The sequence below is a fragment of the Sphaeramia orbicularis genome, chromosome 12, assembly GCF_902148855.1.
Source record: "Sphaeramia orbicularis chromosome 12, fSphaOr1.1, whole genome shotgun sequence".
In the NCBI taxonomy this organism is placed as follows: Eukaryota; Metazoa; Chordata; class Actinopteri; order Kurtiformes; family Apogonidae; genus Sphaeramia; species Sphaeramia orbicularis.
The window spans coordinates 61,666,646-61,738,473 of NC_043968.1; the positions used below are offsets into that span (position 1 = coordinate 61,666,646).

The window sequence follows — 71,828 nt, forward strand, 5'->3', positions numbered from 1 at the left end:
GGTGGGTTGATTATTAACATCATTGTTTGTTAAAAGGTTACAGATTTTAACACATTTATATTCAAAACCACTATTCACAAATCACTAAGGTTTATTTGTGCTTCCACTTAAGATGCAGACTAAACACAATTTGGGAATTTGTAAAATAAAAACACTCTTTGTTTCTGGCCCTCTCTTCCTCCTCACCCACCCCATCCTTCCCATACTCACGCACTTATTTAAAGACACACCTCCACCTGTTTCAAGGACCAGAGGTGCAGGTACATGTGATCCAGGAGAGAGATCTGCAGCATTCCTGTTTACTGGACACTAAGAAATATGTCTTATGATTACTTTGGATTCTCCTATGTAAGGAGCAATGCAAAAGACAGCAGATCTACTGCGGCCCTCAACAATCCAGCAGATATATCTGTCATTGTGATCTATTTTGTGGTGGTCTTGGCTGTTGGAATATGGGTGAGTCCCTCACTTGACCATTGTTTTAATCCTTGTACGCTGTGAATAGTTAACTTCTCACTGGTTACGTCGAAGTGAAAGCTGTATATACTTACATTAAAATTTGCTTTAATTGAGTCAATCTATTATTGAGGAACATAATTGTTATATTCAGATGTATGAGGCAAAAGTTTTGTTTTTACAAAATCTGTTAAACTCTACCTTTGCTGCATTTCACTAAGAATTATGAAAGAATCGAATGGAACCAGGATTATTGTCATTACAAAACACAAGTAGTTCAGTGCAATGAGATTATGTTTACAATTCTGTAAAGTGCCCAATGTTAACAAAACAAAACCAAAAAAGAAAGAAAAAACCGTTAACAATATACAAATCTAAACAAAAGAGAACTGAGGGTTGTAAATGGGGAGCATGATGGTCTTGAAATTATGCAATCACAACCTCTTACACAACTGTTTCACAACTGTTTTATAGTGATAGTAGTGTTTTAGTATTTTATAGTCCTTCACCTTTAGAGGAGTTTAATCTATTTATTTTACTTTGTGCATTTGTAAGCACTACAATGTTTAACTTCTGATTATCTCCAGTGTGTGGGAGAAGCAGTTTGGCACCAATTAATGTGGAGATCTTCTAATATGTCCCATTTTCCTGTTACAGGCTATGGTTCGCACCAACAGAGCCACAGTTGGTGGCTTCTTTCTTGCAGGGAGGAGTATGGTCTGGTGGCCGGTGAGTGTCCAACTGCCCAGAATTAAGAAGAAAGCATTTACTACAATCTTAGCCAAGTCTGACTGATAAGTTTTTACTGACCTATGCAAATGTAAATGATATCATAAAAACAATGGCAGCTTTAATCTCCAAGAGCAAGGAACAACATATCACTTTCAGAATCTTTTAATCAAAATGTGTTGTCTAACATGACTGTTCACTCCACAGATCGGAGCGTCACTCTTTGCCAGCAACATTGGTAGTGGCCACTTTGTAGGAATCGCTGGTACAGCTGCAGCAGCTGGAATAGCTATTGGTGGATTCGAGTGGAATGTAGGTTGTCCCCTCTAGTGGTCCAGTTATACTATTATCACAAACAAAAATGTGATTTTAACTTGTGACACATATTATCTCTGTAGGGCAAACTGATAAATCTGCAGATTATCATGTGGGTTTGACCTTACAACAAGTGTAAAGAATAAAACACAACATAAGATCACTTTATCTTTACAAGGATCATTTAAGGAAATTATGTGACTGATAATTCTTTGTCCAATGTTTGTATGTTTGTGTGTTTCAGGCTCTTATTGTGGTTGTCATTCTAGGATGGCTCTTTGTACCCATCTACATAAAAGCTGGGGTAAATTCAACACAGACACAAATCACTGTGACACTGCTGTATGTTTCAATCATGAGGGTTTATTTATAGTATCTTTTAAAGTCTGTTTAAAGTTTAAATAAATCCTTAACCCATTAAAAATGGATCACCAAGTATACAAAATCAGGTATTAAAATCATGAAAAAAAAAATCAGCAGTAGTGATGACTTTACATGCAATTACTAGTTAGAGCATTGGAGATTTGGAGATCACATAAAGACAACATGTTAAGGCATTTATATCTAATGCTGATTCATTATTTTGCATGTGTTTAGGTGGTCACTATGCCCGAGTACCTGAAGAAAAGATTTGGAGGGCAGCGTATTCGCATCTACCTCTCTGTGCTCTCACTCTTCCTGTATGTTTTCACCAAGATCTCAGTAAGTTAAAGTGACAACAATGGCAATTATTTCAGTAAGAATTATGAAAGAATAGAATAGAACCAGGATTATTGTATGCCTGTCATGCCTTGAAACATGTAACATATTTGTCACATGACATATTTTGTCTTTTCTCCTGTCCTCTCCACTCAGGCAGATATGTTTTCTGGTGCCATATTTATCAACCAGGCACTTGGGCTGAATATCTACGTCGCTGTTATTGCACTGCTGTTGATAACTGCACTGTACACCGTCACAGGTCTGTCCTTAGGGATGTATTTGCTTCCTTTTCCACTGAACTTGCAGACATTTTACTTGTAAACCAGGTTGGGAAGTCTTATCTACTTTATGAATGGCATCAAGGCTGAGGTTAAAGTCTTTCCACATCTATTTGTAGTGATGTGTCTTGTTTATCAGCTGTGTGTTATTGTGGTTAATCACCCATGACTGATAAGCAAGAGCTGGCCTTCTGTTGCTCTTCTGTAATAATGCTTCCACACCTGAACTTTATGTCAATGGCAATAAAGACCAATTACATAACACTGAAGGCTTATATTGGGTAATAATATCAGTGGCATATGACAAATAAAACGTGACAAACATGAAACACATATACAGTTAACTGCAGTTGTTAATTATCCATAATCAAGCCTTATTTGCAGTTAAGCTTTATGTGCATTAGTGTACATAAATCATCACATCATCATCATAACCTTTAATGTTGGATTATATAGAGACAGAAGCCTAATTTATAATTAAGCGGAGGATATTTATATAGATAGTGATAGAATATAACATCAAAAATAAGAGAAACATGAGCTTTTAAATCCATAATGTATGATTTTCTAACACATTGTGTCTCAGGTGGATTAGCTGCAGTGATCTACACAGACACCTTACAGACCATCATCATGATTGTTGGATCATTCATCCTTATGGGCTTTGGTAATATGGTATTTTTATTTTTATCCTTTTATTATGTCACAGTAAAATCCTGCTTATGTCAAATTGTAAAGGTCAGTGTAAATTTAACAAACTTGCCCACATGTCCCCAGCTTTCCATGAGGTGGGAGGCTACGAAAACTTCCAGGAACTCTACATGAAAGCCATCCCCTCCATCACGGGTAACGCCAGCGCGAGCTGCTACGAGCCTCGAGCTGATTCCTTCCATATTTTCCGGGATGCGATTACAGGAGACCTGCCATGGCCTGGTTTGGTGTTTGGACTCACCATTCAGGCCACGTGGTACTGGTGCACTGATCAGGTCAGTCAAGCACAAGGGAATTTGCATGATAGCTGTGATTGATTTCTGCAACTACTTCCAATCAGACCAACAATTTGCAGTCATAAATCCATGCAACAGGCTCATTCAATTGATTTCCAAACATCTGTAGATGCATTTAGGGGCTTTTATCTTGTCTGTTGTTGCCTGATTACACATCAGTGCAAATTACCTCCTGCAAGAGGATATTCATGCTTTTACTTAAACCTTAATGCACCTCTAGAAACCAAGATAAGATTAGTACATGTTAGTTTTCTTACTGTCAACAAACCCTTGGGAAAAAACAAAACAGTAAACTGACTCTAATGTGTGTAAGGCTTGATATGCTATAGTAACTCATTTTAGCTCAGGGGTTACATACAGTCCAGTTTGATCTCAAGTGGGTTAGAACAGGATAAAAATAGCATAAAAACCTATAAATAAAGAGAACTCCAAATTTATCTCTTTGTTTTAGTGCAAAAAAAATTACAAACTATCCTTTCACAAAAATGTGGATTCTGAATAACCTGACGTTTCTTAAAAGATATAAGTACAATATTAACAATATTATGTGTCAACTGTGTACAGTGGTTCTCAACCAGGGGGTGCGGAGACACTCACCCAGGGGGGCAGAAGCACAAGACAGGGGGGCAACGAAAAATCACGGACTCAGTGGCTATTAGTACAAAGGAAATGCAGCAGATTCCCCCATGATTCCCCCAAATGCAAGTGGTTGGACTATTACATTGTTTCTAAATGGGGGTGGTACCCCCGCATAAAGACCCCATGCAATATCCAATATAACAGAGGCACATACACCACATTCCAAGATAACCAAAGCCCATGCAACAGAGGCGGTTACAGCTGCTGATGGCATGGGGAATTCTTTCGGAAAATCAAAGTTTTTGCATCTATTTATTGTGGCATTGATGACTGCTGATGACGTAACAGGATTCAAAGAGTTGTCTCCAGTGGTGTAGTGGTCCCTGGAGAAGTGGATATACTCTCAATTTTTGCCTTTTTTTTTAAGTCATCCAGAAAAACTCCCTGTTTTAGAAACAGTGAAATGTAGGCTTAAGACTACTCTATTTAGTTTACTCAAAAACCCATCAGTAGTATTTTCTCACTATTATAAAAGGATCATGACTTGATCAGGAGCAGTTTGTTGGTATTACTGGTCACACAAGCAGCTGCATGAATGTCAGATGTATGTGTGTCTAATGTTGGCCTACTCACACAGTTTAACAATTGGCGACAATATCTCTTTTCTCTAAATGTGCAGTCATATGGTCAGTAGTTTAAAACAATGAGTCATTTGGAAACCACCTTTAAAATGACCTCAGAATTATGTATTCCATGAAAGTAGATTCTCTCAATATGTGTCAGTCACTTGAAAGACATTTATTCTGCCTTTCTCGTTCGCATTTCCAATAATCGCCTATCTTTCAAGAGACATGCAGTGACCTGTCAATCAACTGGGGTGGCACTGGAACCTGAGGCGTCCAATCAGGTTCCAGAGGTGACCAATAATAGTTAGCAATATTTTCCTCAGCATGACCCAGCCTACTCTGCCTCTGATTGGCTCGTCAGTCCTCATGCCTATAGTTAACCAATCTAATCAGTGAAGGCAGTGAGTACTAGCCAGTTAGAGGTAGAGTAGGGTGGGTCATGGCTTCACCACCCTAGGGGTAAAAATGGGCAATTTGACTCACAGATACTACTGAATGGTGTGCATCAGGGGGATTTATGAGTGGGTATATGCAAAAAAAAAAAAAAAAGGAAGTGGGTATATGCAATGCTGACTGAAAAATAAGTAGGTATACTCTGGACTACACCACTGGCTGTCTCATTTCATGGGGAAATGTTTCAACCCCTACCCCTTGCAACTCCGTTTCAAGGGGTTGTGCCAAGTGCAAGGGCCAAGGGGTAGGGGTAAGGGGGAGGGCCAAGGGGTGAATTGGGATTGGACAATAATATTGTTAACATTTTGGAGATTGGAGTTTCAAAATAAAATGACTAAAACGCCCTTGACTATTAATATCATCAGTATAATTTTTTCACTTTTTTGGCCAGATTATGGGACCTTTAGTGAGGTGGCTTTGGCCTGCAGGCCTTATGTTTGACACCCCTGTGCTATCAATCAATCAACCTTTATTTTTATAGCACTTTTCATCAATGAAATGTAGCACAGAGTTCTTTACATATAAAATCAGTGCACCCCACCACCACCACACACACATACATGTACACACACTAACACACACACACACACACCCTCACACGCACACACACACACACACACACACACCCCTCCACCCATGTACCTAATGTTAATACCCATAATTAATAAAACAAAAAGAAGCAGATAAAGACATAAAGGAAAGAAACAGGCTGAGCATGGGGGACCATTAAACAACAGAGAGGAGGCGCTATCACAGGGAGCCACCTGCACCAGGGGGCAGCCACCGCCCCCAGCAACCTGGCGCCACCATCATAAAGCCGCATCCTGACCGGTGAGGGGGGGCCAAAATGCCACTGCATCGCAGCGGCAGGGCCCCATACCCCACCGGGGTATCATCACCCCTGAGCTAGCGTCAAAGCCACTGGAGCCCATAGCTGCCCCCTGGCACGGAGGGGCCCCACTGATGAAACACTGGAGAATATAAATAAAAACATTAAAAAGATAAAAAGAAGCATTGGTTAAAAGAGTATAAATGTAATATAAAACATATATGTAAATATAATATAAATATAAAGCAATAAAAAGCTAAAACAGAAGCAGTGGTTAAAGGTCAAATTAAAAGTCAAATTAAAAACTAAGGGAGACAGGAATTAAAAACATAAGATAAAATAAAAGGGCATTATTTAAAAGCCAGATTAAAAAGGTGGGTCTATAACTGTAATTATTAACTCACCACTTTCTAGTAGTGTTGCAGTGAACAATGAATAAAGTATTGTCATTCATGCCAAGCACTAAAGTGATTCTGTGAACATCATCATGCTCCTGCAAAACACATGTAAATAATATTCATAGCTCAATGGTTCCCACAGTGTTCACAAAATCCAGGTTTGTCTATTTGCATCAAATTTGTTTTCTAAATTATTCACAAAACTGTATATTTTTAAGCTATCTGTATTTAGATTAGATGTTATTATCTTATGAACTAATATTCTACTCAGATACACTTCTGTAAAGATCTGCACTCTACATGTTTTGAGGTAGATAACAAGTATGTTGAAAATTCAACAGTAAAAGTGCTTGAAATGCACTTATGAAAGTCTACCTGTGATATTATTATAATGCTTAATCATAACTGAATATATTCATATTTAAGCGCTCTCTGTAATGTTGTAAGATTTCAAAGTGGAGCCAATTTGACAACTTTTGAGTAGTTCTTTTCTATAATATACTCATTTTATGTGGAAAAATCAGACTTATCTGAATCTCAAAATGCACTTGTATATTTAAATGCATTTCTTTCCCTTTAGGTCATTGTGCAGCGCTGCCTCTCTGCTAAGAATTTATCTCACGTTAAAGGTGGTTGTATCTTGTGTGGCTACCTGAAACTGCTGCCAATGTTTCTCATGGTTTTCCCTGGCATGATCAGCAGGATCCTCTATGCTGGTAAGGGTCTTGTGGAGCTTAAAGTTTGCTGAAATAAGTTCCCTCGATGATAAGTCTAACAAACATTACATTTTACTTGTTCTTATTCTAGATGTAGTGGCATGTGTGGATCCAGCTGAATGTGATTATTACTGTGGGGCCAGTGTGGGCTGCACCAACATTGCTTATCCCAAACTGGTGGTGGACCTTATGCCTAATGGTGGGTTGGAAAAGATGGTTGACCCAGTATTTTCAAGCAGCTCCTTCCTCTCTTCTTCGTAACTTTTCCATTTTTTTTATATTTAAGGTCTACGTGGTCTTATGCTGTCTGTGATGCTGGCCTCCCTCATGAGTTCCCTTACCTCCATTTTCAACAGTGCTAGTACACTCTTCACCATGGATATCTACACTAAGATCCGTCGCTCTGCAAGTGAGAGGGAACTCATGATTGCCGGCCGGTAAAGCTGCTATAATTTCTCTATAGTGTTAAAATCCATGCTCGCTACCTGTACTGAAATGGCTGATATTGTCCGTGGGTCTTTGTGTCCAGAGTGTTTATCTTGGTCCTGATTGGTGTGAGCATAGCGTGGATCCCTGTGGTGCAGTCAGCCCAGAGCGGTCAGCTCTTTGACTATATCCAGTCCATCACCAGCTACCTGACACCACCTGTGGCTGCCGTCTTCATGCTCGCCATCTTCTGCAAACGTGTGAATGAGTCTGTGAGTCTCATCTAGGCAAACTTCATATACTTCAAATGATTACCAAACACAAGTAACTGTATCTACTGTCTTTTGCAATGCTTGTGTGTTAGGTAGCTAATCATAAGGATCTTAGGTCATTGAAAGGTTAGAGGTCTTTGGCAACATGTTCTTATTTACTGCTTTCTCTAACTTCTTGTGTAACTCAGTGGATTGTGACAATAAAGCAGTTTGATAACACTTACAGCTACTTCAGAGGATGGTTGGATAAGTTTTAAAAAACCTTGAGTGGCATGAAATATCTAAAAGTCTTAATTTAAGGTACAGATTAATTTTCTTTAGACTGTAAACTAATGAGATCATGTCAACACAGAGCAGTAGTTTTACTATGAAATAAATCTTGTTTATTTGGCCATTTATTTAGTTAGATAGTAAGGAATTGAATTTACATCACTTTGTGACTCTGTCTGTGAAAAGTGCTCTATAAATAAAATTTACTTTACTTTACTTTACTTTACATCACGCACAGTATTTAAAATGATTTTAAAAGACTGACTGAAAGTGTTTCTTAAAAACCCCTTCAGTTGTGTTTCTCTGTCTATACTATTTCCTAATGTCAAATTATGTGGAAGTTTCTAGCAATGAGGTGCTGCTCCATCCAGTTTTATGTTGTTTTTTTTTTCTTTGTTATATCATCAAACGTGAAATATTTGGCTAACTCACCAATCATGATCCTAATCTGTGCTATCATGGCTAAGAAATCCTATCTGCTGAATACTTACAACAACTGTTGTAAGTATTAGGAGAAAGTCTGAGAGCTGATAGCATTGGCTCAAAGTGATACAAGCCAAAATATATATTGACATCAAGGTGAAACAGCCAACATAAGAAACATTCATCTTTAGTCAGAAAATGTTTCCCTCTAGTGTTTTTCTCTCAGTCCAACACAGCAGAAAAGTAGCTGTATTGCTGCACAAGTCTGTTTATGTTAATCCTCGACAGTTATCAGATTGAGTTCTTTGGTTAAGACCATTGTTATCATAGTAACATTCAATTAGCCTCTTAAACCCAGTTGCCTGACCAAGGAAAATAAGATTCTCACTTTGTGCAGTAATCTACACCTGGCTTTTCTGCCTCCGTCCATAATAATCTACATTATATAGCTTAAATGTCATCTAAAATTAATGTTTATTTGCAACATAGTATAGCAAACTATTACATGATCAAAAAAAAATTGATTTTAGAAAAAAAAAAAAGTCTCTGTTCTGAATGTCTGGGGTTGGCAGAAATTTGTGATGTTAAAATGGGGTCACGAGCCAAAAAAGGTTGGGAACCACTGCACTAGAAACACATGACCCAGGGTTTATCAGGTTAAAGTAACTGACTTAGTGTTGTTTCTTTGTGGTTTGATAATGTTGTGGAATGAAAAGAGTGAACTGTCAGCCTGAGGTCTGCACTCTCTAATTGACCTTCGAGTTATTTGTGTTTGTCTTTTTCTTATGATTTATTATGTCTACTTCATACAGCTGCAGTGGTTTTGTTGTTGGATCTGATGTAATCTCTTCTTCCTTGAGGGAGTGTTTATCTCAAATGATATGACGTGGTGTGTATTTTTCTAAATTTTTTCAGGGTGCGTTTTATGGCCTCATGATCGGGTTAGCCATCGGTTTGTCCAGGATGATCGCTGAGTTCGCCTTCGGCACAGGCAGCTGTGTGGCCCCCAGTAACTGTCCTACTATCATATGTGGAGTTCACTATCTCTACTTCTCTATCATCCTGTTCGTCATCTCCTGCATCGTCATCATAGGAATCTCTCTCATGACCAAACCCATCGATGACAAGCATGTACGTGACTGCTCAGATAAAGCACAGCTCCATCAGTCATTGATTTCCTAAACATGACAGTTCACTGGAACACAGTGCCATGAGAAACATTCATACTTTGCGTCATTACATGTTGTATTTTGTGTCTAGTTGTATCGGCTGTGCTGGAGCCTGAGAAACTCCGAAGAGAAGAGGTTTGACCTCGAAGATGATGACTGGAATGAAAATCGAGAGTCCAGTGAAATGGAAATAGATGGTAATTGGAGTAATGTTTCCTGATTGGTTTGGCTCTATCTTTGATCAATTTTATGCTGGCTTTCACAATATTAATTTAGAAAATAGCAAAAAAAAAAAAAAAAAAGCATTAAACCAACAAAGTGAATTAAAATGAGATACACGATCAATAAGATATTCAACTAATGAACAAAAGTGAATCAGCAAAATTAACAGAAATCAATCAAATTATCAACCAAATGAAAAAAAAAACAATTAGCAAAATAAAGAAATTGAAGCAAATAGTTGGCAAAATAATTAAAAATAAATAAATAGATAAATGAACATTGGCAAATTTCTTTATTATTTTTTTGTTTTAAAAATAGAGAAAATATTCATCAAAGTAACAAAATAATAGACAAATGACAGAAGTGAAGTGAATGTATTTTTTCCCATTTTGTTTAACACCAGGCCTGGTATAGGTAACTGGTTAATATTTTAATATTAGTGAAGTGAAGTGAAATGAGTAAAGGCAAAAAAAAACAAAAAACAACAACCAAGAAAATGAACAAACAAGCAAAATGATCAACACAACATGATTATGTGTGACTGTAAGACCTCAGTGAAATCACATGCGATGGAAGTGAGTGTAAAACCCTGAGTTGTGTTTACAGTTTAACAAAGTATGTGTTGAAACTGCCAAACTATGTGTAAAGCAGAGAATGTGGATGAATATACAGAGACCAATCTTGAAGAATCACTCTCAGTTTAAGCTTTCAGAAACCTGTAACGCACACACATATGCTTAGTCTGATCTGTACTGTGTTTTTTCTCTCAGAATCTGGTGAGGAGCCGGGCCTGTGTAAGAAGGCTCTGATGTGTTTCTGTGGTTTGGAGCAGAAAAACAACGCCCCTCAGCTGAGTGCAGAGGAGCAGGCAGAGCTGCAGAGGAAGCTCACAGACACCACTGAGACACCTCTGTGGAGAAACGTCGTCAACGCCAATGCCATCATCCTTCTGTGTGTGGCTGTTTTCTTCCATGGTTTTTATGGCTGAATGTGTCGGCCAACTCCAGCTGGTCCTGGATATTGTGTATTTAAGTGACAGCGTTTTATATGAATGTAATTAATAACCACATGAACATACCCATAAGTCACAGCATTAGATGCGACCCATGCACACCTTTCTACTCGATAACTTTACATCTCAGTGTAGTTTATGGTGACTGAACTCCTTCATACATTCTTCACATCTCTGTCTCAGGGCTACTGTTATACTCAAAACAATATGTATTTTTTTCATTTAGGATAAAGGGGATATGCTTGTTATTTTCTGTCGTATACAGGATAATGTTTGATGCTTAATGTCCATTTTGCACGTTTCAGACTGTGAGATGAACTTATGTAAAAGTAATCCCTGCAGGTCTAAACTTCAGACGCAGGATGCTTCATTAGACATGTTTACTTGTCTACTTAAGAGGAAACATCACTACAAATACTTAAACCACTGTAAGCAACACCTTATATTAAGGTACAAATATCCACCAATAACTAGTTGCATGTATTAGTTGCCTATTTTCATTTTATGAGTCATTACAAAACACTCATTAATGCCTTATTTTGCATGACCACATTCTAGAACTAGAAGGTCATTAATTAGCAGTTTTCCCCCAATAATCTCCAAACTTCTGCTTCTAGATATCAAGTGTAGTGGTTATTTTATCGATTAAAAATCCACCGAGAGGAGGCCATTGTGGCATAAGAGTATGCATGTGTTAAATAAGTGCTCTGTTTAGTCCATTTATGTCTTGATCTTCATCAATATTACAAATATACTCACTAATATAATGAAATGTCCCATTTACATCCAAATGTCCACATCGTAGCTGCTTTAAATGTGTTTATTTAGTGAAACAAAGGCTGCTACACTCAGTATGGGCTTTAAAACTGACACAAGATTATAATTTATGTTGTACAACTTTCCTACTTAGTATCAATAAGTAGTAACAGAGAGGTTACTGAGAGAAAAGGGTTTTTTGAAGAATAAAACATTAATAGGTGTTCTATGATGACTAATACATGACTATTTAATGGTGAATATGTCCACCTTAATGGAAATTATTATCCTATTTTCTATTCCAGTCATTGCATGTGTATTAAATACCTAAATGTTATTGACTTTGGTTGGCATTTTAGTATGTTTTGACATACACATGGATACACATGGTTTATTACTAATCGGCAAAAGTCCAATGTAGTGCCCCACAATAGCAGGAAAAGGTTGACATATTTACTGAACAGACACATCCTGCTGTAATTCTTCTGAGCTTGCTCATGATGGTCATTCTCATGTTGTGGAAAATGTCCTGTTTTCCTGGTATTTTGACACCAGGAGTGAATGTGTTAACCATACTGTAATTTATTAACACGATTTACTGTTCACTACTGTTTAGAAATATTCACATTCCTGTACTGTGTAATTGCTCTGACCACCATCAGTGCGGTTCATCCAGTGTTAACTGTGAGTTTACTGCCTTGTCTCTGTCTTTTGTTTGACTCCAGCTCTTCAAATAAAATGTGCACACACACATCTCAACAAACACTTCTGTAAATCACAATATTTATATTATTAGAAGTAAATTATAGAAAAGTGGAAGATAATGATGTGTTCGATTAACCAAGTCATCACTGCCCCTGAAAACTTCAAGTTTACATGTAAGTAAAAGTGAACTGAAATTGATTTATTTTTAACATCAGTGTGTTAATTTAAGATGCTTTCTCAAGTCAGAAAAATCTACATCTCCTGATAAACAAGCTAATAAATAATGTAAAACGTGTTATCCTGAAGCCTTGTTTTCTCATCTGATCTCAAAGTCCATGTGTGTCTTCGCTTCTTAAAATATTCACTCCTTTTGTTGCTTTAGAGGTTAATGAATAAAATAAAATCACAAAGTCAGGCGGCTGCCCTTATATGGGTTCCTGCTTATGACATAAACATTAGCTTACCAGTAAATGTACTTTTATTGGAATCTTTTTTTCCTGTCTGAAGTAAAGTACGACTGACCAGCCTGGATGATAACATTTATTAATTTATAAGTCATTCTCATCACAGTGTATTACCATATTCTTATCACTTCTCTATGTCTTCTGATTCATTTATGATTATTGCCTTGGGAATTTTTAATTGCACTTCTTTTTAACTAATTTTCTATAGGCTGCTTATCTTTCTTTTTATTGCAGTGGATCAGATGTCTGGCAGTGGATTTGCTGATCTGCAGTGACTAAGTGTAACAAACCCAAGTCAAAGGTCAACACTAAAGCGTGTCTCACCCTTTATTGTCAAAAGAGACATTTACATTTCACACTGGAACCCAAACAGTGGCACTAAACTCCTAGACCTTCTGTAATGAGCAATGAAGACACTAGAAATGTTTTAAATTCTTTAAAATCGCTACAAAGACTGAGTTCAGTGACTGAGTTTTTCTCTTGTGTGATCTTTTCATGCTTTGGTAATCCAGCAGTGGGCAGGATGAAGGACTCATAGCTGCAGATTCAGTTTCTCTGACTTACATGAGGTCAAATAAGGATGATTATGAATTATCATGAAATTTTTATTATTATGAAACAAACTGTAAAAAGGAATCTGCTGCATGTCCCTGTAAAAGTAAGGTTAGAGATGGAGATGAAAATGGAAATTCTGAATATCTGAGTTTACTGTACAACACCCTGAGGCTGTTATCGTGTCTCTTCTAATCTGCAAGCAAAACCTTAAGAATATGGCACATTTCATTTCAAGTTTCAGGCACAGAAAGTCAGCAAATGAAAGTAAATGAAAGCCCGTAAACCTTAGAATGACCAATAAAAGACAAACAAAAATAAATGTACCAATAAAAGATAGAAAAACATGTGAAGTAGAACTACCTAAAGCTAATATTACATTAAAATAACAAGCTAAAATAACAGATAATTTACATGAACATCAAAAATACGATGAACAAATAAATAACCAGCTACGGTAATAGTGATGTTGAAATCTTACCTAAACCACAACATTTTATAGCGTAGGTGAGACATCAGTTTAAGCATCTATCACCGTGGCAGAAATTATATGAAATATGATTCAAATAACTTATGAGTCAAATAACTTTACTCCAGACCCACTGTCCTCCAGAAACTAACATCTCGAAACCAACACAGTGACATGTGAGGCTATAACTTTACTGAATAACATTGTAAAACCCTGTAAATCTCAGTTCATGTACCACCTTTGACATAGTGAGATCTGTTATAGAACAAACTTTACATTTTGGTTGGGAAAAAAATGTTCCAAAGTTCATAACATAAATGTACAGACAGTTGATAACACTGCCCCCAAGTGGCACACAAGCTTCACTACATAGAACAAAATACTACATAATGTAGCAACACTGCACGTTTTTTATATTTTGTATAAAATGATGAGGAAGTTGTGCACTTTTCCTTTTCATTTTAATTCAGATCAAGACCCAAAAGAGAATTTAGCATTTCCCTAGAAGGACAACTCACAAGAATTATAAAATATAATGAAGTGCCATATCTACTAGTTCATTTCCAGACTCTTCCACCACCAAACACTGTTGAGTAAATGCCGTTTGTATCACTTTGGTGAAGCTAATGTCTATAAACCCCTTGTATTTTTGATGCCATGTAATGTAATGTTACCTCACCCAGAGACTGATCACGTTGACAGATTCAGGTTTGGAAGATGAGAGACAGAGTCTGATGCACAACATATAAGCTGAACACACAAGTGCTGTTGTCAATAATAAATAGAGATCTGTTTTGGCTCATCCAAATCAAGTCAAAACTGTCACAGTTTAATTGGAGCAGTGAATCAACAAACAATGAACACAATAACATAACATAGTAATTGTACGTCTAAATAATTGTTATAGTTAAACTCACCTGTTAAACTTCATACTTTCACCGTTAAACTTCATTCTTTTACTTTGTAATGTCACTAATGACAGTATTTCTATTTTCATCACTTTGTCACTTTCTTTGACTCTGAAGGTTGTTCCTGTGAGTGACTCATTACCAAGGTTATCATAGGTTGGATTTTTCATTATGGCTTAGTTTTATTTAGTTTTGTCTTTTTTTTTCTCTAATTCAGTCAGTTTCAATATGTTTTTAGAGCAGGTTTGCTAGTTTTTATTAGTTTTCTTTTTTTCCTAAATGCTTAGTTTTAGTTTAGTTTTAGTTTTTCATATCTTTTGTCTTCTTCACCGTCGTATTCACATAAATCCCATACAGGACTCTGCTGCTTTCTCCCAACTTTAGTCTCCATGTTACCAGGTGAAGTGGGGAAGAAGCCGACTCTAAACGACAAGTGAGGAGAAGTGACGGACCGTGAAGTGCCGTATGATGCCACTACCTGAAACTGTTTGAGCAAAATAAATCGGTTTCATATCAATCCGACATTGACAAAGATAAAAACAAAGGGAATTTTATCCATATTTTTTGTACATTGTCGTTAGTTTTGTAAGCACACAATACAGTTTCAGTTAGTTGTTGTTTTTCCTTTTAATTGTAGTTTTTATTTATTTCACTTAACGAAAAAATATTTTTAATTCCAGTTTTAATCATTTTGTTAGGTTTTGTTAACGATAATAACCTTGCTCACTACGCCCTTTAGTGGTCACATAAATCCCCAGCCCTTTGGGCTGAGTATATTTAGCGCATATCTCTCCAATTTAATCCAGACCTCTCTAACATAACATCAGAACTCTTTATTCTAATGGATTAGATTAGATTTATATAGCGCTTTTCTATGAACGGATACCCAAAGCACGTACATAGGATCCATTATTCATTCACTCTCACATTCTCCCTCTGGTGGTGGTAAACTACATATATATCCACAGCTGCCCTGGGGCAGGCTGAAGGAGCTGTGGCTGCCAATCTGTGCCTACGGCCCCTCTGACCACCACCAAACATTCATATGCATTCATACACCAGTGTGAGTAGCAGCCCTGGAGGCAAGGAGGGTAAGGTGTCTTGCCCAAGGACACAACAGCACATGGACAGAGTGGGATTCGAACCGCCAACCCTTCGGTTATTGGATGACCCACTCTACCATCTGAGCCATCTATAATGATAATTTCAGGTAAGTGTTACAAATATTTTAAAGTAGATTTATGTGCCCATTAAACACTGAACACACAGACTGTTCTCTTCACTCTGCCTCATTGCTAAAAAAAAAAAAAAAAAAGTAATACCTGTTTTTGTTGAAAGACATGTGCAGCAGGAAATGCCGAATGGTCTGCATAGGACAAGACTATTTTCTCATCATCTACAAATATTTAAGCCTTGAACAATAGTTTACCTTTTGACACAGCAGCAGGAAATAAAGAGGAAACAATACATAGTTCTCGGATCATAACTTCATTATAAAACTGAGTTAATGGTCCAGTGACTTTACTCCACATGTCTGTACATGTGTTTCTTTCAAATACATGAGGAGGTGTTGTTTTGGTCCAAAGAAGAGCTAATATTGATATTGTATCTGTATTATTTTTCCAAAGGCTTTTCAAAACACGGTGTAAATCAAGCTTTGATTGGCATCAGAATCTTTTATATTTTAATTCATTTGTTTATATTATTTTTGACATGAAATACTGTTGCTTTATTACCCCCATAGAGAAATTCAGTCTCCGCATTTTACACATTCTAATACACAAACACACTGCCTAGCATTAGCATTAGCATATAGCACAGACATTGGGAGCAGTGCTGGCACTGAAGGAGCTCATGGACCAACTCCAGATCTTCATCAGTATTGTGGTCAGGGGCAACGACAGGACAATTAACCAAAATGTATCTGTTATTAACTGCTTATTTACTAAGCAATTTTTATTTGTAAAAAAAAAACAAAAAAACAATGGGTTTGACTTATTTGTACATATTTGTTTCTGGGTGGTTAACCACTTGTTTTCTACATTCTTCATTTGTTCCTCAAGAATAAGTAAGCACATCCTGTTACTTAATACAGGCTGCTATTGTGCTAATAATGAGGTGAGTACATGATATTCTTCCTCAAACTTCAGACTTTCATGACATCTCAGTTTAACAGAACAAAAATCAAATGACACTTCCAGTGGGATAAAGGCAACTGTAATGTTTGACACGGGACAGTAAAGACAAACAAAGGAAACAAAGGAGCACACAGACACAGGTGAAGCACATTAGGTAATAAACAAAGGGAGCAGGAAGCAAGTCTGAAAAATAAAAATATAGGCTAAGTAATCTCAAAATAAAACATGAAACACAGAATGAACACCAGTGTATCACAAGTGTGTCCAAAGTGACAGAGCCGGACGAGACAAAATGAACCAGTGGTTACTATAAAATCCCCATAGAGTGACCTGTCTGATCATCATAGTCTCTGTTTAACGCTGTGACTTATTGCTCCGTTTCCTCTCATTACATGATGCATTCAATGCCCACATTATGTAAACGTAACCCTCTTACACTGATTGAAATTCAGAATCACTTCATGTTTCTCCACTTTGATCTGAGGATTATTTATTGGTCAGCATCAACGTTTTGAGCCGACACCAAACTTACCAATCCTGATTATGCAACGTCATCACTGTATGCACAGCTCTGCACAGAGGAAGATCAGGATGCTGCCTTCAAGTTTCTTGGCAGATTTATAGAAACTCAGCAGTACAAAGCCTAACGCTGACGGATAAAGAAGTGGAATGAATACAAATGAAACCTCTGTAATGTTATGTTGTGCTATTTTTGCTTTGAGGCTGTGCATGTGACGTGAATAACAAAATATGTTGAGAGCTGAATAGGATGGATCTGTTTTCCCAACGGCAGCCTGATAGAAAAATTAATTTGTGTGGGTAATTTATGCTTTGCTTTCCCCTCTCTGATGTACTGCACTCTGTAGATTAGATCTATTTGCACCAATTTCCTGTATTTCCTGTGTGCCTGGCTGGGGTTCTGACCCTATGTATGTTCCTGCTTTTTTTATGTGTGTATTAATATGATTTACAGCCCTCTTGCTCAAAAGGCTGTTTTGTGTAAATATGCATGTGCGTATTAGTTTGAATGCATATGTGGGGGGTGGGGGGTGGTGAGTATTGTTAAGGTTCCTCATTGGCTGAAATATTTTCTCTCGCAACTAGAAAATGTGATCCTGCCTGCAGAGGCACTGCAGTGTGCTCTGCAGCGAGAGAGAGTGAACGAGAGAGAAAGAAATAGAGAAGGAGAGAGAGAGGGAGAGAGAGAGAGAAAGGAGGAGGGGGTGGGCAGGCAAAACAAGCCACATACATAAGGAGACAGCCAGAAGCACAGGGAGATAGAGAGGTGGAGGGAGTGTGTGTGTATGTGTGTGTGCATGTATGTGTGATAACACTGCGCATGTGTGACGGTGAGGTGCACTGACTGGAGCAGACGGAGGAGGAGAAAGAGCAGCATGAACGGCAGCTGAGACAAGAAGAGAGATAACAGCAGAAGGGGAAAGGGAAGGAGAAGAAAATAAAACTGAAACTCACTGGACAGACGCTCAGGTACGGCACAGAATAAGCTGATTCATTAGACTGGTTTATAAGAAGAAGGGGAGGTTAAAGAGTGATGGAGAGGAGGGAGATACCAGAGGGAAACAATCCAAAAGGAGAAGGAGATAAAGTGGTGGAGTGAAGGACAAAGGTACCAGAGAAGAAAGGAGAAGAAGAGGAACAAGCGATGAGACATGACGCATCCACCTTCTAACAGCAGCTTCCTCCATCTTACATCTCCTCCATCTTTACCTCCCTTCACCGCTGCTTGTTGTTCATCCTGTTAGAATCAGATGGACAGGAGAGTGAGACATCCCACTGAACAAAGAGACTGAGCTTTTGATTTACCCTCACAGAAACAACATCGGCAAAGGCAACAAATACTGGAACAGCAACGAGGAGGCGAAAAAGCACTGGAACAAGCTGAGCGCACTGGCAGACAGGTGAGGATGAGAAAAGGCTTAAATCTGTGTGATCTGCATGATTCAGATCTGTGAGGTGTGGCTCATTCTTTCCTCTTCTACGTCTTTTGTGTGGGGATGAAAAGGATAAAGGTGGTCTTTTTCCTTTTGCTTTGTTACATGAAGCTGGCGTTTACATGGTTGTTGCATCATGGTCGTCCATTTTGCAGACACACACACAGATGCATGAATGGAGACACACACAGTTTCACACACCTGCGCACATAGACTTATCTGCATCAGCCACAAACAATGGTTAGAATACATGAATCAGCCGTGACGATGTTTGGGTGTAGATGGTATCTTATGGGTGGTTATGACATTTGACAGACCTCTGCACACTCAGCGAGGGGGGGCGGATAGGGACAGAGCAAGAACAGTCTGTTCTGTAGGTGTCAGCAGCACTAAGGCATCTACATATTGGCCATACATTGGCGCTGCAGTGAGAGTGCTGTACACCATGCTGTGATTGCATAACTGCTTCGCCTTAATGCACCCCTCCCACATTCAACCAGGGCACTAAAGCCACTCATCTAACTGCCTAAATATTTTGTACACCTCACCTTTAATTCACCGCTGAGCCCCTCTAAAGCTGCAACATCCAAATTTCAACAATCTACCTTTAATGCGAGACAGGCCCCCTAAAAAAATCATTCATCTTAATCATTGCTGCCTCTGTTGTTATTGAAGAGCTGGACATTTGCTGAACATTTCCCTCATAAATCTTCGATGAGGTCTGTGTCAGGCGGAGTGATGATGGGTAGTGCTTTTATTTTTCAGCCTGTGTGCTGCTCTGCCATGTTGCTGTGGGAGCTACACGGATGAGAACAAAGACCACTTGGCTGTAATGAATTGAGAAGCAAAATGGCCGATGTCTGCCATGAATGACAGTGGGCTGAATTATTAAAAACAACTCCCCTTCAGTAAGCACATTCGGCCCATGTGAATAACACAAACACCAGGCTGCCATCTTACAGACGTATATGGGAACATAACACACAAACATGGCCTAACAGACAAACTGGAAATGTGTAATGACTGTACATCTGATATGATGCTATAAATAGCTTCATATGAGCAACGTAATCCAGGGAAAATGTCCAGATGCTTATAAATCTCTCCTTTTTATTATTGTCAGGGTGTAGGTATCAAGCCTGGCAACAACCTGCCCATATATGTGTAGGCTCATACAGTCCAACACCAGTGGACAGCATCAAATCCAAAAAGAAAATATTGTACAAAAATACAATCTTGGTATTAAAAACTTGATTTTAGTATCCCAAAAATGGCAAAAACGCAAGAAAACATATAAAAAAACATTTAATGTACATAAAATGGAAATTTAAAAAAAACAATCCGTAGTCTGTAATTATCCCACTTTTATGCAATTCCAGATGTAAGAAACCACATATCACTGAGATAAATAATCCAGCAACTAACACATGTAAACTGTGCATGATGCAAGTATCAAGCTGAATATTATATAATTTCCACATACAGTACAAAAAAAAACCTTAAGCATCAGACATACAGTAAATCTGGGGATTTGTCCACAAATCACGCAAAGGTCGCCAGATGTTATGTAATCCAAACACAACATAATATCCCACACAGGTCAGCGGACAGAGGTGGTGATGCTTTTTGCCAGCATAGGCATGAATGTGGACACAAATCTCAACATAGCTGGCATGCCTGACATACTGCTGGTATGTGGTGTAGGGGCACACAGAGAGAGAGAGAGACAGAGACATTTTCTGTCGTCTGCAGGTCAGCAGACTGATAGATAGATAGATAGATAGATAGATAGATAGATAGATAGATAGATAGATAGATAGATAGATAGATAGATAGATAGATAGATAGATAGATAGATAGATAGATAGATAGATAGATAGATAGATAGATAGATAGATAGATAGGTAGATGAGAGACAGACCGATTCTCACTGACAGACATGGAGACAGACAGGCTACTGGTCTCTGACTCTATGACTCATTCAGTACATGGTGCCCTTCTCCTGCTCTCCGATCTGCACAGGTGGAATTTATCCAGCGTGATTATAAACCAGGACAGAGCTGTGTGAGCATGAGTGTGTGCAAAACAGACAAACAAAGATAGTGGGAGAGTGGGAAGTGAGAAATGTTCTGGACATTTGCAGCGACGTGTGTTTATTTTTTATGCTTTCAGGTGTGTGTGTGTATGTGTGTGTCGACTTTATCAATCTGATATAAACACGCTATGATAAAAATGTTCATCTCAGTGGCTCAGATCTGTTTTTATCTCTTTGTTTGTGTGTTTGCTGGTATGTAAAGGGTGGCGCCACGTACGTGATGGGGAGTTGTCTGAGGGTTAGAATGTTCTCGGATGCGTGTGGTTTCATAGTGTGTATGTAGCTCAGTGTGTGTTTAATGGTATGAGGAATTTGCTGCTGAGAAAGACTCATCAGACATCTCTGTGGTCAGCTCTCCTCCTCTTCCTCTTCTGGCTTGTGATGACAAGGTCAAATGCCTGCCATGATTTCATTAGAGTAATAATTCCTCTGCAGGGAGAGCACCCAGAGCTATAAACACACACACACAAAGTCAGGACTGTGGGAGTGCTGCAGCAGTTTGCATTGTGATAATATGGTAGTTGGGTCGGAGATGAGCTCCTTATATAACTGGAGAGGGCTCCGTCGATTAGGAGGAGGCTGCGCCAAAGCTGGTCCATCAGCAGGCTGCCTCCATCAGTTATCAGCCCTTTTCATTTCTCTCTGTCACCAAATTAGAGGGTAATTTTAGCTGCTTCATCTCCCCCAGGCTTAAAAGGCTCCTCATGTAGTCTGGAAGCTTTATCAACTTGACCCCTGCCACAATCAGACAGATGTATTTTCACAAAACAAACTATTTATACCCACAGAATGTGTCTAGACATGGTATCTGTGACAGTGAGGCTGATTAGCCAAGTTTACTTTAGATTAAAATTATCAGTTAATATAATAGTGTGAAATCAGGTCTAAGGCCACACTCTCACACCACAAATGCATTTGAGGGACTGTGAACATCGATAAAATATACTAACTGTCAAGACTGGCCAAAAGGTGTGGTATTCGTTATATACTGTACAACTTTCTCTGGAATGTCTTTCTGTAGTATAGTCAGATTCCACAAAATTAAACAGATTCTACAAAATTAAACTGTTCCATTTAATTAAAAATCTAGTGATAAATGTGATATGACCACACAATGATTTTAGTAGCAAGACATAGGGTGTCTAACTGCAGAATCTTAACATAAGAATCATAATGTTTTCATTTGTAAGACTTGCCATCATCTTAGAATGAACTGTTATATATGAACAGAGGGAGGAGGTTCTTCTTCCACACCATGTTTAAATTCATAGACTGTATGTATTTAATGAAGAGAATAACTGTAACATCATCCACTGGTTTCTGAACTGCAGGTTTGAAACCAGCAGATGTTCTGGCTGGTACAATGTTGACTCTTTGGATCTGGAAGAAACCATATTTGGACAAAATGGGTGGAGTTATGGGGGTCGGAGGTGAGCCAATGCTAAATGCTAGCTTACTGAAGGGGAAAACAGGAACCTTCATCAAGCATCATCTAACAAACTCACTTTACAGTCTCATTAGTGGAACCTGCAAATCAAAATTACAGTTGAGTCTGTCAGGAAAGAATGTGTTTTATTAAATAAACGGTAACTCCAAAGTCCACCCCAGCAGGTCATTTACACCTGTCAATCAAAGCCTGACACAGCAGACATCTACACTGTCTCTTTCACCTGAAATCTGACTAATGGATTGATGATTTAAAGATGAACCACAAGATCACTAATTAGTTTCAAAATAAAGAAAAGGAGACCAGAGTGACACCAGAAAAACAAAACAGACACAGTATTTTTGGAGATGTTCATTGTTAGTCTATAGGAGCCAATCCCAGTGGTCAGGGGTATCACATTTTAAGATATTTCCACATTGGCTTCTTTTTGGAGTCAAAGTCCTGCCCCTTGGTTTCACCACACATTCCTATAGTACTCTGGACAGATTTCATTTCTCTCTTCTTTCTCCCATTTGGATAACATCAACATGTGAGGGGGCTTTACTGTCACCTACCATGTGTAAATGTGGCTCAACACTACTGTCCACTTAATCAGAAATGAAGAAACCCTGACTATAATGAAGGCCGCTGTAGGAGATGGTTAGATGAGGGGTACTGGGTTCGTTGCAAGGTGAAACCTCATGAGATGCTGGTAAATATCATACAATGAACCTTTAAAATTTCCTCAGATATTACTGTTAACTGCTATCTATTAAAGTTTTTTTTTTTTTGTACACATTCTCATTTTTCATCAGTAGGAGCTTTTCCATTGACCCTCAAATTGTGCGAATATAACTTGCACATAAAAATGTACGTAATAGAAAAACAACAATTTTGCCAAAACTCTCGTTTTCCGATTAAAAGTTTTTGCGCTGGCAAGAGGTGGTTTTTCGGGCATAGTGCAATTGGTATATCACGCAAAACTGCAATGGAAAGACCTTTGTCCGCAAATAGAGTCACATGAATAAAATAAACAGATGTTGATGGACGTTACAACAAGCAAAGAAGAAGAGTTTTAAAAGAAACATGGTGGACACACCAGGAAACCCAATCATTTTTTCAGTTTAGTACAGGACGAGGGGTAATATATAATAATAATGAATATATCTGTAAATCAACACAATATTTATGTTCGTTGCCATGTTAATGGAATAATTTCTCGTGATAATAAATAAACAAATCATCACATATGTGAGTTAATGGAAAAACCGACATTACGCACTTCTGTTTTTTCGACATTTAGTAAATATCGGTAAAGTTTTGCACATATCTCCAATGGAAAAGTGACTAGTGACTACTTGTCACTCCATCATATTCACACAATGATGTATAAATAAGTGATTGAAAACTTGAGCTCTGTTTCTTTGGATAATTATAGTTAAAGTAGTTACAGTCAGGACACTGAAAATAATGTGGCATCAGTAAAAACTATCTTCATGCCAAATGCGTTGTACCTTTACCTTTATTGCAAATATGCAACATACCCAAATCTCTATCTATTTTATGTGCTATGGTCAAATTAATGACCTCCACTTAATTTAGCCTCTACTTCAAAGCAAAAACACAATTTTTTTAAAAAATATACTTGTATATAAATTCAGGCCTTAAGGGGTTAAGAAATTCCTGCAGAAATAAAATGAACACCACCCCCTCTATTTCATCACACTACTAGGAAAGTACATCGCCCTGTCTTATCATATGTGTATGACTGTATATTGCATATGGAGAAAGTGATAAAAAAAAGGAAGCTATTTTTAGGAAAAGTGTTGCAGTGCTGAAAGATAACAGTTGGTGAGACAGTGAGTGATTCTCACTAAGAGCTCTGTGTTTGAGTGTTCAAATCTGTCAGCGGATTAATTCAAGAAAGGATAAAAAGGAGAAACAAATGTCTGCCTGCTTGCCCAATATGGCTCAGTACGTCACGTGGAGGTGGGGGAGGACATAATGGGCTAAAGCATTTCCTCCTGTGAGGTGCATCTCTCTCATTCAGTGTGAATCTTCAGCAGAGGTTGGGGGCAGGAAACCACTGAGAAGTGCATAGATAAACAAACCATAAATAGGAACAGGGACCAGCGTTGTGTCCTCTCCTCTCTTTCTCTCTCTCTCTCTCTCTCTCTCTCTCACTCGTCTTCACCATGTAGGTCACCTCCTCTGCACATTTTTTTTTTCCCTCTAATGATTCATCAGTGTACTGAGAGCTGCACACAGAATGAATGACGTGTCATCCTCCCTCTTCGACTGTTCAGCAGCTATTGTGTTCTTCAAACTAAAAATGTGGATCTATGCACTTGTTTTTGTGTGAACCCACACACAGAATGACACACGGCCTCCGTGCAGCTTGTACCACGCATGTTACAGTCAAAACTGACGCAATATAAATGAGTGAGTGTTGACAGGAAGCAGAAAAAAAGAATGAAACGAGAGCACCTGCTTCAACCAGACCAGCTACAGACATCTGACTTTGACTTATCTGTCAGTTACATTTGGGCAGGTTAATCACAGACATCATATGGCTTTTAAATGTAAGCATCTGAATGTTTGTGTAAATCAATAATCCTTTGTTAGCTTTTCACAAAAACCTCCAAGACAATCATGAACAAATACTTATAGAACAGAGCACCATATTCTGCATCTGCTGTGAATATAAAGTAGAAGAAAATGGACTATAAAGTGAAAGATGACAAATCCTGAATTTAGAATGTAAGAGCTTAGTTCTAAAAGGATCTTAAGTAAAAAATACTGTGAAAACATGACAGCAGCTATTAAAAAAGAGCTAAATATTTGACCCATTTGTGTGGATGTTGGGGTTTTTTTTCTGTCTCATGTTAGGTCTCATATTAAGCAATTTTATGTCTATGTTTATATGGCTTTTTTCTATGTCTCTATGGCTCATTATGATTGTATTTCCATCTATCAACTGAAATTATAAACGAAGTTCAGCTACTGCACATGTCGTGTTCGTACTGTAATTATTACACCTAAATCTTGTAGCACAATACGTTTGGTCAAACGACAAGTATGTTTTCTTGGAACAAGAAACAACATGAAAATGATCTCACTCTGAAAGAAACACTGCTGGGCCGAGGCCAAGATGTAAGAGGAAATAAACGAAAGATATTTGTCCAAGTGAGTCGTGCTGCCAGCCAAGAACATCAGATAAACATAAAAATATGATATCAATGCAGCAACAGTAGAGGGAACGCTTTGGGTCTGTCCAGTTTTTTCTTCAGTGTTTTCACTGTGACCATGGAAAAACATCAGGAAGTAACGTACCATGTTCTTGTAATAGAAATATCTGAGGTAAACTGATGAAATCTACAAATATGAGTACAAATAAAAGGCACTTTTTGTTTCCACATTATTTGTGATGAAACATAGGAAAAAATACATTTAATTTATTTTTACTATCAAATATACTGATAAAAAAAGAATCAAATCTTCATATTGGAAAATACTGAGTTTCAAAAAACAAGACTGTCATTCATCTTTTTCACAAATTAATTGATCAATAGTTGCTGTTCCATGCTTTTGATTTGTGCTAAATCTTAAATGGTTGCAAGATACATTTTGAAAAGGATTAGCTAAAATTATTGAGTTGTTCCTTTAATCCTTTCACTACATTTAAATAATGTAATATGTAACTTTTCAGTGGCATTAGATGAAACCCATGTAGTTTAATAAATAACAGTAGTCGTAGATGCTTGTCATCACATTCAGTTAATGATATGCTTTGCTGAAAAAGTCACTTTCCTCTGTTTATATAAATCCCTTTAAAATGACATGGAGCTATCATGAATAGCTACATGGTCAGTAAATTAGCAATGGGCAAGTACCTGATTTTAATTGAAAGCGCAAAATGCAGATGATATTTTAATAAAAGGTATTAAATCACTTAACAAAGGTTAAACATAGAGGAAAAAATTTATCTGGATGTTGCCACAAGTATAGTTATTGGTCTTTAAGGTTTAATAAAGAATGAAGAGAAAAGTGCTGACTTATATCTCTTCTCTTTATAAATAAATATATTTTAAATGTCTGTCTAAATGGGTACAGGCAATCAAATCTGGTAACAATCATGGTAATCATCACTGTTTTCTTGCTTTTTCTGTGTGTAAGAACTATATGGAAGCAGTGTGTGATATATGGGGTTTCTGATATCTGATGTTCAAATGCATTTTTTTTTCTCTTGTCACAGATCACGGACCAAAGGAAACCTGAGGAAACATAAGCCCCTGAAAACGGGAGACAAGCACAGAGGCATCCTTCAGACTGTTATCACTCCTTCGGCCGGTTGGGAAGACTGTCTGAAAGTCACCCCCCCCCATCCACTCCCACTTCTGAGGAATCCAGGAGCTTCTGGAACAGCAGAGTCATTCCAGCAGTTTTCTGGAGCTTTATAGGACACCTTCCAAAAAAAGACCTCCTCCTCCCTTCTTATCAAGAAGGCACAGAGAGGGTCACGCCAGGTCATCGGACCACACCGGACCAAGAGCATACGGAGAGAAACCAGAGCTTATTCTTTCTTTCTCACGCACTCCGGTCAAAGCTTAACACACCCCTTAGCCAAAAACAGGAAGTTAAGTAGACTTTTAAGCAAGAAACAAATGTTAAGGTTAGCTTGAGAAGGCGAGAGTTTCCCCTGGCAGGCAACAGGATACAGTTTGAGACAATACCTCTTGGACTTCTCTGAACTGGCTGTACTTAATCCCAACACTTTGTGAATGCAGAAACCTGTAGTGTGTGTCTATCTGTGTGTATGAGATTATTTATTGGTATTATAACTAAAAGGGAACTATTTGTGATAAAATATTAACTGATCCTGTGTGTAAATATACATAAATCAAAGACAGCACAGAAGTGAGTCTAAAAAACAAAAACTACCTTCAAGTAGTCAACACTGGTCACATACTTAAAGCTTGACTGTTATATTAGTGACAGAATAACTGGTGCAGGTTTTAGGCCTTCATAAGGCCTAAGGCTGACAGAAGTCCCCAACATGGACACAACCATCCGTCCCCATGTCCCCTCCAATGGCTGACTTCAGAAAAAGAGACACATCTTGTCCCCTTGAACCAGGCAGGGGTATTCAGCACTGAGTAGAGCCACTTCCACCTCCAACAATCGTGCGAATGTCCTGCCTCAGGCGCCAGGCTGTCACCATCCCCATGGACACCGTCAAGATCATCCAGTCGGAGAAGTTCCCCAGAGAGTGCCCCGTGCCCGTCACCCAGCCGCGCTATGCACCACCCCCCAGAGTGGCGTGGGACGGTGGAGGTGAGGGTGAAATCATCGTCAACCAGGCCTGCAGTGACCTGACCCTGGACATAACCAGGTCCCCCCGGCCTATGATGTCCCCTCCGGCCCCCGTGACGCGCAGGGAGCAGAGCTTCCTGGCGCAGCGCAAACCCAGTGCCAACGAAATCTGCTACCACCAGTTCCACTACAAGATGGAGGACGTGATAGTCAACCAGTACGTACTGCGCTCTTCCTCCACATCTTCCTCCACTTCCTCCTCCTCCTCCTCCTCGGGACCCGTCATGCCCTGCGAGCCCCTGGACTGCCCCACCTGTGGTCACACTTACAACTTTGCCGGGAAGCGTCCACGCATCCTCTCCTGCCTGCACTCGGTGTGTGAGGAGTGCCTGCAGATCCTCTACGAGTCCTGTCCTAAATACAAGTTCATCTCCTGCCCCACATGCCGGCGTGAGACGGTGCTGTTCACTGACTATGGCCTGGCTGCTCTGGCCATCAACACCAGCATCCTCAGCCGCTTGCCCTCTGACCCCAACGGGCCCGTGCAGTGGGGCGGGGACGCCGACCGCAGCTGCTACCAGACTGTGCGCCAGTACTGCCAGTCAGCCTGCACCTGCCAGATTGCCAACCCCTTGTCCTCCTGCGGCATCATGTAGACAAGGGGACGCTGCAGAGATGACTCGATGCTGCCCCCTGTCCACTCTGTCCGTCTATAAGCTGTCCCCTCTCTGCCAAGCCCCCTCCTCTCTCACATACAGTAAATAAACCCCTCCACAGATGTTATTCTAATAGCACAGATGGATGCTGTGTGGGACTAAATGGACGCTGGTGGTTAAATAAACAGTAAATAAATGTATTTTATGTATGGACTGGAATCCTATTCACCCTCTCTCGTTTGGTTGGACGTGTTTGTCATTGACATCTCTTTACATGGGAATGCCAGGGGAGGTCTATCCCCCCAACCTAGGTGAATAAAGATTAAATAAATTATGAGAAGTAACTCTGTGTGGCCTCAACTTGTTTTGAATAGATATATATTTACAGCCCTAATAGGAAAAAGGTTATTTTGAAGTGAAAACATAATTAAGTTGTTCTTTTATGGTGGCCCTGAGGACCAAAACATGGCATTTATGGAAAGGGTGGGACAACAGTTCTCCCAGACACTTTTTCAGAAATTTGATTGTCTGTCTGAAATGTTCTAGTGTTTTCAGGGCTACTGTATTATTTTTTTAATTAAATTAAAAATTTAGTTTTATGAGTAATTTTTTTTTTTCTTTTACAAACTATTGTATATATATTAAATGCACCTGTGTACTTGTGCGTTTGAGTATTTATACAGAAAATACACCACTTAATAAATAATTTAGTAAAACATGAAAATGAATAAATTAAAACAAGAAAACTAAGTGGCCATGAATTAAGTAAAATGCGTGAAAGAAATTATTAAAAGTGGCTTCAGTACATATTTTTCATCTCCATGTCCACAAGAGGGCTCCACCATAAATACCACCTCAGGAAATGCAGACAACCATAAAATCATTTAATCTATAATAATCTCTGAAGTGCTTCAATTAATTTACCTCATCGTCAGGAAAAATAATCAGTTGATTAATTGATGAGTGAGTCAGCAGCAGTTCTATTAATCTGAAGTGTTAAATCAGGAAGAAATGCCAAATATCTGATGCTTTTGATTAATTTCAATATCATTACCTGGATGGATTTGGTCTAGTTGCTGAACCACAGAACTCTGCAGTAAAAACATCTCTATTTTTATTTCAAATGATTTTGTTATATGAAGAAAAATCCCAATATTTGATGTGTTAAGGCCTGTTGCGAGAGGACATGAATGAAATAATGAAACAGATTCCAGACAGAACACATTGCTTTATTATTATTGTCATCATGCAGTATATTGTGGATTCATGCCATTGTTGAGCAGCTTTAACAAGAGGAAGATTAACAGATACACATTTTGGCATTTTCTCATCAAGCAATGTGTTTTTATGAATAAAATATTACATCAAATAAAAATAACCATACATTTATCAAATTCCTCACTCCACTTTCACAGGAAATAGTGTGATTTATCAGTATAAATAATGCAGACATGTGGAAAATAGACAATAAATAAACTTGGCTGTGTAATCTACATACAGACTGTGAATTTCTCCAGACATCATGAAGAATCACAGTGGAGTCCATTTATGAAAGCAGAGTTTTCCTTCTCCTTCTGAACAGCTGGCTCAAACGCCGTCGAGTGGAGTTTCTCTCAGATGGCTGCATCTGTTGGCTTTATAGATAAAAAATTCATCACACAGAGCTGAAAAAAGCCTCAGCAGAAGTCTGGAGGCAGTTTGCAAGCTAAGCACAGAGTGTTCAAGAGGAACAGATGCACAGAATGAGCTCCCACCACTGCCTCTGCATCTACTGTGCATTATCTCTGGACTACTGCATCACTGTGGATGGCTGCCATGATGGAGCACAACACACATTCCCTCTAAGCATCGTATGAGGTTCATAACATTGTGTTAAACAGTTTCTCACCTTTTTCCAGAATCCTCTCTTCTCAAAGGCCCAATTTTAAACCTCCAGTTCCGACCGAGTGTGCTTGTAGTTTTATTCCTTTTCTCCTTCTTAGTTTCCTGAAAAGACACATTGAAAAATACAGCATGTGCACCAAAATAACTGGAAATTAAACGGTGTTGTATTTGACTGTATTTACCTGTAAGTCCTGGTTTTCCTCTGCTGTTTCCAATAGGTCATCTGTACTCATATGCTGCCCTCTACAGTCTGCTTTTAACCTTCCTGCAACAATCACACAAACATAAGCTCTATGAATACCTTTTCAATGTGCCAATAAATGTTTCTATGTTAAATTTTAAAAATCATATATGATAACTTACTTAAATGCAGTGTTGTAAGATTAGTGTCTGAAGCAGATCTTTGACGCATATGTCGATTAGGGTACTCTTTATGCTGCAGGGCGTCACTGGAGTTTTGAACCACTTCTGTGCTTTCAAGCTTTGGGCAATAAATGGTCTCCTCCTCAGCTTCTGCATCCCCCTGACAGGTGTCAACAGTCTGGGAGAGAATCTAGTGACGGGGAAGTTTAATTCATATTAGCCCCGAAGCAGTGAGAAGACATGTTGTCAACACCAACTTGTCTCGTGTGTCATGTTTATAACATGACCTATTGTGTCAGTTTCTTACAAGCATGTGATTCATCATTGTCTTTGCACGACTCACCTGCATTTCCTGATGCTCTTGCAAGGCCTCCATCTCCGTCTGCAAGACGCGGTTGTGCATTTGTTTCCTGGCAATTTCTTCCAACATTTGGCAGACCTGCTCCAGGTACATGAGACCTGGACTCAGTTCTGTGTTCTGTTCTCCAGCAAAGTCCTGCATAGATCATTCAACAACAAAATGGTGCATTTTATTGTAAACAAAAAAAGTTAGAAACTTTGGTATTAGTGACAATTACAAGTAGAAAAGGTGATGTAGTCATTTGTAATTAATCTGATTAATAGTGGAAAACTGAAAGTTATTACATTTGCAATTAAATAAACTTGGAAAAAAGTATCAGGGTTATATTCATAAGAAGCTTAAACCAAACAAACAGGTACAGCAAGTGTCTTTATCGTCCTACTGTTATACTGTTTATAATGAAATCAGATACAATAGAAAGGGATTTCATTTCTTCAAACAGGTAGCACAGAACAAAGCAACTAAAAAAGATTCACACCCCTAAGAGAACAATGTGGCCAAAGAAATAAATGCAATAAATAGTCATTGGAAAACCAGCTCACAGGAACAAGACTTATGCCTGTGCATTACAAAACATCATTTAATTTATGATGCAGAGGATGCTATTTCTTTTTATTTTATTTTATTTTTATTTTTTTCATTTTTTTTTGGGGGGGGGGGGTCAATTTTTTCCAATTATTTACTTTATATTTCTATCCCTGATTGACAATCCAACATTTCAACAAAGTGCATGCAATTCAGCATTGGTTTTTATGGTGGAAAAGGTGGTAAAAGTGTAGACATTGTAGCACTTAATTACATTTTTTTATATTAATTAATTAAATAAATAAATGTAATTAATTTATACTTATTATTGTAACAGTGGCTCCTGAGGAGACTTTATCTATTTGCTTACTCTATTTATATATAATATACTATGTGTACTGCTGATAAAGTTTGGGAATCACAGATCTAGACTGTGATAAGTTATTGACTAAAGATAATAAGGTGGTTAAAAAACAAAAAACAAACAAAAAAAAAACTACATCACTTTATATATCACTTTTATTTACACAAGAAATTAGGAATATAGAGCCCCTGATGTGAAAACAAACAACAAAAAACCTTAGGTGTACCCATCTATCCAGATTTATATGTTAATTGCTGTTGTTTCCTCTGAAATTTTATTTTCTATTCAGCAGGGGTTACTGACTTACTGCAAACATAGTCTTCTTACAGAAGGAGATTAAATTGAAAGAACTGGTCTCTTCAAATACATTCAAAATCTATCTAAATTAATATGAAAAGGATAAATCAGGATGTAGATGCTTTTCTAATTGATTGAATGGGGTTCTGCTTTGAGATGCTTTTAAGGAACACTGTTGTTATACTTTTTGTACCTTTTAAATTATTGATGGTGTTTTAAATGTACGTTCTTAGTTTAGTGATTTATGTATGGTTTTAGGACTGACTTTTATTGTGTTTTATGTGTATTTTTAGTGTGGATGTATGTAAGATTTAATGTACACTGTATAAAAGAGTGTCTAAAAACAAGATAAAAAATGTACTCAAGAACAATTGAAATATCTGTCCATGCAGCAAGATAATTTCATTTGACAAGATTTCTTCAATTAAGATTGTTAAATCTACAAATAAGCATGTCTACAGATGTATGAACACTTGAAATAAGAAATTAACTGTTAAAACAAGATAAATTATCGAACACCTCTAAATCTAAGTTTTTTTTGTTTGTTTGTTTTTATCTTGGTAAGAACTAAATAATTTTGCAGTGTATGGCTGTGAGTTCTTTTTTGTGTAACTTCTGTCTTGGCCAGGACACTCTTGAAAAAAGATTTTTAATCTCAATGAGCATTTATCTGGTTAAATAAGTTTGTTTGTTTGTTTTTTTTACACATTTACTTGAATTGCACAGTGGAAGCTGTTACTGTCACAGCGAGTGACATGAACAATCATATTTTTATCTGATATGTTATGAGTGGTGTAATGTCATCACACAGGTTATAGTCATTTACAGTCATATTAGATGCATAATGCTGCTTTTAACTTAAGCTCAATAATAACATGTTTAGTGTCTGCAGATGTTTAAGTGACTAATTGTGTGGTGTTTAATGTCAATCCCTACTGCCATGAAGTGGTTAAATCATGAACAAAATAATGAAAGTATAATTACATATCAAAGTTTTACAATAGGATAATTAAGCGTGATTGACATTAATGTTTCTGCCCTGTGATTCATTCTTCAGAGCTCTATAGTCTTCATTCAGCAAAAGGAAAGTCATACACGCACACACCCAGGGATTAAAAAAAAACATAGAGAACTTAATTAAGTCACAGAGGTACGGTTTATCCAGTTGTTTCAACATCTGATTAACATATTAAGCTCACTTAAGCCACAGCAAATGTGAAATATAGTGAGTCCTTGTATCGTTATTGATGAAACTGAACCTTGTAATGAAGTTAAAACGTTTCCATTGCTTACAATAGGAGACAACATTACTGTTACATTTACACAATAAGACAGGCTGCTCGTCTTAACGTCTCCATCCATTCTTCTCGTGCCTGTGGGCGTAAATTCACCTGGGCAGACTGGTTTGTGATCCCTCGCACCACAGTCGGACTCATGAGCATGAAAGAGATCCTGTGTGACTAATGACATGCCTGGCCTACTTTAGATGCGACAGTGACTTTGTGATCGTGTGTTGCAACCCTCTAACTTGTGTGTAGTAAAATAAAGGCCTTGTCAAACTTCTGAGACTTTTCCTCGACTCTTCCCTTTCATATTTACAAGCCGCTGATGTGCAAGACCATACACGTTACTGTGAAACTTATGTCACAGTGAAACCGGTCCCGCCAAACAAAACGCCTCTCTCCTCCCAAATGGAAATCAGACACAGTTTACAAATGTCTGTCTTTTATCTGGTTTTCCAAAAAAATGGGTTCATCTTTTAACAGATTGTTGGAAACATATCTTACCTCTGCTATTGCCTGAGTGGGGAGTTTCCCAAAAGTCATGGACTGTGGTCGTCTGTGTGTCTCTGACATCTGTTTGACCAGAACTGATGGGCTGACCGTCCTCCTCAGGCTAAAACTATCTGACCTATGACCTCTCACTACATCAGATATGTGCCTCTTGGGTAGCACAGAAGCTCGAGGCCTTCTCCTGAGCACCTCGTCCACTGTCAGAGTCTTGTTGTTTTCCTTTTTGGATTCAGTCCTCTGCAAAGCTTGTTCTAGTTTTAGGTGTAAAGCTGTTGATCCCTGCTGTTGCGAGAGGCAAGAGGAGGAAGAAGGATGAAGAGTTGCAGGAGAGGATAAAACAGGAGACTGTGATGTTGATGCTGAGGTGAGTCCGTCCTCTTTTTCTGCTGTAAAAGTGTCACTTTCTGCTGAGAGTAAGCCAGATGTTACTGGGAAAGACATGTCCGAACTGGGAGTCTCCACTCCAGAGTCCACTGATTCTGAGCGCAGGTTCGTCTCCATATCAGAGGAAGATAAAGGGGAGTCTTCATCATTATTTTCAAGCCACTCTGAGTCTGGTGCTCCCTCAGATACCCAAGCTTCCATAAGGTTTCCAAAGCTCCTGTACAGATTCATCTCCAAAGCCTCGTGCTGTGTCCTCCATGCCACGCCGCTGAAGACTGAAGACGCTGGGTTCAGACGGCCCACACAGTCATTAGAGCTGAACTGGTGATGTAGAATTCTAAACATCCCCTGTGATCCGCCTCCACTCCTTCACCACACCTCCCCATCATCATCCCTCCTGTCACCCTGCAGAGCTGCATGTTCATACCTGCTTTTTCCTTCCACAGTACTGGGAAAAGACGGTGACTCAGCTCCAACGTATTTGAGATGTTTGATTTGTCCTCATACCGGTTAAGAAACTCAAAACATACAGGGACAAGTTGTGAAATAGACACAAACTATACACTTTACCTGCTTTATTTACAGATAATACTGTGAGATCTGCTTTAGTGAGTAGATTTTCTTATCACAACCAAAGCAAAACCATAAAAATGTTCTCTAACTGAATCTACTTTACCTTACCCCTTTCATGTATGAATGTGAGAAAACATGTAATATGTTAAAATCAGACATACAATATTAGAATATGTGTGTGAACAGACAAACTGTAACAAGAAGCTGAAACACAAGGCGCTATTTTGTCACTTCAACAAATCAAGATACACATGAGCCTTGTAGGAATGTGTAGAATAGACATTCCTGTCTGCTGATAGGATCTACATTCCCCAGGTGAACGATGACGGCTCAGGTCATCAGTCACAATCACGGCAACAAAAAGCAAAAGCTGTTTTGTCAAACACTGCACGAAGTCACTGTAAGTCTGTTGTTGTTGCTTAAGAGATATGTTTCCTATTAAATCTGTTTTTCAACAAACATATTCATGACTGTGATGTCTTTGCATGTGGCAGAGCTACACTGTTTGCAGCTTTAATCACTGATAATGAAGTCTTCAGCAGTGGTTCCCGAGCTTTCTTTGGCTTGAAATAACACCCTTGTGTCATCTGCAAGACTATGCCATGAACTGACATAATATCTACGTTTTGGGTCTCTTCCGCCGTCAAAACAATGTTGAATAAATCAGTCTCAGGAAGATAACGTCAGCTTAAATCACTTCCAACAAGTGATGTAATTCAACTGTCACCAATAAACACACAATTCAGTAACACATCAAAACATGTCTCTGAAAGCTTCGCCTTCTACATTTTTATTTTATTATTATTATTTTTTTTTTGTATTCTTTAATCTATTATGTAGTTTTTTATTTATCTTTTTGTCATTTTCACATGCTTTTTGTTTTGTTACATCTTAACAATTGACTCTTCTCCTTTATAATTCATCCAACATTTATAAACTTCAAGAACACACCTGTGTGCTTTAACCCATAAAGACCCAAACAGACACTGACAAGAAAAATCATCTACTGATCTAAAATGTTCAGTGACTCCCGATACATTAATCCCATCAGTCCATGTAAATAATTGGTGTTAAATGCAGTTTGTCATCTTTTCAAGGTCATCAGATTTGACCCATTTAGATGTTCAGAGACTCCACAGTGAACACACCATCATCTTCTACAACACTGATTCACCAGTAAAACCCATGGAGTTGGATCAGTGACAGTGGATGGAGACACCTCAGTTCAGTTAGCGATATATTTTGATGAAAAAGTGACTTTTTCCTCATTTGATCCAATAACCTTTGAATTTACTCTGAGCTTTTATGAACATCTAAATCAGGGGTTCTCACAGTGGGTGTCGTGAGATGATTTTCTGAAACCTCTTTATGTGACCCCTGAGATAGTTATGGCAGATTGAGAGCATTTATGTTACATTTGTAGGGAGGAAAGTCACTCTGAGATGCTCTAGAGTCATTACACATGAAGTCATTGTATAGGACACATGTTCCACTGACTGCACAAAATGAATGAGCTAAGACTGTCAAACAGGTAAAGCATTGTTCAACCTACAGGTTGAACTAATGTCACAATAATAAAAATAGACATAAACAGGTCAATAACCATTGTAAAACAGGCACATTAACCTAAATAAACATTAACACAAACCCCTCCCCCATGGGCATTTTAGCCCATTTTGGGGGGTGTTGAAGCACCCTTAAATTGATTCCCAGCACCCCTAAAATATTTTAAGGTTGCTGAAATTTTTCTTTTTTCTTATTTACTTTATGCCCATTTTTAACATGCTAGAAAAATGTCAAAACCAACAGTACATGATTGAAACATAACATTATAACAACAAAAATACAGCACCCCCCCCCCCCCCCCCCCACACACACACACACACACCAATTTAGTCTCAAAAATGGTTTGATCCACTCCATCCCTCCTCCCTTTCCCTGACTTGGACTCTGAGCTCCACCTGTACAGAGCAGTGCGCAGGTGGTGCCTTCTGGAGTTGGGTACAGTAGTGGTGGAAGTACCTGGTTTAAACCAGGATATTGGTTTACTCCTGCCACTTAATACCAACACATTATCATCGCCAGTCCCTAGATTCAGGAAAGAGTGTAAGATCAACTTGTGTAAGCTCATTTTCCACAGCAACCAAATATTCTATTACAATTATGTTGTAAGTTCAATAAATGTACCAGTTTATACCTCTTATTAGATATCAAACTCATTGTTTGGTTATTTGCCTTTTGGTTAAAGCACATAAAGAGAGGAGAGCAGAGAGACACTTGACATATACACTGGTCTACAGTTTTTTTTTTAGAAATTATCTGCCTCGGAGATTAAAGGTGCTAAATGTTACGTATTTTAATCAGATTAATTGGAAAACAAATGACAAAAGTGCTGGTTTGCTGATGTTTTGACGATATATGATAAAGTGTTATTCCACATACAGACCTGATCAAAATCTTAAGACCAGTTGAAAAATAGCTAGAATTTACCTTTTGCACATTTGGATCTTACTGAGGTTTTAAGTAGAGCTACAATATACAAAAGCAAGAAGGGGGAGTGAGAAAAAAAGCACTTTGAAAAAGTAATTTATTGAAAACAACAAGTAAACTGAAATAGGCTGTTTATCAGCTGATCAAAAGTTTAAGACCATCGCTCAAAAAATTACAAAAAACTCTCCAAACCAGAACAAAACATTTTGTCAGTAGGACTCAGTAATGAGTAGCTCCACCGTTCTTGTTCATCACTTCAAAAATTCCTTTGGGCATGCTTGATGCGAGTGTTTCCAGGAGGCTGGTGGGAACATTGCTCCAAGTGGTGAAGATGGCTTCATGAAGGGCATCAACTGTCTGGAACTGATGGCCATTTTTATAAACTTCCCTTGCCATCCATCCCCAAATGTTCTCTATGGGATTTAAATCAGGGGAACATGCGGGATGGTCCGAAAGAGTGATGTTATTCTCCCTGAAGAAGTCCTTCGTCAAGCGAGCATTGTGAACTGCAGCGTTGTCCTGTTTTTAAACCCAGCTGTTACCACACAGACGAGGGCCCTCAGTCATGAGGGATTCCCGCTGCAACATCTGCACGTAACCAGCCGCCGTTTGACGACCCTGCACCACCTGAAGCTCCAGTGTTCCACTGAATGAAAAAGCACCCCAGATCATGATGGACCCCCCTCCACTGTGCCGGGTAGAAAACATCTCAGGTGGGATCTCCTTGTCATGCCAGTAACGTTGGAAGCCATCTGGACCGTCAAGGTTAAATTTTTTCTCATCAGAGAATAAAACTTTTTTCCACCTTTCAGTGTCCCATGTTTGATGCTCCCTGGCAAAGTCTAAACGGGCAGTTTTGTGGCGTTGTAGGAGACGAAGTCTTTGAATTTGTTTTTTGTTTTTGAAACCCTTTTCCCGCAGATGCCGTCTGATGGTTATTGCGCTGCAGTCGGCACCAGTAAGGGCCTTAATTTGGGTCGAGGACCGCCCTGTGTCTTGACGGACAGTCAATCGGATCCTCCGGCTCAGCGCAGGTGTAATTTTTTTGGGTCTACCACTTGACTTTTTTGTTCCATAATGCTCAGGATCTGTCAAAAAATTTAGAATGACTGTCTTACTGCGTCCAACCTCAGCAGCAATGGCATGCTGCGAGAGGCCTTGCTTATGCAGCTCAACGATCCGACCACGTTCAAGAAGAGAAAGCTTCTCAGCTTTAGCCATCAGGAGGGCATGACTGTCTGAATGCCCGACAGAAAATGAGAATTTTGAGCAGATTTTGGCTTTTATAGCCTGCGGTCTTAAACTTTTGATCAGCTGATAAACAGCCTATTTCAGTTTACTTGTTGTTTTCAATAAATTACTTTTTCAAAGTGCTTTTTGTCTCACTCCCCCTTCTTGCTTTTGTATATTGTAGCTCTACTTAAAACCTCAGTAAGATCCAAATGTGCAAAAGGTAAATTCTAGCTATTTTTCAACTGGTCTTAAGATTTTGATCAGGTCTGTATATATTGGTTTATGTACACTTATACAACAGATTTATAAATGTTCCACTGATAGAACCTGTAAAGCAGTGGTTCCCAACCTTTTCTGGCTCATGACCCCATTTTAACATGACAAATTTCTGGCAACCCCAGACATTCTAAACGAAGACTTTTGCTGGAGATTTTTGCTAAAATTAATTTGTTTTTGATCATGTAATAGTTTGCTATACTATGTTGTGAATAAATATTAATTTTAGGTGACATTTAGTCTATATAATGTGTATTATTATGGATGGAGGCAGAAAAGCCAGGTGTAGATTACTGCACAGTGATAATTTTATTTTCCTTGGTCAGGATATGTACAGTCAGTCCAGCTTGGATTTACAAGGCTGACAATTAATACTGAACAAACAAGAACTCAAACTATGAATTATGAAAGTGCTGCAGCATCATAAACCGGCCACAATGAACATTTGACAGATAAACAGTACCACAGTGCTTCAGTTTCAGCTTCAGTTTATCGTGTCTTATGTATTGGGATTGTCTCTCTGAACTCACCATATATTTTTTATCAGTGAGGTTTTTTTTTTGTTTGGTTGGGGGTTTTTTTCAATTACTAGAAATTTCAGGCGACCCCATTTGGGGTCCCGACTCAAAGGTTGAAAAACACTGCTGTAAAGTGAATGTATTGTCATGTGCAGACAGTGTTTGAAGCAGACCTGGTAGCTCTGAGACTAATATTCCTCTGGAGTTAAACCCATTCTCTTCTAGATGTATATGTTGAGGAGCTGCTGTATCAAAATGGAGGATTGTCTTCCACCAGAAATAAAGGTTGGGGTATATTTCTTTTATGATTCCAATCCATTCCTCTTTTACTGTGGCTCAGCAATTAAATCACTTTTATCAAATTTGATGGTTTAGTCACAAAGTTTCTCATACCCACAATAGGTTATGCTTTTCTTTCACAAATGTGGGAATGATGGTCCAAAATTGTGTTAAAATGTACAAAACAGTGAAATTTCTCTTGCCTGGACAGCCAGCACTCTGGGTGCTCAGTACCCCTAAACCTCTAATCCTAGAATGACCCCTGCCCTCCCCCCTTGAACCCCTGCACATAACACACAATATGTAGCAGCCCTTGGCATCAATGAAATGACGTAGAGTTTGACTGGTACAAATCTTTATTTCATCATCGAGCACTGGGAAACTAAAACACAAACATTTGTACATAAGTTATTTTGCAAAGTTTATTTAGGTTACATTTTCTTTAAAAGCACAGACATTATTACAGACAAACAAGACATATTACTCATAATTAAAATTGTAATTTAATACACATATTTCAAACAAAAGAACAAACAAAAGAACAAAGCATGCCACTACAATTAATTACCACATACCTTGCTCCGCCTGCCAAGGGTGCAAACTCCTCACTCATCCAGTGGTATGCAAACCAAACTGCGCTTTGACAAAAAAAAAACAACAAACATTCCACAAGACTATCTGCTTGATATTTGTTCAAAATAATACGTCAAACAAATCAAACTCAAATGTTCTTTCTGCTCACCTCACTTCTCTGTTCAGCACAGTCCTGCTCTGTCTGCTCTGTGTAGCAACCCAAATGCATGTGGCAAAACAGGTGTGTGGCAACCAGCCTCATTATGTTCCAAAACAGGTGTGGCAACAATAAAACAAAATGGAAAGAAAATCAAACAGAAACAAAAAACAAAAACAAAAAAAGAAAAATCTAAAATAATAAACCCATCAACCGGCCACTAACACAATACAATGAGTAAAATGTGCAGTATCCACAATGAAATGCAGCAAGTTATCTGGAGTGAGTCCTGTGTGCGTTTTTTTGTTTGTTTGTTTGTTTGTTTGTTTGTTTGTTTTTTTCTTCAGTCACTTCGGGGATAGTGGGGTCGTCCGTGTCTGGCACTGGTATTTTGGGGGTCGTGAGTTTAAAAGATCGGAAACCCCTGATCTACATGATCAGTAAATGGAATATGGGAAAATACATGATTTTCACTGACAAATATATTGCAGAGGATTGAAGTTATAACAAATGGTGATGAATCACTTGGGAAAGACACACACACACACACACACACACACACACAAAAACATTTGGAAATTATGATTTAAAAAAAAAAAAAAAGGTGTGGGTCTTTAAGGGTTAATGTAGGATCTGCGTCATAGCAACAACGCAAATGTTTTATTTTATTTTATTTCTCTTATAACTGTAAATAACTTTAGGGGCTCAGGACACTGTCATACGTGTGTCTGTATTATGAGAAGTGTTGCATTCACTGAACAGCAGGTTGTTGCATTGCAGTGCAGTGCGGTGGCTGAAGTCCTGTGACACTGGAGGAAGTGTTGGTGTTCCAGACTGACTGTGCAAAGCCCACAGTCCACCACCACCCTCTGCTGCATTACATATCACTGCACATGACTATTATCATTAACAATCCTTTGTGTTCTCGCGTCAGTTTCTTGTTACTAAGCTCCGATGCATCCGCTCACTGTTTGATTCTCTGAGGCAACAGGTGAGTCCGTCCAGGTCAACTCTGCACACTCCACCGGGATGGATATGGAAAAATACGCCCCCAAATTCAGCAAAGTGTTGGTGACACCGGATCCACATTACATACCAGGGTGAGTACATGTCTGGGTTTCACTGTTGTTTTATACACAAACAACAAGACAACTTCGGATTCACCTTATGAAAAACAATATTATTATTACTGTGGTTTTAGTGAAGCAGAAGCACATCCTTAAAAATTAAAAGTACTATTATCATCTAGAAATACTCAAATTTAAGCAATTCAAGTAAAAGAACCAACAAAACAAAAAACACACTATTTGCCGAAACTTACAAAATAAACATGTTAAGGCATTATGACGTGAAATGAAATGGCAAGGGCTTAAACAACATGAAAATCGCAAAGTCAAATTCAATGTAAATGATATAAATGATATATAAATTAAAAAAAAAAAAAAAAAAAAAAACAATATTAAAAAAACTATGCTGTTAATTTTGTGTTTTGCCAGTCACAACAGAAATGAAACAAAATGAAATACTGAGTTAAAGACATAAAAACAGAATAAAAAGACATAAAAGAGCTGAAATATAGATGTAGTCAATCAAAAAAGTATATTCAGTCAAGAACATTTTGTTTATTTTAAGTGTTCATTGTGTGGTAAAATGATCCCTGTCTGTGTTTTACTATTGGGGGATGTTTTTGATTCTTTTTACTGATGCATTCATTTTTATGTAGTATTCAATGCTGTAGATGTTGTGTTTTTTAAGGTCTGTACAACTTATGCTGGTAATCTATAAAAAATAAAAATCAGGATTAAATTGGTTCAATTGAGTTTTTAGGCTGCATTGTTATTTTACACGTGTTATGGGATGATGAAAGAAATGAAATCATGCTTCATCACATTAGAGAAATCCAAGTGTCCTGTTGCTCAAATATAATAAACATTAAATTATTTTTAATACAATACAATACAATACAATACAATACAATAGATACTTTAATCATCCCAGTGGGAAATTCACAATAGTTACATTATTCATAGAATAGTCATGGTCATATGTAGAACTACAGGGAAAGCCAAATCATCATTATCTGATATTATACCAAATATTATGAGACAATACTGTAGTGCAGTGAGGTAGGTTTAACAGTAAATATATGTCTAACACTTATTAACTTTGATAACAGCATACATTCACTGTGGCATTGTTTCCATAAGTTTTTGCATTGTCACAACATTCAGTTCAATTTATGGACATGTAACGTTGCTGATCCTAGACCTGTCCCAAATGAACCGACTCCAGATCATAACACTACCCCCATAGGCTTGTACTGTGGGTACTAGGCATGATAGGTAATGCTTCATCCAGCATTGGAACACAGTGTAATCTTTATGGTTTCTATCAAACTGAAGGTGGTTTAAGAAATGAGAACATATTCACTGCATCAGTTAAAGAGTCAAATAACCTGTTTACAGCTGAAACCTATGAATTCCTGCAGTAATTATCCAGTTGGAAGGATCTGAAATATCTGCTTAGTCATGTGGTAACTTTTTTTGTTTAGTTGTTTGGTTGTTTGCTTATTTTCTAATTAGAACAGGCCAAAAAATAATATTTTTTCTTAATATGGCATCTGTTATTGTTCCTTAATATTACTGCAGCACCATAACCTTAACTATAATGTCCCTCTGGTTACAGCTATGGAGGTTATTGTCCCCAGCTGAAGTACAATATGGGGAAGTCATATGGGAAGCTCACTGCAGAGCTGCTGAGGAGTCCGGAGGTGAACCACTCACCTCAGCTGGTCCTCCAAACAGGTCACCCCCACTTTGCAGAGCCTGACACAGGAAGAGTGCTCCCTGATAGTAACATAAGGACAATGGTGCCAGGATACACAGGTCAGTATTATCGCACAAAACAGATTTGGAATATGTGTGTTATAAGACATTTAACTGAGCTATGAATATATGGAAGCATCATACGCATACTTAAAGTGCTTCATTATTAAATATGAGTAGCATTTGTCATTTATTGAACAGTGTTGAAGGAAAGTAAAAGAGAATTAGAATGAATGACATGCGTATTGGTGTCTGATGTCACATCCATATTAATCTCTAGTCCAGTAGAAAACCTTCCAATCATCTTTGAAAAATAGTAATGTGTAATAAAAAAAATACATAATAAATGAAATAAGTAATAATCTAAACAAACTGCAGATCTCATGACCACTTTAAGTCTAACTAGCTGTTCATTTGAAAGCACTTCACAGTATTTTTTAAACTGTTAAACAATGGAATTTTCATTTCTTTGACAAATGCAAAGAAAAAAAAACTCTTTTAACTGTTTCATACCTAACTTCATGTTTATACCCCAGCAGAAGAAATGTGTGTTAATGGACCTGTCTTAAATGTTGCTGGCTTATGTTTTAGGTTTCATTCCCAAAAAGATGAACTACTTTGCCTGCAGCTACAGTGAAACATGTCGTAAAGCTCTGTCTGAGTTTTACCAGGACCATTACGACACCATTCAACGCAGATCAGCAAGACTGCCCGTTATTTTCAACCACACCAACGTCCAGCCCGAGGTAACATCTCCATCTTATAAACCTAAGTGCCCTACATCTGTCTGTCAGACATTCTCACATGCTGACACGGCCTCTGAATAGGTTCACTCTTGTTTAATTATCCATGTTGGAGTGTCGGTTCGCTGTAAGATAATACACCTGAGAGGTGAGGCCGGTTAGCTTTCCAGGACGACAAACTGAAGATTCACCAACAATATCTCTGAGATTCACGTTCATTTTATGTTTAAAATCAAAACCAGATTTCTTAGTCCACATATAACATTTCACAAGCACAACATTATACTGAAATGTACATTAAACCTGTGTTATTTGATATTTTTGACTGTTATGTTGGTGTGTTTTTTTATGTCACACATTTTAACCCAAAAAAACTCAGTGCTACTTTTGTGGCACTTCCAAAATAGTCTTTTCTCTATATTTAACTTTTCTTAAGTGATTTATCACCATTTACTATAACATTGTCCTCTATATTTTGTTTCTTTTTCAGTTTAAATCATGTATTTTCCTATATTTAATTCAATGACCATGCAAATGTTCATAAAACCTCAGATTAAAGTTGAGGCTTATTAAATCAGAAACAGAGAAAACTAAAGAAAAAGTGACTTTTTCAGTCAAATCTATCATTAACTGAACATAAACCCAGTGTGTCCATCCACTGTCCGTTGATCCAACTCCATGGGTTTTACTGATGAATCAATGTTGTAGAAGATGACAGGCTTTCCATGTTCACTATGGAGCCTCTGAAGGTCCAAATGGGTCAAATCTGATGACCATGTGGTACTGATTTTTAAACTTATATGTAAAGCACTTTGTGCTACAGCCTTAATGTATGAAAAGTGCTATATAAATAAAGATTGACTGATTGATTGACCATGGAAAGATGACAAACTGGATTTTATACCAATTATTTACATGTATTGATAGGATTAATGGATCAACAGGTATTACGTGGAACGTGGATGTTTGGGTCTTTATGGGTTAAAGTATTTTTCTGTTTTCTTTGGGCTCAGAGACCAACACCTCCTCTGACGGCCATCAACGACGTGGTCCGCTACCAGCCTGTAGTCCCTTTCACCCCCCCTGAAAAGCCATATTCCATGGATGATAATAACCCTCAGAAGTACTTTGTCTCAGGTAAAACACAGAGGCTTTAAACATATCCTATACAGTATATTTACTGTATGCTACAGCTGCAACTGGAAACATGCAAGAGTCCATTGAGGAACTTCAATAAGTTTTGTATCAGTTGCAAAAGCCATTTTAGAAGTTCAAGGGGTTGTATACAGTGGTGGCTGGTGAAATTATTTTTTGGTGGAGCACAGTATCCAAGTCAGTTTTCAGCTGCACTATAACCACATATCATCACTAGGATACACCAAAGTACATGCACCACTATTTTAAACTATTAATTTTAATTATAAGAAAAATGTAAATTTCACCCGTCTATCTTTCAAATATGTACATTTTTCTGTGACTGTTAATAACGTCAGGCATGTCCCTGACAAGTGTCTTTTCCACCGATAGTATGGACAATTCATTTAGACTAGGGGTGTAGGTAGTATGGGTGATTGCATGGCATTAAAAAAAAAAAAAAAACAGAAAATCCACATAAGGGCTGAAGCATATCTATGATACCACACATTACAGGAATTGAACCCCTGCCTCCTGCATTGAAGCCATTTGTGTTACCCACTGAACTATCCAACCACTTCTCCACAGCTCAGTAGTATTACTTATGGACCTATTCACTGATTCCATTTCTGAAGAAGGTTTTGATTCTTTTTAGGATGTGACATTTACTCCTGTGGGTGGGGCCAAGGCTCTCCTGTCTCTTGTAATGGAGGGGGTCTACTGTGCATGAGCCATTCATAACATCAGTCCATTATGGTAAACGGAGAGCCTTGGGCGCAGATTTTTGTGCCCGAAACGGAAAACACAAGACGAGTGCTCAGTAAATGACTGAAAACATTTTTAAACTACACTTAAATGCAAATTATATATGCTCAGGGGCTGTATCATGTACATCTTATTTATCTAAATTTTAAAGTTTTTGTTAAATTATTTTATGTAATTCCTATTGTCTTTGTCTTCATGTGAGACAGGTGGTGCAGCGTCCTAGCACCCTCTATTGACGAGCCGCCACTGGTTATATGTAATATTTATATTTCAAGGAGGAAGTCACATATCAGAACACACATAGGGCTATGAAAACCACCAACAAATCAACCTGATGTTTCCACAGACTGTATCACTCACTGAATAAAGTATACTGAACAAAAATATAAACGCACCACTTTTGTTTTTGCTCCCATTTTTCATGAGCTGAACTCAAAGATCTAAAACTTTTTCTGTTTACACACAAGGTTTATTTCTCTCAAATATTGTTCACAAATCTGTCTAAATTTGTGTTAGTGAACATTTCTTCTTTGCTGAGATAATCCATCCACCTCACAGGTGTGGCATATCAAGATGCTGATTAGACAGCATGATTTTTGCACAGGTGTGCCTTAGGCTGGCCACAATAAAAGGCCACTCCAAAATGTGCAGTTTTATCACACAGCACAATACCACAGATGTCACAAATTTTGAGGGAATATGCAATTGGCATGCTGACTTCAGGAATCTCCACCAGAGCTTTTGCCTGTGAATTGAATGTTCATTTCTCTACCATAAGCCATCTCCAAAGCTGTTTCAGAGAATTCATGAAGAAGACTGTGCGAGGAAAATGGTGGTCACACCAAATACTGACTGGTTTTCTGACCCCCCTGGACCACCCAATACAGTAAAACTGCACATTTTAGAGTGGCCTTTTATTGTGGTCAGCCTAAGTCACACCTGTGCAATAATCCTGCTGTCTAATCAGCATCTTGATATCCCACACCTGTGAGATGGATGGATTATCTCAGCAAAGGACAAAGGAGAAGTGCTCACTAACACAGATTTAGACAAATTTATGAACAATACTTGAGAGAAATAGGCCTTTTGTGTACATAGAAAAAGTTTTAGATCTTTGAGTTCAGCTCATGAAAAATGGGAGCAAAAACAAAAGTGGTGCGTTTATATTTTTGTTCAGTGTATAAAGCCGACTGTTTACGCACATCTGTATTATGGTGTCATCAAGTTTTGTTCCCCAAACTAAAATTTATAGCTACGTATTTTCACAAGTATTCAAAATAACACTGTCTTATAATCTTCATGTGCTGCATCAGCTGATAGTTTACATTTTAGCTCTGTTAGCTTAAGTCTGTTTTTAGACAGGAAGAACCACAGTAAAACCACAAATCCCCTCCTTTTTCTGTACAGTGTGTGTTGTCAATAGTTGCACTAAAAATCTGTTTGGAATTGTCCAAATAAGGTCAGAACTGTCACAGTTTAGTCTGAACTGTGGATCAACAAATGGTGAACTTAGCAAAGATAATAACATCCCATAATATACATACCTTCATGAGCCTCAATATCAAACTCACCCATGTAGAAGAAACGCTACCATTTCAGCATCAAACTCCACTCTTTTCATTTGAAGCTGTGTCCAGTGGTGAGAACAACAGTGCTTTTATCTCTTTTATACATATCAGCTGTGACTGAACCAGCCTAGTCATTTAGACATTTCACTGAACCATAACTCAATAAAGAACTTGACACTTTCATTCAAGTCATGTTTACTGATGTGTATTCACTACTTAGTAGTGAAATTGCCTCAAGTAAAGTTAGATGTTAATATTAGATTAATATATGGTAATTGTACCATTACTTAGTCTAAATTATGGATTTCTCTGAATTAGAACATTGCTTTTAACATTTGATATAATGTAATGAAGCAAGTCAAGAATCAGTGTAACACAGCCCTATTTGTTTTGAGACATTTTTAGACAGGACTATTTAAGAACTATTGACTATTGGTCTTGGTAATTTTGGCAGCTTCACAAAATGTACTTAATTTTTAGCTTTTGTGTTACATTAACAAATAATAGATGTTAATGATGTTTACAGAAGCATTTAAGCCACAAAACAAAACCCTTTGTACCCTTTCTTCATAGTATTTAGCAAAGAAAACAATGTTCCACCACAATTTTTAGGATGAACAGTCATTTAATGTTTTACAAGTGACCAAGAAAGATCCCAATTTGCAAGAGAAAGCTTTAAGATGGAAGTTTGACTGTAAAAAGAGGCTATTTTTAAATCATTTATATTCATTGTAGTGTAAAAGATAATGCTTACTGTACCTTAGATTTGTTTCTCATTGGTAAATGTGAGAAATAGATAGCTGTTTACTGATTGATGTCTTTAGGATTTACAGGACATGTGCCAAAGTCCCGCTTCCTTTTTGGGAAAGGTTACCCCATCACAACTAACCAGGCGCTGATCCAGTTTGGGAGTCGGCTGCGGAACAAACCCCCATCCCGGGACATGGTAGAGCGGAGGGATAACACCACGGCCCCCTTCCCAGCCATCTACCCACAGAACCGTGGCGTGGTGCCGTCGTTTGCTGGACACATTCCAGGTCTGTCATAATAATAATGTCTGTGACATAATAACTCAACAGATCCAGATTAATTATTACTGACAAGAAACAGGAGTAAACATCTAGTCCTTGGATTTCTAACTTTTTGCAATCTTGCAGGATATAAATTCATGTATGGGCATACCTTTGGTCAACTTTCCCAGAATGCACTGGAAAAAAGTGGCATCAGACGGACTCTTGAAGCAAGGGCGTAAAGGATGGCACACAGACCTCAGTACAGAAAAAGCACTGGAAAAACTGGAAACAGTCAAATCTGTCAAGTTATATAAATAATATATACAGTATTTGGCTCAAAAACTAACATGTATGTACATTTTGCACAAGTGAAAAGAAGATGTGACGATGTTAAGTCTTTATTGTTGGAGCTGATTGTCATGGGGCATTAGAGGAAGCATTCAGAGGTTGAGAACAAAATGAAACAAACTTCACATCATTGCAGTACATTAAACATATCCCTAAGTAATCTCATTTTCATTGCCCCTTCTTACCTTGCTACCAGCTTATCAAAATATATACCTGACACTCATTGAAATTCCTGAAACAACCACCAGATGGCTTATATTCTGCAGCTAAACACACTTCACTGAGAAACATACCACTGTACTGTATGAACCAAACCATTTCTAACACTTACTGTAAAATCCAAGTGCCATAAAAACCTCCAAAAACATCACTCGACAGCTAGAAAACATTTACAGGAAGTAACAAATACAGCAGCACCTACTGTGTTTTGTCATCTCATGCACTTAACAGTAAATCCATGCTGGGGATCTGTTAAAAACAAAACTGGAAATACTGGATTTGAAACATCACTGACAATCCACTACAAGAGGCTGGTGTGTGACCTATTTGGCACAAGTTAAAATGTATTGCTTTCTTTTCTGTTTTGTTTTTTTTTTAAATACCAGTTATGATGAACATCAGCATGAGAAATGGAAAGTTCTGCACCACCAAAATGTCCCACAGTCTACAGCAGGTCACTATGCACATTTTACAGTCCTAAAGGAGAAACAAAGGACATTTACAGTGTATAAGCACCTCTTCATGGTTAGGACAAATCCAAACAGAGGCTTTGGGTTTCATTGTTCAAGCAGGTCCAACATCAGAGCATCAGGGTTTAGTTTCTGTTTTCCAACCTGCGGTCCACAGACCACAGGGGGCTTGTCTGCTCTGAGGTTAGATTTACACATGTACATCATCAGAATCACTTAAAAAGAAAAAAGAAAATAAAGAAAAACAAAAAAAACTTGATCTTCACTCAAAAATGGTGTGATCTCTCAATCCCTAAACCCCCAAAACACACAGATTATTTGGTTTTAGCAGATAGCGGCTGACAGCTAATATTAGGCATGTCAAGTGGACCTGCTGACTTTGAGGTAAAACAATAGATAAAAAGATATGAAAAATGCACCTTGATATATCTAGTTTTTGAGGTTAGTTTTGACTTGTACTTTCTACAGTGTGTAGCCTGTAAAGATAATGATTTTTGTGGTGTCTTCCAAATTAAATACTGTCTTTCCTTAGTGATTTATTACTTTGATATTACCCAATGTGTTTTGGTTTTTCTAGTGAAAATCAGGTTTTTAATGCTCAGTTTATTACATCAAAACAAATAAAACTGAAGAAAAAGTCCCTTTTTTCAACAAAATTGATCATTAACTGAACTGAGGTGTCTACAACCACTGTCATTGATCAGACTACATGTGTTTTATTAGTGAATTTATTTTGCAGAAGATGAGTTTCCACATTCACTGTGGAGCCTCTGAATGTCCAAATGGTTCATATCTGATGTTGATGAAAAGCTGAGAACCTGCATTTTACCTGAATTATTTACATGTATTAATATAATTAGTGGTGGAACAGTTATTAAATATTTTTGATGTGTAGGTGCTTTTGGTCTTTAAGGGTTTAACAGTTCTTGAAATGAAACAAAAAGAAGGCGGACTTTAATATTTCTACTAGTTTATACTACATGATTTCTAAGACATTTCTTCTTCCTTTGCTTCAATGCCTCTGGGTTCTTCCTTAGACAAAATGTCATGTTTTCCATTCCATTGAGTATATTTCCTCCAGAATTTCATCCAAAGTTTAGTCACATTGCATTGTTTCTTGTGATGACATTTTTACATGATTTTAAAGGTATATACATTCTCCTTTTCCTCTTCTATCCTTAAATATTAATCTGAGATACACAATTCAAACACAAATCAAAGGTTCCTGGAAACTTGTAGTTAAAAAGTTTCTCTAATGTCTGACTAGTACTGTTCCAAAATGTCCTCACATTTAACCAAAAGATATGAGAGTGACTGGCATCCATGTGCCCACAGTCTCCAGCATGATTTTGAGGTTCGTTTGCTGTTTGGTTTAATAAATGGATATTTATTGCTTAATTTATTACTCCGCCCACTGAAGGGAAGGCAAGGGGTATTGTTTTTGGTTCGGTTTGATTGTTTCTTGCTTTTCTTTGTTAACACTCTAGCAGCAAAACTATTGGTTGAATTCATACCAAACTGGGTTTATAGATTGCCAGAGACTAAGAATAGATGTGGCTACATTTTGGGAAAAGTAGATCAAAATAAAAAAAAAAAAATTATGAATTTTTAAAAAAAAATTTCTCTCATTTAATTATAATGGGTGAAATTTCTAATGTCTATAAAAACATCAATTTTGTTTCAGTTTACTTCAAACTTGGCAATTGATATGCTGACATCACCACATGCACAGACATGATGACATCAGCTGGATCGATGCCAAAATAAGCTACAACATGTGTGAGGGGTGGGGTTTGTTGTGCCTGGCACCACTTGTTAATTTAGGTATTTAGTAGTTTGGCTCTAATGTTTAATTCAACATTTATCTACAGTAGGCTATAATAAAGTTAAAAATAGTTGTGATAATGTTTGCAATTACAAATCCACTAAGTTTTGACCTCTATTTATTATTTCAGTCAAATGTAAGAGTAAACACTATTAAGGTTATTTATTTTTGTATAACATATACTAACTACTTGTGTTTAGGCCTTACATATTCAACACTCATGTTATTGTGAGTACGTGTTTGCATTTGTGATATCCTCAATGATGATGGATCTGGTTGCACTGTTATTCAGTAAAAGGAGATGTGTCAATAAACTTACGCTGATAAGAAACAAAATTAATACTGTATATTGTTCATTTGTAGTAGAATTTTGCAGCAACAGAGCTACTTCTCTACTATTTTGGACTGAAGGTGGTGCTTAAAAAGCATCACACTTTTACCTTTTCCCTCTAATCTCATCAAACAACTAATATTAAAAGGAAGTGACACTAGTTCACAGTTTAATTCTAAGTAAAAATGACAAGTTAATTCACCCAATCCCCCAAAAAGGTTATTGCTGCCGTGATAACAGTCAGTTTCTGTAGAATATAAAGGTGTAAACTACCCACTGGCATAAAAATGACTCATAACTGACCTTTTCACTGCAGACATTTTGAGTTTACATGGCAGAACAGTAACAGGTGTAATTACTTCACAACAGGCAGGAATGTGCTACAGTTCCAGGGTTTTGTTTTGTGCATCCTGGTTTTCTGGGACAGTTTAATGGAACAGATTCATCATTAATGTTATTGGGTTCACCAGTGTTTTTCCTGCTGAGACAACACAAAAGGCTCGCTCTGAAAACGATCTTTTTGTGGTTTGTTGAGAGAAAGAGACCCGTTTTAGAGACAGTAGGAACCTGTTGATTACATTATTTTAGGCCTTATGTATTTATTTATTTTATTGTATTTTTCTGCTGAATTGACCTGAACAGGATTAACTGGTTTGATAATTGGCTCTGCTTTTACAGTGAATAAGCTATGATATACCCGTAATTTAAAGCAAATTAAAGTAAATAAGCACATAGACACCTATAGTATGTGAAATCTGACTATGCCAAGATCAGAATCTGTCTTTGTGAAACTGGACGCTGAATCGGATTTGGAAATGATGCTTGAGCTCATACATGTTTACTGACTGATAACTGCATGTGGAGTTAAATCTTCTCCACAATTAGTACAAAAAGGACTGCATGACATCTGGACTGCAAGTCGTACCTTCATAAAAAGCCTGTGCATCTCAAATTTGTATAATTTGTCACATATATGTGTATCTATTATTCACAAAAAGTATCAAACTACATCTTAAAAGTCTGTTTTTTTGTGGTAGAAGAATTTTTGTGCTTCATCACAGTCTTCGAGGACAGCCTTGAGTGGATAAATAACAAGTTTGCAGATAGAACATTTTACGATCAAATCTGAGCATAATGATGAGCGAGGGAGGCTGTTGACGTGAACTCTTGTCATTGTGTGCTTTGTGATCAGGGCAGCAGCGTGTGGAAGCGTTATATTTGGAAAGAAGAAGAATGTTATCATGCAGTTCTGACATCTTGTCGCTACAGTAAAATGTCTCCGCTCTGTCCTCCACACTTAGAGGTTTTGTTTTATCAGTCCTGGCTTTTATCAGCCTGAGCTCCTCCTAGCGTCATTGACCTGATGGACTGAGCCAACAGTCCCAGCTGTGATCGGTCCAAGTGAAGCCACTGTGACGGTCGTTTGTTGTACCTGAGATAGAACAATGAAAAAGGTCATTAGGAAAGAGTTGTGGTGTTTTCATTGTTCACTACTGGCTTTTAGGAGCAGTGGATGAGTATTCAGGTTTATTCATCTGGGTTTTAATAAAAATACCAATAGCACCTCATCAAAATAGAAGTTCTGCAGTCCTTGTGCAGTAAAACTTGTCAGCGTTATGATGTTTTTAGTAGGGCTGTCAAATGTCATCATGATTAATATGATTAATTAATGCAATTAACCCATCTGCAGCACAGAATGACTCTGACCACCTCTGCCAATGCATTTCGGCAGCTTGTCTAAGTAGAGTTAGCATCACACATGTGCAAATGGGCAGTTGATCTGGTAGTGACAGGCAGCAGAACCAACCCATAAAGATGGAAGATGCTAAACAGTACATTCGCCCTCTGGATGGAAATATGAGGACAAAAAAATCCAAGACAGAACAGTCGACCAACATAAAGTATTATGCACACTCTGCAGAAAAGAGTTTTTTTTTTTCACCGAAGCACTTCCATCTTAAAATACCACATTAACACAGAGCATACGCTGGTCGGGGATTCTGCTAGCACTTCAGCTAATGTGTCACCCAGCTTGCGACAAACACGTTAAGTGCATATATATTTCCTTGTTCCTTGAGTCTCTTTGCTCATGCAAAATGAAGTGTGAATATAGACCAAAAATTAATTATATTTAATCACGATTAATTGAAATTAATCCACAGCAACCCTGTGATTAATCTGATTAAAAATTTTAATAATTTGACAGCACTAGACTTTATAGGTTTTTTTTTGGGGTTGTTTTATAAAGTTTATTGAGCTTAAAAATTAGGAGAATTTTTTAAACCCACAATGGAAAGTTTCATCCTTCACTGTGTCATAAACATTCAACATTGTTATGTTGTTTCCACTGGAGGACAGTGGAGGCTGGTTCATTGGGTGTACCCCCCTTAAGAATAGGTGTTTAAACATATTAATTTTAGCAAAAATGTCTCTGAAATAAAATATATGTTCCAAGTGCAATGATCCTATGATATATAGCTCATGTCATCATTTACTGAAGTTGTTTTTACCTGTGTTTATTAAATATGTATGAAAATGTCCTCTTCCTGCTCATGGAGTCCAAGATGATTATCTGTTTTAGCAGGTGACATGAAGCTGTTTTCTCATTGGAGAATAAAAGAACCACTTTGTGCCCTGTAGCCAATCAGAATTGTTTTTTGTTTGTCCTGTCCTTATGTAATTGGATAATTTTCTCTGGGTTGCCATGTGGCTTTAAGTGATATCCAGGGACTTTCAGGACTCCAGAATGAACATAAAGCAGATGGTTAACCTCATCCAAATATCACAGGTAGGAAAGTTTAGTCGTCTTCAGTCAGTTTCACTACAATTTAGTCTCCTCCAACTCTTGGTTTTTCTCAGGGATACTAGTTTAATAGATTATGAGAAAAAAACACTACTTGGCTATTTAATGATGTAGTCATATATGGCTCTATTTGGAACATTAAAAATGTGACTGCACAGAAATGTACAACTGTGTTCACATTGTCTTGCACCCCCCAGCTTTGTTTAGCACCAGTCATCACTGGTGGAGGAAGTACCTAAAACTTTCAGATAAATGTAGTGGAGTAAAAGGATTTTCCTTTGAAATGTATTCCAATCGAATCCAACTTTATTTATAAAGCACTTTAAAACAACCACAGTGGACCAAAGTGCTGTACAGATGACTAAAAGCACAATAAAAAATAATAAAAGCATTAAAAAAACATTAAAATCAAATAAAAATAGATAAATAAAACAAGTCAAAATATAAAAACAGAAACAAAATATCAACATTGCACGAGTGTCACCAGTGTATTAGAAAAGACGCATAAAGATGCATGAAATGGAAACAGTAACAAAACAGCGCAGTTTTTGGGTAAAAGTTGCTGGTTCTTACCTTCTGGTTTGAGCTCCAGTTCGACTCTGAGACACTGTGTCTGTACTAGTGGACGAATCAGCAGCTCCAAACAGTTTGGCCCAGCGCATCCCCCCCTGACCAGGACTGACCTGGACATCTGTGTCCCTCTGCTCCATCCTCTCGTCCTGCCTGCTGTCCATACTTATCTGGGACCAGTTATCTCCATTATTCTGGCTGCAGTCCTCACCTTCCACCACACCATCCAGAAGGGACGACTCTGCAGGCAACCACCCAACAGAAGGAGCTGAGAACGGACTCCTGTTGGCATACGTCTCTTGTCCGTCCTGCTGGAGGTCTCTCGGACTTTGAGGCCCAGGAGACCTTTGACAGTGAGGACCTATGTGGAGGGAGCTCTTGGTCTGCTGGGTGCTGTGGGCCTTCCTGTCAGCCTGCAGGAGAGGCCAGCTGGTCACTAACAGGGCTGAGCAGGGCGGAGGTGGACAAACACCCGTCTCCTCAGGACACAGCTGTCTGTTACGTAACATTCGAGGCTCCAGTAGCAAGTTGAGGTCGAATGGCAGCACAGAAAGAGGCTGAAGCAGAAGCAGCAACTCCTGAAACAAGGGCTGACACCGGCCCAGCGACATGGACAGGAAGCCCCAGGAGTGGTAGTATGTCGTTATGATGTCTGGAAAGACAGCATTGAATGCAAAAGGAATTCTAATGATACAATAATTCTAACAAAGTATGACAGTCATTTCATCTTAATCACTGACACTTACGGTATATTCACCAGTAACCCTTTCATGCATGAATTATCATAAAATTGATTCTCTGCCATAAGGGTAGCATCCTACTATAATGGACATTCTGTGTCCAACGCGTTTCCGATGTGAGTCCGATCGATGTCCTGATGTTGCAGCACAGGAGGGCGTATGGGTGCAATGCTGCTGTTGCACCACGGGAGGGCGCTATCGTACAATGGCACCACGGGTACAATGCCGCTAGTATGATAAATTTAGGAAAACTTAATGTAAATGTAGTTAATATTCATTAATAATCAGACAATCGGAGTAATTTTGGTTTCGTTGCTCTGCATGTAGACCAAAATTAATTAGGAGTAATTATTGCAAATATTATGGTTTTAAGTGAAATTTGGAAAACACCATGCATGAAAGGGTTAATCAGAGAATTAATAATGACCCAGATCTCACAATAAAATGAAGATTATATAGGAGTTCAATGGTAGTTTTTTAGACACTACTTCCCCTTTTGTTTTGTTTTTTACACAATGTACAATTAAAATGCACAATAATTTCCTTATTTACCATCAATAACCTGAAATTAGAAGGTTAATGACTGTTAAAATACCAGAATAAGGAATCACTTATAATGATAAATAAAAAGCCAAAACACCTGTTGAATACTAAGATATGCATGTTATTATACAATTAGTAAATGGTGAATATATTTATCTTCATATAAAGTGTTACTACTGTTATTGTTGAAAAAAAAAAACACATAAGGGTATGCTGCCAGTTTTAAGTAAACATTACAGACTATGAGAACACTAATATAATGTTTATTTATCTACAAGAACTTTGAAAAAAATAACCCTCATAACATTTTTAGGGATATGTAAACAAAACTGTGGCCATTTCATGTGAATTTCACATAAACCTGACTCACCTTTTTGACTCTGAAGATGACTGAGCCAGAATTCCAAAGCTCTTAGGCTAAAAGACAGTAAATAGTCATCAGGTTAGTTTTGTTTGTGCATTATTTAGTATGTTTTAGTCTCCTCACAGTATTTTGAAGACAGCTATTATCCCACCACTATTCTGAATATGACAGTGTTGTGACTTTATCAGGCATCATGTAAACAGCATACTCTGTTGGGATAGTCTGAGTACGCCTTTTCACAAATGTAACATTTTATGACTCTGGTTATAAAAAGATTCTTTGGATTTGTATACGGTGCATTTGGAAAATGTGCATCTTACAGCATGTTATGGCCCATGGCCCCTGTTTATAGTCAGTTAGTCAAGACTAAGATCCTCTCTGGTAGTGATAAATTAAAATAAAAGAAAAGTCTGCATTTCTTAGTCAGACAGAGAAATACATTAAACATTATGACAGAGGATATGAACCAGTTTATGGATATGAGAATATATTGCAGATCTAACCTTCTCTAGAAAGTGTTTGAAGGAACAAAAGATGAAGGCTGAGTTCAGACAGTGGAACATATGTTAAAAGTGGACAAGCCTGAAAATAATACTATTTTAGGAGTATGCACAGCTGCATATATTTAGGAATATTAGTGGAATATCCATTTTGTTAGCCATGTAAACAACTAAACAGGAATTCTGCCTTTTTTAGAATAAGGCTAAAGAACTGACTGATTTGCGTACATACATAGTCAGTAATTCATGACACCGGTCTACATGTAAAAGGCTTCCAGAATAAAAGTAGTGAAACTTTACCAAGTTTGAGTCACAAGTAAAGAAGTTTCCAAGCTCTTGGGTCAAAACGTGAAATTCTGAGAATTAATGAGAGAATGGGTTTTACTCAAAAGGAATGTTTGTGTCAGAGCTACTAGATCTACTTTAATTTCTGCACATTACAATACATCCACTTTACAGGTTTGAGTGGAAGATGTAGAAATCTGTTGTAAAAATGTACATAAACCATTGTATATGTGTAATAACATTTTATCATATACATTGAAAACATCAGCTTAACAGCACTCTTGCCAGTTGTTTTCCAATTCTTCTTATTAAAGTATGTAAGATTTAGCACATTTTGTCTCTGCGACAGTTAATTTCTAAAAAAAAAATTAAAACAAAAATGTAGGCCAGCATTATCCTTGGTCCAAATTTATCCAAATTCTGATTCTGCATACATATTTTTATGGGTGAGAATAGAGAAACTGTAACTTTATCAGTGAAGCCCAAACGTTATTATGTTTACTGAATAAATTGATGAACTTTTCAAAACACTGTCTTTGGAGTCAGAATCCATGTGTTATTTTCTGATTTCCATTCTTACTTCAGCAGACCCATGATGAAGGCTCTCAGTCTCATACAGTGGCTGGTGAGCTGAGGACACTGTCTGATTTTAGTGACGAGGCTGTGAAGGACTCTGGTGGATGGACCTGCAGCAAATGCAAATGCAAAAACAGTTCAGACAATAGATCTCCATCATCCCAAAAGTCAAAATATCCAGCTCTGGATGTCAACCTGACTGGGACATACTCAATATTCTTTACATCTGAATCAAAATTTGGTAATACCTATCCTAGTAGAGACCTCCACAACCCTCCAGGAGTGATTACGACGCTGCCCGATGATCAGATCCAGTTTGTGATCCCGAAGACCGTCCTCTAAAATATTCTGTATCGTGGGACACAAATGCTCCAGCACCAGACCAGCAATTGTGGGACTTCGAGAACTATTACCCAACCGCATCTGGAACCCAGATTAGATATCACTCTTAATCACAAACCGCTTCCTGCTGACACAACTAATGTGACTGAAGACACAAAATCTAATTTCATGTCAGCACTTTTCCACTGAAACTTCAGGCTCTGCCAAGTCATACCTTTTCTTCAGGATCTCGGCTGCTGCCAAAATGAGCCATGATCAAATCCACTGCCCTGCTAACAGCCCGCAGCAAACCTAAAATTATCAGACCAGAAAGGAAATTATACAGTAGAAGAAGAATGTTGGGGCCAGTAGATAATATTGTCAAAATACTCATCGAATGAAAATGCTGTGTAGTTTGATTTCTGAACTTCAAAATAAAGAGAAAAATACCCTGAAATTGCAACTATTTATTTATTTATGTATTTACTTTGGAAAATTCTTTAAAATTTTTATTTGCATTACAGATAGGGTTGGAATAATCTACTGTATTTACAGAAAATGAGACTTGAAGGAGTCCGTGATGGAAAAATGAAGAGGATTTTTACCCCACAAACTGGGTCAATGCAAAGAATTGTGGGAGAACCCTTTCATGGCTGATTATCATATTGCAGAAATGCAAATGTGAATGAGAGAAGTGAAGATGAAAGACTCCTCCATTTCACCAGTTATCCTGAATGACTTGCATTTCCCTGTTTGTCTTATTCATATCATACTGACTAGTCTCTGCAAATGTCACAGTAAATTGTTTATGCATGTTGATGCTGCCTGCAGTGCTGCACCACACTGACTTTCCACTGCTGCTGCTGCAAACATCTATACAGCTAATTACCCATCTCAGGGGGCTCATGTTACATAATTAAATTTGCACTATATGGCCCTTATGGTAGCAGTGAAATAAAATGATCATGTGTATCATAAATCTTTTTTTTTTTTTTTTTTTTTAAGTACAGTCTCTCTCATTCTTTTTCGTTCTTGTCAGAGCTCATAGTCGAACACACATAGGCTACAGAGCAGAAGGCTCAGCCAATCCTGTGCAGGGAGAGTTAAAAATAGGTCATGTTTGAGAGGAAGCCCCTTCAGGGTATTGAAGGCACTGCTGCAGCACACTGAGTCTTTATTGCTGCTCTTCACAACCGCTTATCACTGGATAAACAATCCAATCAGGAAGGAATCCACTTCCAATTCATTCACATTTCAGTCTAAATTACACTCAGACTATTATCTCTGTTTTTTTCTCACAGTTACACTATTGTAATGAGCTTCAACAGCCAAAAATCCAAACGATGATGAATTGTATAAAATGCAGTAATTTTACACTGTCTGCCCATTTGTTTGAAGACTGATTTTAGCATTTCACATGTTTTTTTCCTTTATTGCCTCACCCAAAAATAGATCTAAACTGTCCTTGTAGCAGCCTGTGAATAGTCTGACATCCACAGGCAGCAGGATGATGATTGTCTCCTTTCAGAATTCAAAAACAAAGAGCAAACACATTTTTTCACTGTCAGGGTTCATCAGCTGTGAAATAACTCCATTCTACATCAGTTTTGTGTTTAAAATCACTTATTTTAATTGAAAGGCTTTCTTTTAATGGCATTTATAAAAATAACTTCTTATATGTCCTCAGTCATGAAGTTGCACTGTCATTATTTTTTTGTATTTTCTTCATCCATTGTTTCAAGTTTGATTCCTGTTTTATTCCCATGGGCACTGCAAGTCATGATTATTTTCATTATTGATTAATTTGTCAATTTCTTGATTAATTGATGAGTGGCTTCAATTGAGTTGTTGAAGATGTTTGGTTTGCTGTTATCAAGGACTAAGGAAAACAGAAAATATAAAGCATAAAAGAAGCTAGACTTGGAAAATCATTATCTATTTTTCCATAAAACGTTACTTAAACCAATCCACTGATCAAAAGAACTGATTTATTTAATAGATGAGAATAAATTAATCAAATGATCATTGCCAAGTCTGACAACTGTAGATGGTATTATGCTCTTCTTACTAATATCATTAACACAGAGTTGTCCATGAAGTTGGAATAAAATATTTTTTTTACCTGTTCTCATGAAATGATTGTGACAGTGTGATGGATTCTTGATAGATACAGTGTGATTGGAATGCAGTATGTAATCATTGTGATAACTGATGTGTAGAAATGGGAATCGGTTGGTAGGTAGGTTTAAGTGTAAAAAAGAGGAATGTGTCTGAAAACAAAATTATTCCAACTTTATGGCCATCAGTGTATGTTCCACCTCATGCTTCACACAGTCTGTTGGATCTGAAGTCGTTAATTACCTCTTCGCTGCAGGTGACTGATAGACATGGACTCGTATGATGTATCAGGCGAGAGGCAGAACTCCGTGGGCGGCCTGTCACTCAGGATCAGAGATTCACTGTGCTGACTCTGACTCTGCTTCCCACTGAATCCAGCAGAGTCCTGGATTTGCAGCCCAGAAGCAGCCAGAGAGAACAGGGAGCTCAATGAGGAGAGCGGAGCGACAGATGAGAGGGCAGCTGTGAAGCTACTGTGAAAAAAGCCAGAGTCGGTCACAGGTGCGGCTCGATAATGTGGCAGTTTATTTTGAGTTTGTTCAGGTGTGGGCGGGGTGAGGGACACCTGCAGGTTGGGCTGATGGGTGTCAGCTGTTAGGGTTAAAGTGGGTGGTGTGTGAGAGAATGCTGAAAGGTGGGGACTGTCGGTCTGGGAGTGACTGGGTGATTTATTTAGTTCAGTGTGTGGATGACTCTGCTCAGGGGTCAGGTGAATCAGGTTCTGGTAGGTGGGGATCTTAACCAGACCACACGGATTTGGTGCTGAGAGCAGATTTTTGCCTGAGTATGGGCTTGTTTTGTCTTGGTCCACTTTGACGTTTGGGTTGGAGTGTGATGGACTCATGCGGGTCTGGCCTCTGCTGGACTGGCTCCATGTGCGTCGGTAGCTGAAGCACTCTGGGCTGGGTGAACAGGTCGAGCATGTGTCAGAGCTGGAAGGAGCCTCCAGGAAGATGGGAAACTGGCTGCCCATCGGAGAGAGCTGAAGATTAGAAAAGCACTGACTTCTTTTGCCTTTAAACTTGAAGCTCGGCTGGGAGCTAACAGCTTTGTTGCTTTTTTGGTTCATGTACTGCTCCAGAAGACAGCCCAGGTGCTGGGCCTGGGACGGAGGCTCCCCCGGTGGGATCAAAACAAACGGCTGGATGGGTAGTGAGGTCGGCCTCTGGGCTTTACTGTAGCGCATAACTGGAGTTTCCAGTGAGCATGCTCCTACAAGGGAGGTAAAGGATGAGATAATGAACAGGAATAACAGGAATACACTACAATGTCTGCTTTATCATGGCATGATTAATTGCATTTTTGGGATGAGGCTAATGACGTTCATTTTGTCTTCTGTTTGTGTAATTATACTTTTCTTTTTTTCTTTTGTTCAGACAACGTATAGTTTTTAGATATTACCTGGTTGACAGTTTCGACTGTGACTCCAGTCTCCTTCAGAAGCGTCATCCAACGTGCTGCTGATGTGTCATTTATCAGCTCGTTGGCTCAATGGACCAATCAGAGCCCATCGAGCCGACCATGCCTCCTCTGCCTCAGGTGGTCTCTTGAGGAGGGAATCCCAGGTGTGCGAGAGGGTGTACGCCCCCTCGTCCCGGTTGATGGTGCCGCTCACCCACTTCCTGATCTCTATTGCCTCCTTGATCCAACGTTTGAGTTTGTTTGTTTCAGATGGTATGATTGTGCCCTTATCCCAGTCCATGACGGGCTCTGATTGGTCCGTCAAGCCGACCAGCTGATACATGACACGTCAGCAGCACGTCGGATGACGCTTCTGAGGAAGACTGGAGTCACAGTCAGAACTGTCAAGCAGGTAACATCTAAAAACTATACCTTGTCTGAACAAAAGGAAAAAAAAGAAATGTATAATTGCATTTTTGGGATTTTCAATTTTCGGCTTGTATTTTGTTCTCCTACTTATAAACTTGGTTGGAATCATGATGTTACAGACATGTGACAGTATAAACGTGTCTGCCTGTAGGGATTATTTATTGATAGAGTAGTTTTTTTTAATACTCTCAAAGACACTGATATCAGAATGTATTTTTCTGTAGAAACCTCATTAAATAGCAATGAATAGGACTATAACATTACTGTTTGTTCATTAACACTAAGTAGAAATGGATATTGCCTCTCTGTGTTCTTATCAGACATGCTGTAGTCTGACAGTCTGCATCAGGGACAGTTAATATTTAGCAGTCACAATTAAAACTACTGGGGCCATATTTTTGGGCAAACTCACAAATCCAACTACCACACAAGGTTAGGGCAGGCACATAATGCTGATGGTGGTAATGAATGGCAACCCTGTGAAATCTAATATGAGGTTTATATGACATGTCTTGACTTACGTGTCTAAAAATAGCTAAACTAAGGCTGTATTTCCAGAAAAAGTCAAACAAACTAGAAAAATGCAAATTAAGTGCACTCCCATAAACTGGTTTGGAGTGAAGAAATTAGGATGCATTATGTTGTTACCATTAACATTAATAAACAGAACAGAACAATAGGTTTCTGTTGCTGATTTCCATGTAATTCAGTTTCATCATCATACCATCCAACCTGCTGCACTACTACACATATTTTAATGCTATGTAGGAAAATTCTGGGAGATACTGGGAAGGTTTACTACATCAAACATATTTGATAAAAATGTTACCATCTCCCACTATATGTGCATCTACTCTCTACAAAGACCAAAACACCCTAAACAAGTGTATGTTCTCTCATATACTGATATCGCCGTGCACATTTTCTCATGAGATTCTTTCGCTGACTCCCTCCACTGGGATATAGATAATCTTGCAAGCAATTCTTTGTGTCGGTGCTGAGGACCTATGACCTCTTTAGAAGTTATAGATTTTCACTGACTTGTTGCTTCAGAGAAGGAATTGAAAAATCAGGATGCATGTAAACATGCAGGATGGTGAAATTATTGTTTACATAAAACCTTCAAGCCTCTATTGGAAGAATGAAAAATTGAAAAACATCAAAAGAATATTAGGTTTGCTCTTTTCTCTTTTGAGAATTCAAAAGAGAGTAATTACTGTGTCATGATGTACACTGTTACTGTGAAATAAAATTACTGGAATAGACGATTTTGGTCATGTTGTCCTCCCTACTACTCCTCTACCGCCTTACCCTTTTCAGTGGGATCCATACTGCTTTGCTCCTGGTCCAACATCACAGATGGCTGTGTGGACGCCATGCTCATGCCTTGGCATTTGCTGCTATGTGGGCTACGCTGACTGGGGCACAGCGAACAGGCCACGTGGGAGACGTTATGGACGCTTTCTGTGTGTTTCTTCCTGTAGAGGGCTTTCTCAGTCGAGATGTTGGCAAGCTGATCATCATCATCGTTTTGAAACTGGGAGCAGTCAAACCCAGAGCTGCAATGAGCTGAGGAGAACCTCCTTTCCTTATGTTGATCCTCTCTCTCCTGATGGTGAAACGCGAAACATATAAGTACTTAGGTTTAAAGTAATACATTTGATTTTCCATTTTCTCATTTGTAACAAATGTTATTTTAATGGTCCAGAAGGCAATCAGACTGTAGATGTGTATTTACAAATAAATTGTATCTTGTGAGTTCTGAATCCTCCTCAGTATCACTAAGAAACTGAACATGGTGATCAATATTGTTAAATCAAATAAAAAAAACTAATTCTATTTATATGGAGCCAAATCATAATAAAAGTTATCACGACACTTTAAATTTAGAGCTGGTCAAGACCAGAATCTTAATAAGCCAATTCACAGACACCCAACAAAATCCTCCTGTCCTGCAGCATATGTGCAATTTTCTTCAGAGCAATTTGTGCCTTCATTTCTAATAAGATCACAAAAGTGTTCCCAATCTTCCAGTGTGAAAAATCTATGAAAAAAACAAACAAACTCAAAATTCTCTATTGGATCTAGATCTGGACCATCTTCTAGGAGGTCTGAGAAATGTCAGAGACCTACCTTGTATAAAAGGTTCAAGATGAAATATATCGTAGTTTTTGAGTTACACATGGATCTGATTGCAATATACTTGTAGGATGATAAATGAAATACACACAAATACTTTGCACAGTGAACTCATGTAAATGCATGAGTTTGCTAGTTTCTAATGTCAGTAGTTACAGACACTGATAAACAAGTCTTCTCTAGAGGGTTTTTGTTCTGCCTCAGTCATTCTTTCAACCTTTAATTAAATCTCAAGGAATCATTGAGGGCCTGGCCTCATTTTCAGTGTTAATGTATGTTTTCTAGGTGTTCCAGGCAAATGCAGTGAAGAGACTAAACGCTGTTTTTCCCAAATTCAGAATTTGCTTGGGGCATTTTGATTGTCTGACTGTCACCATCTCAATATAGAAGTTCTCTGTTGACATTTAAGGCTTTGTCACATCTTACAATAAGAGGTAAGTTTGGGGATTCCATGAGCTACCATTTGATCGCATTCTTTCTGGTTTAAATTAAATGTGTAGATGATCCTCCTCTAGGAGATTCTCCTTTATATTTCTCATTTCGCTCTTGAATGTTCTACCTGCCTTCAGCACTTCGTTTTCTAGATTTTGTTGCAGTAAACACTGCAGTTTCCCCATGGTGGGATCAATAAAGTCATATCTTATCTTTCGCTTTGTGTTTTCTGTTTGTATTCACTCTAAAATCACCAAATAACGGTAAAAATAATAACCTTCAGTTTGTCTTTCTGTTGTCTATCTGTGTCAGACTGAGGTGGGGGGCTGCTCCTGCTCTGACCCTCTGGGCAGCTGGTGAGACTGGACCAGGCCGGGCTGGGAGACTGAGAGGACAGGTCACATGTCACTAGTTTGTAGTACTTCTGGTTGGTCCCGATGGCAAGCGTCGCCTGGCTTTGAAGGCATGCAGTCAGGTCTGAGACCTCCAGAGAGGACAGACCTGGAGGCACAGGCTCCAGGGAGTAAAGATTGCAGTTGGAGTCGAGGCCCTGAGGAGACCAGGAAGGGATAGCATCGTCTTTCAGGGGAGAGTGGGCAGAGACATCATCATGTTTGAGGTCAGTCGGAGTCTGAGGAACAGGATGGAGGTTGAGGAACACAGATCCTTCAGCTGACGGTTCCATTGCAGGGCTGCTGAGATCATGAGGTGTGGCAGGGTTGTTGCTTCTGTTGTACATGGTGCAGAAGTTAACCAGGACTCCGTCAGAACTGTTGCAGGAAGAGTCGCTGTTGGAGAACAGCTCTGGGGAACATTTGTGTTGGCTGTGGATGAGGCAGGACATATTATCCTTCAGTCTGGCTGAAACCTGCTCCCCACAAGCTATTATGCCAGATCTCATTGGAAAGCACTGGCACTTGGTTTGTAGTGAGTCAAGCTGGTTTGGCTGGTTTGAAAGCCATTCTTGGTCAGGCTCAGAACTAAATATTGTCCCTTCATTTTCCCATTCACTGTCCATGTCACCAATAAAATCTCTTGAACCATTATTGACAGGCCAGTTTGAGTTACCGTGCAACACAAAAGAGGAGTCCTCATGATATCTGTGTAGATTATCCCCATCACTGTCCTCATCCTCCTCTTCCTCGTCCATTTCTGTATTGGGAAGGAATGAGTTGTGTGAGCGCAGACTCACTTTACCCTCGCAGCTTTCCTTCTTCATTTGGGAGCTGTTCTCCTCCGGTGAAGATGAGTCGTACCTGCCGCTGCTATCACTCGTCCCCTCATCTTCAGTTCGGTCTTCAGTGAGACTGCTGTAGCTGCTGGAGAAATGTCTTTTCCCTCCATTGAAGGCATGCTCTCGGTTCAGTGAGTCTTGTTCCGGGAGGGAAACGGCTCGGGTCAGTCCCACCGAGCACAGACGGCTGGGCCTCTTCGCTGAGCCGCATAAGGCCTGGACGGGAAGGCGCCAAGTGGGAAGCTGAACAACAGGGAAGTGGCACGCAATCAAGGTGTCACCTGAAAGACTGGATGCTCCGATCATGGTCATACATGTAGGTGGATGATGGTGACTGACTCCATGTTTAGAGAGTTCAATACTGAAAGAGGAAGAGAGAATTTTAATACATTAGATTAGAGAGGCTTCAGAGACCAATGAACATGTTTTGAATTCAGTATAAATGACTGAGAGATAAAAAATACAAGTGGGCAAATAGTGATCTTATACTAAATGCCTGAATTTATGTATAAATATATTTTTAAAAAATTATTTATGTATTTGCTATCAAGCTGTTGCTTAATTAGTAGAGATTGTTCATTTGACTATAGCACATAAAACAAATATAAATATGATGCAAACATACAGGCATAATGGTTCATAGTAATGAAAAAGTAATGACACTGATTTTTTTTTTTTTTGGTCTCATGAGATGGAGATGGTTTTGTTGATGCCACAAAAATATTTTCAGTGTCCTGACTAGGTACGCATCAAATATGCTTGAACAAGCATTTGGGGAAATGTATACGTTATCTCAGCTGATTCCATAATGGAAATATTTTTGTGCAAATTTGCGACAGTCAGCGTTAAGGGGTTAAAATGTATGAGTATAATACGAAATGAAATACTATTCAATTTCATATGGCAGCATCACAGAAAAATAAAAAAGACACCAGATAATATATCACATATCTAAAGCCATGCAGCAGAAAAAGAACCAAACAAAAAGAAAACAGGGATCATCAGCAGTTAAAATAAAATAAAAACAGTTAAATGACAGGAATAGAGAAATAAACCCTGTTTATCTTTTCTCTTATCTGTTATTATGAGTTACATATTTGCATAACCTGAACTCAGCCCTCACCATCGAATATCTGATGTTCCCTCTTCTTCTTCTAATGTGTCCTGATTTGTTTTCTGTATGTTATATGATGAGTTTTTCTTTTAACAAACCACTGCAAACATCAGCCCAATTTCTCAGATTCAGTTTGTGTGTTTTCTGCTTGAAAACAGATCAAGCTTTCAGTTCAAGTTGTCAAAGGTGATGAAAAATGCATCAAATCCCCTCTGTGAGAATATACTTAGGAGGGAAAAAACATTGAAAAGAGATAACAGATGAACTACTTCTTTCATTAAGACCCATTTGAACTAGTTTCACTGAAATGAAAATATTTTGCACATTTGAGCCTTAAAGACATGGTGCACACATCAATGAAAGTTGAATAAATCATGTTTGTATTAATCTCCCTGCGGCCCTGCTCCTTGATTTTCCACAGTTTTCTGGCATCTGTGTTGTTTATTATTCAGGTCTCATCACATGCAAAGATTAAAGAGCAAACACTATCTATATATACAGTAGGTGTCAAAGTTATCGAGCTGTCTCGCTAAGTGAGACAGACTCGGAGCCACAGGGACCCAATTATGGACTTAGATACTTCATATGTATATAAAGATCTACTGAATACACAATATAAGTTACCAGGGGAGATTTGATTTTCTTCTTTAACCTTTATTTGACCGAATTGACTTCATACAACAACAGAGAGAGCGCAACACAACCAAGGATTCAGGTACATGAAAATCAAATATCAAAGACTTCTTTTAGACTGAATATTTATTTGAGTGTCCTGCATTATTTCTAGCATCCAGCTCATATGGACTTACAAGTCACTTTAACATGGCTGCCCTATGATAAATAATAGTTTCTAAATTTACATGAAAGATCATCTTGCTGCCTGACATCTTCGATAAATCTTCCCAGAAACAACAGCTGCATATTAAAAAGCCATCAGACAACCAAAACAAATGAGGATTCTTCATTTGGCTCTTTTATAACAGACACTTTATTCCAAAGTGCAGCAGAAGACAAAATGAAATCTATCTCACAAAGAACACAAAGATATTTTTCTTTAGGAATGTCTTGAGTACATAAGACATTTGCATTCTCTATGATTTTTAAAATGAATGTAACTTGTAAGTTTGAGCTTTAAACTAATTTCTTCTTTTCACTGCTCCATGTGAATCTTTTGTTGTTTTTAGTATTTATATCACATTCCAAATTATTCATGAAAGTAAAATTCAAAGGAACCTCTTGTGATCAAGGATAATTGTATGCACGACTGCAGTTAAAGATCTTTTTGTCAGTCTTTCCTCTGGCAACTGCACAAGGCTGTTCCACAATCTCACTATTTCACCTCTTTGTGATACAAGACATGGTTCTCATTCTATATGTCCTTCAACAGTGTGCTTAGCAGTAAATTTATGCACTCCAGTAAAGCACCTTGCTCCCTGATTCTGGACAGCATTACTGTCAGGGGCATCTTCAAAACCTCACACCCCTGCAGCATAAAATGAATATGAACCTACCTACAGAATTATAGAATAGTGAAAATAGTGGGGAAAAATGAAATGTAAATATCACAAAACTTTCAGCCAGATGCAAATCAATTATATGTGTCACATCAGACCTGCTGCCAAAGAAAAAGGTGATTTTGCAACTGATTCCAAGCAAATGGAACAACAGGATTAGACATTTTTTTGCAGCTCAATACAAGGTTTCCAGGGACAAATAACATGAAGACTTGGTACCAAAGACAGGAACTTCATACTGTTTAGGCCATGGATGTCAAAGTCATTGTAGTTCAGGGGCCACATGCAGCTCAATCTGATCTCACCAGTAAAATAACAAATGACAACTCCGTATTTTCTCATGTGTTCTCAAAAGACAACTACTTAATTAGGGCTGTCAAAATTATCACATTAACGTGGATTAGTCCATCATTATGATTAATCCGATTAAAAATTTTAACGCAATCAATCCATCTATAGCGCAGAATGGCTCTGAATGACTCTGAACATCTCTGCCAATGCAGTTCAGGCAGTTTGTCCAAGAAGAGTTAATGCTGTGCATGAACAAATGGGCAGTTGATCTGGTAGTGTCAGGCAGCAGAACCAACCCATAAAGATGGAAGACACTAAACAGCACACTGACCCTCTGGATGGTAATATGAGGACAAAAAAAACCCAAAACAGAACAGTCAACTGACATAAAGTATTATGCACACTCTGCAGGAAGGAGTTTTCTTTTCACCAAAGCACTTCCAGCTTAAAATACCACATTAGCATGCGTTAGTCAGGGATTCTGCTAGCATTTTGGCTAATGCGTCACCCAGCTTGCGACAAACACATTAAGTGCATATATATTCCCTTCTTTCTTGAGTCTGTTCGCTCATGCAAAATGAAACACAATTAATATAGATGAAAAATGAATGATATTTAATCATGATTAATTGAAATGAATCCACAGCAACCCTGTGATTAATCTGATTTTAAAATTGTAATCATTTGTCAGCACTATATTTAGTAAATATTTGTCTGCGTCATTTTTGCACTTTACAAATTCATCCTGTGGGCCTAACTGGACCCTTTGGTGGGCCGGTTTTGGTTTGCAGGCCTTATGTTTGGCCAACCGGTATAGACTGTGATGTAGTCGATGACAGAGAAGCAGAGCTGAAATAGCTGTATAAAATAAAAAATATGGTAGTGTTTAAGTCTGAGAGCGTATGAGGCAGATCTTCCAACTGAAGCAGTGAGAGAGAGAGAAGTGTTTGAGTAAAGGCATCCGTAAAATACTATAAGGAGACACTAAGACCTGAAGTCCAACTGCAGGCTTATCCTGTCAGACTGTGTTCTCTCACTTTCCACCACCAGTCCTCCAGTTAAAGTCCTACTGTGTCGTCTTGCTCTGGCCCTCAGGAAAGCCTACTCTCTATAATTCAATCAGCCATTAACAAACTCCTCCTCTCTCAGGCTGAATGGGCCAACCACAGCCTCTCACAGCTACTCAGCTGCTCTGTAACTAGGGCAGCTGCACTGCAGAGACACCTCAGTACGGGTAAATACATTTTTCTGTACTCAAGTCGAAGAGTTCTGAGATGATCATGTAGTTTTTCCTGATTTTCATGACATTATACAGACAACACCTAGAATAACTAACATTCACCTGTTTGCATAGAGACAAAGAGATGAAAAGTTGCAAATATATAATAAAAAAACCTCATACTTGATCATATAAAATAAATTGAGAAAACATCTGTGTTTCTTTTATAGGCTTAAAATTTTCCTCTTAATTATCATGTTGCAACAATTAAAACAAAATTACAAACATGTACAATACTAAACACATCAGCCACATGCTCAAATGTAGTATTACCCTATTATTCCACCGTGAGAATTCAAAATACCATGAACAGTCATCCTATGAATCTTCTTAATCTACTGTATCAACAATTCAACAATTCAGTTCATGTAGAAAAAGCTTAATCTTTCTTATTTAAGCCTAAAACATACATATCACGAGTGAAATGTGTGTGCAGAGCCTCAGTTTGTCTTGTAAAGTACATCAAACAAAGATTTTATCAGTTAGTAGTTCAGATATGTGAGGAGATATTTGAGGAAGACGTTTTGACTCAAAATAGAAAATCTAAAAACCTCTTTGTGCTCTGTGATGAAAAACTATGCAGTGAGACACTGTTTCTAAATAATTCATACCTGTTATAGCTGAAATGAACTGAAATTATTGGATTTATCAGAGAGGTTCTGCTAGAGACCGATATTAGCATATGTGGAGGCAGTAATTTGCATTCAGTTGTTACTACATTTGATCAGTATATATTATAACTGATTTGGATAACATTCTTAAAATCCGTTATTAAAAAAAAAAAAACGTTGACAATTCCAGCCTCTTCATGTACGAGAGATTTTAGAAGGGTTATGATCCACTACCTGTGCATTTAGGTTATATGGCAGCATATAAAATACACTATATTTATAGGCCTCCCTACATGATCTAATTACACTGAGCTTTATGCCCACATGCATATAAAAGTAGCCAGCAGGCAGAATAAGCTCTGTTATTCCTGAAAATCACTATCCCATTTGGCACTTAATTGCATAACTCTATAGCTAAAGCCAGTTTATGGATTATGGCTTTTGCCGTAAGGACAATGTCTGGTCCTAAAGAAAGATATGTCTTGATCTGAGGGGTTCATGAAATAAAAATGTAACCTGATTTAGACAAGGACACCAGGCGGATAAGTGTAATGTGATGAGTGAAAAGGTTCATAAAAATAGCATCAGTAAGAAGCAGATACAGAAAACAAACAGCAAATTAGTTTAGCTTTTCATTGAACCACATACTAACCAGTTTGTTGTCAATTATCAGGATTAATGTCTTAGGTAATGTGATATAAGATAGACTATGATCCTCCAGGGGGCTACTTTGCACTGAATCTGGACTCGTCCTGTCTACATTTGTTTTCAATAGTTCAACAGTTCAATACCACAGGAGGAAAAGTAGGCCAATGTGACTGACTAGATGTCTGCAGAGGACTAACAATAACAACTGCAACATGGGTACGACGCCTGAGTGTTTTCCGGACTGGAAGGCCCAGACAGAATGTATGCCTGAAAGAACCATGTCCTTTGG

At 38.1% G+C, this 71,828-nt stretch overlaps 5 protein-coding genes across 8 annotated transcripts in view; 3 read left to right on the top strand and 2 right to left on the bottom strand.

Moving 5' to 3' along the window:
- Window positions 1-318: 318 nt before the first annotated feature.
- On the top strand, window positions 319-12,626 carry slc5a1 (solute carrier family 5 member 1). Its single transcript, XM_030149175.1, has 15 exons — window positions 319-456; window positions 1,114-1,185; window positions 1,393-1,497; window positions 1,745-1,804; window positions 2,098-2,202; window positions 2,356-2,461; window positions 3,067-3,147; window positions 3,258-3,466; window positions 6,953-7,088; window positions 7,180-7,287; window positions 7,375-7,525; window positions 7,618-7,786; window positions 9,395-9,610; window positions 9,740-9,845; window positions 10,641-12,626. Exons 1-15 carry the CDS (start codon window positions 319-321, stop codon window positions 10,856-10,858), a joined length of 1,980 nt encoding a protein of 659 aa, XP_030005035.1. The 3' UTR covers window positions 10,859-12,626.
- Window positions 12,627-18,037: 5,411 nt separating this feature from the next.
- Window positions 18,038-28,665, top strand: rnf208 (ring finger protein 208). 2 transcript variants are annotated; one of them, XM_030149178.1, is made up of 3 exons: window positions 18,038-18,362; window positions 18,707-18,793; window positions 26,603-28,665. In XM_030149178.1, exon 3 carries the CDS (start codon window positions 27,537-27,539, stop codon window positions 28,314-28,316), a length of 780 nt encoding a protein of 259 aa, XP_030005038.1. In that variant the 5' UTR covers window positions 18,038-18,362; window positions 18,707-18,793; window positions 26,603-27,536; the 3' UTR covers window positions 28,317-28,665. The 2 variants fall into 2 exon arrangements, with proteins under 2 accessions (XP_030005038.1, XP_030005037.1); XM_030149177.1 differs by having other exon boundaries at window positions 18,040-18,793.
- Window positions 28,666-29,524: 859 nt separating this feature from the next.
- Window positions 29,525-34,647, bottom strand: LOC115429587 (uncharacterized). The gene is made up of 6 exons (XM_030149176.1): window positions 33,898-34,647; window positions 30,907-31,059; window positions 30,564-30,753; window positions 30,383-30,465; window positions 30,205-30,302; window positions 29,525-29,950 (listed from the first exon to the last, which is right to left on the bottom strand). The coding sequence occupies exons 1-6, from the start codon at window positions 34,630-34,632 to the stop codon at window positions 29,863-29,865; spliced, it is 1,347 nt and encodes a 448-aa protein (XP_030005036.1). The 5' UTR covers window positions 34,633-34,647; the 3' UTR covers window positions 29,525-29,862.
- Window positions 34,648-41,329: 6,682 nt separating this feature from the next.
- cimip2b (ciliary microtubule inner protein 2B) lies at window positions 41,330-48,702 on the top strand. The gene is made up of 6 exons (XM_030150889.1): window positions 41,330-41,486; window positions 43,072-43,271; window positions 43,803-43,957; window positions 44,968-45,091; window positions 48,246-48,458; window positions 48,579-48,702. The coding sequence occupies exons 1-6, from the start codon at window positions 41,416-41,418 to the stop codon at window positions 48,671-48,673; spliced, it is 858 nt and encodes a 285-aa protein (XP_030006749.1). The 5' UTR covers window positions 41,330-41,415; the 3' UTR covers window positions 48,674-48,702.
- Window positions 48,703-52,160: 3,458 nt separating this feature from the next.
- The window catches only part of LOC115429782 (iporin), a 21,223-nt gene continuing 1,555 nt past the window's right edge, over window positions 52,161-71,828 (bottom strand). The window contains exons 2-10 of one of the 3 annotated variants that reach the window (XM_030149500.1): window positions 65,126-66,443; window positions 63,664-63,892; window positions 60,691-61,659; window positions 58,565-58,641; window positions 58,257-58,431; window positions 58,013-58,118; window positions 56,654-56,700; window positions 55,004-55,652; window positions 52,161-53,059 (exon numbers count right to left, since the gene is read on the bottom strand). In XM_030149500.1, the coding sequence (XP_030005360.1) occupies window positions 52,942-53,059; window positions 55,004-55,652; window positions 56,654-56,700; window positions 58,013-58,118; window positions 58,257-58,431; window positions 58,565-58,641; window positions 60,691-61,659; window positions 63,664-63,892; window positions 65,126-66,394 (3,639 nt within the window). In that variant the 5' untranslated portion in view covers window positions 66,395-66,443 and the 3' untranslated portion in view covers window positions 52,161-52,941. Of the gene's footprint in view, window positions 53,060-55,003; window positions 55,653-56,653; window positions 56,701-58,012; window positions 58,119-58,256; window positions 58,432-58,564; window positions 58,642-60,690; window positions 61,660-63,588; window positions 63,893-65,125; window positions 66,444-71,828 lie in introns of all 3 variants that reach the window. The other 2 variants (XM_030149498.1, XM_030149499.1) reach the window with 2 other exon arrangements.

Excerpts from the sequence above, each read along its gene's own strand:
- rnf208 (XM_030149178.1), top strand. The coding sequence starts at position 27,537 with ATGTCCTGCCTCAGGCGCCAGGCTGTCACCATCCCCATGGACACCGTC.
- LOC115429587 (XM_030149176.1), bottom strand. The coding sequence starts at position 34,632 with ATGTTTAGAATTCTACATCACCAGTTCAGCTCTAATGACTGTGTGGGC. Across the intron at positions 31,060-33,897 it reads CCACTCAGGCAATAGCAGAG|GACTTTGCTGGAGAACAGAA; the intron begins GTAAGATATGTT and ends TGATCTATGCAG. Across the intron at positions 29,951-30,204 it reads AGAGAGGATTCTGGAAAAAG|CCAACAGATGCAGCCATCTG; the intron begins GTGAGAAACTGT and ends TTATCTATAAAG.
- slc5a1 (XM_030149175.1), top strand. The coding sequence starts at position 319 with ATGTCTTATGATTACTTTGGATTCTCCTATGTAAGGAGCAATGCAAAA. Across the intron at positions 3,467-6,952 it reads GGTACTGGTGCACTGATCAG|GTCATTGTGCAGCGCTGCCT; the intron begins GTCAGTCAAGCA and ends CTTTCCCTTTAG. Across the intron at positions 7,787-9,394 it reads GCAAACGTGTGAATGAGTCT|GGTGCGTTTTATGGCCTCAT; the intron begins GTGAGTCTCATC and ends AAATTTTTTCAG.
- cimip2b (XM_030150889.1), top strand. The coding sequence starts at position 41,416 with ATGGATATGGAAAAATACGCCCCCAAATTCAGCAAAGTGTTGGTGACA. Across the intron at positions 43,958-44,967 it reads ACACCAACGTCCAGCCCGAG|AGACCAACACCTCCTCTGAC; the intron begins GTAACATCTCCA and ends CTTTGGGCTCAG. Across the intron at positions 48,459-48,578 it reads GTTTGCTGGACACATTCCAG|GATATAAATTCATGTATGGG; the intron begins GTCTGTCATAAT and ends GCAATCTTGCAG.